This window comes from Cimex lectularius, unplaced genomic scaffold (genome assembly GCF_000648675.2).
Source record: "Cimex lectularius strain Harlan isolate CLEC.00 unplaced genomic scaffold, Clec_2.1 scaffold363, whole genome shotgun sequence".
NCBI classification, from domain to species: domain Eukaryota; kingdom Metazoa; phylum Arthropoda; class Insecta; order Hemiptera; family Cimicidae; genus Cimex; species Cimex lectularius.
In genome coordinates this window covers 208,147-266,444 of record NW_019394148.1, presented here as the reverse complement: position 1 = coordinate 266,444, position 58,298 = coordinate 208,147, and the positions used below count along the sequence as shown (strand labels likewise).

The 58,298-nt window shown below is 35.7% G+C and overlaps 3 protein-coding genes across 4 annotated transcripts; 1 reads left to right on the top strand and 2 right to left on the bottom strand.

Annotated features, from left to right (window-relative positions):
• Positions 1-28,748: 28,748 nt before the first annotated feature.
• On the bottom strand, positions 28,749-37,430 carry LOC106666513 (TATA-box-binding protein 2-like). 2 transcript variants are annotated; one of them, XM_014393767.2, is made up of 7 exons: positions 37,260-37,430; positions 30,516-30,640; positions 30,345-30,457; positions 30,018-30,261; positions 29,846-29,949; positions 28,996-29,090; positions 28,749-28,925 (listed from the first exon to the last, which is right to left on the bottom strand). In XM_014393767.2, exons 2-7 carry the CDS (start codon positions 30,594-30,596, stop codon positions 28,849-28,851), a joined length of 714 nt encoding a protein of 237 aa, XP_014249253.1. In that variant the 5' UTR covers positions 30,597-30,640; positions 37,260-37,430; the 3' UTR covers positions 28,749-28,848. The 2 variants fall into 2 exon arrangements, with proteins under 2 accessions (XP_014249253.1, XP_024085730.1); XM_024229962.1 differs by lacking the exon at positions 37,260-37,430 and adding an exon at positions 32,746-32,889.
• A 3,560-nt stretch (positions 37,431-40,990) lies between these two features.
• LOC106666512 lies at positions 40,991-47,537 on the top strand. Its single transcript, XM_014393766.2, has 8 exons — positions 40,991-41,288; positions 41,497-41,680; positions 41,750-41,922; positions 41,979-42,127; positions 42,720-42,786; positions 42,879-43,027; positions 46,735-46,801; positions 46,866-47,537. The coding sequence occupies exons 1-8, from the start codon at positions 41,169-41,171 to the stop codon at positions 47,118-47,120; spliced, it is 1,164 nt and encodes a 387-aa protein (XP_014249252.1). The 5' UTR covers positions 40,991-41,168; the 3' UTR covers positions 47,121-47,537.
• A 1,954-nt stretch (positions 47,538-49,491) lies between these two features.
• LOC106666459 (ABC transporter G family member 23-like) lies at positions 49,492-57,271 on the bottom strand. Its single transcript, XM_014393657.2, has 15 exons — positions 57,159-57,271; positions 54,404-54,536; positions 54,171-54,325; positions 54,007-54,114; positions 53,480-53,573; positions 53,265-53,396; positions 53,089-53,210; positions 52,828-53,035; positions 52,591-52,768; positions 50,514-50,629; positions 50,385-50,455; positions 50,237-50,325; positions 50,000-50,176; positions 49,858-49,944; positions 49,492-49,800 (listed from the first exon to the last, which is right to left on the bottom strand). Exons 1-15 carry the CDS (start codon positions 57,269-57,271, stop codon positions 49,586-49,588), a joined length of 1,998 nt encoding a protein of 665 aa, XP_014249143.2. The 3' UTR covers positions 49,492-49,585.
• Positions 57,272-58,298: the final 1,027 nt, after the last annotated feature.

Genomic DNA, 58,298 nt, shown 5'->3' with positions numbered 1-58,298 from the left:
TTGTTCAAATTGGGGGTTATCGGGAAAAAAGGGCCAGAGGCGACGGTGGGAATCGAACACACGACCGCGGCGTGAGAGTCTCTCATGCTAACCACTCGGCTACCGAGGTCCCCCCCCAAAAAAAAAAGTGTCACTTCCACTATTTTGGATCATGTGTCAAGGTCCTGAAAATAATTTTGAAGGTTTTTGAAAATGGCGCATTCCTACAGCATTGGTTCTGGGAGATTAGAATCGTTAGCAGTATATATGGAATAAAGGAGAGGTTCAACAATGCTCCCTTGTGGGAGGCCAGGTTTGAAATATATGGCTGTACCCAGTACTCTCAAGTAACTGTTAGATAGGTAAGATTTTAGGATTTGGGAGTTAATTAGCATGATCTTCCCGAGTGCCAAATCTTGTCGAAGGTTTGAGCGATGTCCAGTAACATGCCGGGACAACAATGCTTCAAGCTAGGATGTTGAGGACGAATTAGTGGATTGTGTAGGGGCATGAATCCAAATTTGGAGCCAGTCTGTTAATGGCGTTTTAAAAGGACCTACATTACAGGAAGATGAATGGATGAAGGATGATTTACAGATTTGGTTGGTTTATGGTAAAAGGTATATTTGGAGATTTCCAAAGGGCAGGAAAATTCCGTTCACAGGACGGAGTGAATGTTATAATTAAGGAAAACTAAAACTTTTCATGGTAAATACCGAAGGATTTGCCATTTAAACAAATAAAATCGAGTCTTGAGAACGTAAATGTAAAATAAATTAGATATTTTGAGAAGACGCTCAGCAGTTTCTGGGAGCTGTGGGGGACTGCAATTCCTTCCGGCAATACTTGAAATCCCACAGAGACAACTAAGCGGTCTACACGATGTGATCGAGTTATCGGTTAACCTAGGGATGATGGTCGAGCTGCGGGCCGGAGCGTGCTCGGCCCTAGGACGAATTAATGGCGACATTGGCAGGTCACGACCGGGCACATTGTTTGCACAATTTCTGATCAATATTTGTCCCTCGGCCCGCATCCCGGCTCATCCTGTTTACCCCGGGATCAGATGACCGCCTCCTCCTCATTAAACTGACCCTATCAATCCGCTTCCATGCAGGAATTGGTCCCCTTTTGTCCTCCTAACGCGTTTCTCATGCAATATCAAAGACGTTAGAAAACGTGCTGACCATTTTTCTCAAAGCCGTTAAAATAACAATATAATTATACCATTTTTATAACAATAGCAATCTGGAAAAAAATAAATATAAAAACAAAGATTCATTCACAGGTCTAATAAAATTACAGAAGACTGTTATTTACAATATGTATTACATGACTTTGTTACATGAAGGAGTCAATACCCACTAGTTATGCTTCGATATTTTTACACTGTACCAAAAAATCTCGTGGTCAATTCCTTTTGAATCTTCTAGTTGGATGTAAGTTAAAGTTACAAGGATATATACCATGGATGGAAAGGGTAGAATGTAATTCGAAGTATCTGGTTCTTGCCAGATCATGAAAAAAATCAATGTTGAAGTATGTTTAGAATATGAGACTGAATAAGTAAAACGGAGCATCCACTATTCTTTAGAATATCTTGGTTGTTGGGTCTGGATTTTATAGACTGTTCTAGTCGAGGTTTGGTTCAAGAAGTTCCAGGGCTTGTCTAGGATATGCCATGTCGGTCGCCTGTAAAACGTTGTGTGATATCTTGTTATTGCCTGTGTGGTGATGAGGTTGTTTGGTACTATTGACCCTTGAAAAATTGCCTTAACTGTACAAATTAACGAATACAAACCTGCCAAGGCAGACTAATGAACAACAAGAAACGATAAAGCATTTATTGTTGAGGCACAGTTTGTTAGGATAAAACAATAACATAAAGAAATTTATTTGATATAATTTTTTGTTACAAGACGTTTCAGACAAAATAACATCATATTTTCCGCAAGTTTTGCCATATTTAGGCAGAATATTATTTGGTAACAACATTCTCTTCCAAAAAAAATATCCAGCGAGTATTAGCGAGCAACAATTAAGGATGGCGCGACGTCAGGACTATACGCAGGGAAAGGCGCAGAATTGCGGCCAAGAAGGTTAAAAAGTAATCATTTTTCACCAATTTTGCCTTATTTAACCAGAATATTTTTGGTGACAATCATTCTATTCCAAAAACAAACTCCTCTGGGCATCCTAATTTTGCATTTTCGTTTTCATACCGAAGTATCAGCGAGCANTGTAAAGTTGGTGTCCGAGTGGATCGAGGTCACGATAGCTCAAGTGGTAGAGCAGCAGCGTATCAAGCCGAAGATCGTAGGTTCCAATCCCGCTCGTCCGGCCAAGAAGGCTAAAAAAGTAATAATAATTTTCCACCAATTTTGACTTATTTAACCAGAATATTTTTGGGATTTTCTGATTCAAAAATAAAATACTTTCCCCATTCCAATTTTCATTATGTTTTTTTTTGTACTGCAGCCGTCTTGAGAAAAAAATCAACGCTAGCGCGACGTCAAGGCAGGGAAAGTTACGTTTCAGGTTTCAAACAACAAAAGTTTGTCCATGTCTTTAAAAAAAATTCTACCACTTTTAAACTGCTTAGCCAGAATACCTTTTCATCATATTTTTCATTAACATATACGGAGTAACAAAATGGAAGGCACGTCGTCAAGGCTATAAGCAGGGAAAGAAAAGACGCAGAATTCCTTCCACGTCTGAAATTTGTACATGTGTCATAAAAACTGATACCACTTTTGCATCGTTTAGCCAACCTTTTAATAACATAATTCATGTTCGTAAAAACAAAAACATCATGAATGGCGCGACATTAGGACTTAAGGACTTAGCAGGGAAATTTGTCTATGTCAAAAAAATAATTTCCACCCCTTTAGTGTAGCCTTTTTTTACATCCTCCACCCCGCTGTGCTTAGGGATGTCCCCATAAATGGAGAAACATCATGGATTGCGCGACTTCCGTATTATAAGCAGGGAAAGACGAAAAATTGACATTTTTTTGTGAGAATTTTACCACTTACAAACATAGCTTTTCTCCAATGGATCAGAAGATCAAATAATCATCACCAAATCACAATTTTTTATGGTTCTCTTTTTCAGTTTGTAATATTATAGATATATTTTAAGTTTTATTCGTGTACAAACAGCCTTCCTACTTATCTACTCGCTGTGATTGATCATACGGTCAAATTTGATCGGTTATTAAGAAAACGACCGCATAAAGCACGTGGTTGAAAGAGATGTTTACAGGGAGAGAATGATTTATAGTCGGAGCGAAGGAAGCGACGAGTTTAGATTGCCTTCTTCCTTATCCACTTAGCTAGCTTACGAGACCACTGCTCTCAATTCGATTGCAAGAATTACGCGCACTCGCCGACAAAACGCCCGAATGTTGGTGTGTATGTGCGTGCTTGCCTGTACGTGTATATGGGAAATCTATGAACAATCTTTGGCCAAGCTGCCAGCCATCTCATTGGCTAACGTTCCTGTATGTGTCTTGATCCAGTTATATCTTATTTTACAATCTGATGTGATAATGCATCTAATTTTTTTGTTATTATTAGGCGTAATATTAGGCAGGGAGCGTCTTGGTTCTTAATTGCATCCAATTATGATTTAATGATTGCTTCTCACTTCATGCCATCAAATTGGCAGAAGATCGCGAACAGCACGTCATGTTGCATTCAATTGTATTTAAGCTAATTTTTCAACTTTATTCCCACCTTTTCAGTAGTTATCTAGTGCGTATCAATTTTTGCATATCAACCTTACTTAACTCTCTTTTCCCTTTATAGAACCTTTTGTAAATATTGTCGGTTCTCGTTTATTTTTAAATGTTAATTCCTTTGACTTTCACAAGGTCACTTTGAGGTCCCACATGTACTGCAAGGTAGTGTTATTATTTCCTATGGAGAGGTGGCAATAATCACATTTCAATTAATTATTCTTTGTTATCTAAGGTCTTGGTTGAGGTGAAAAAGTTAGTGTCACGAGCGGGATTCGAACCCACGACCTTCGGCTCCCTTCTTTAATGGGCAGAAGTATCGCAAACAGCACGCTATGTTGCATTCAATTGTGCTTAACCTAAGCTAATTTTTCAACTTTATTCCCATCCTTTCAGTAGTTATCTAGTGCATATCAATTTTTGTCATTCAGCATTTCCAGAGCCATACCTCCAGACCTGTGCCTCAGCACAATAATGCTTGGGATGCTAGCTTAAATAGGTTAAGTTTTGCTTCAACTTATTTTAGAGTTTTCATGATAGACCATATGAATTATTACCTTACTTAAGTTACACCTCTTTTCCATTTATAGAATCTTTTGTAAATATTGACGTGGGCACTCTCAACACGAGACGCAAGAATGGCACAATTACACAGAAGAGAAACACTTTGAGCCTTGAAGATGATCTCAACAAAGATCGAAACGTTGGCACGATAAAGAAAATGTTTTTCTGAAACCTACATCACACCAGACCGCATCTCACGATTTCTGAATAATTATCGATTAACGGTCACTAACCACCACACATTTATTTTTAGATGTTAATACCTTTGACTTTCAGAAGTTCAGTTTGAGGTCCCACATGTAGTGCAAGGTAGGGTTATTATTTCCTGTGAAGAGGAGGCAATAATCACATTTAAATGTTATTCTTTTTATCTAAGGTCTTAGTTGAAGTGAAAAAGCTAAGTGTCATGAACAGGATTCGAACCCATGACCTTCGGCTCCCTTTCTTTAATTCCCGCTTAAGATCGTGAGACTGCTTTTTCACCTCAACCAAGACCTGAGATAAAAAGAATAATTGACATAATTAATATGGTCAATTATAACCACTAAACATATATGGATTAATATTATAATCACATTTTTAACCTATGTCAGTGATCCAACCTTTCTCTGTTTATTTTGAAGATTCTGAATCAATCCAGCTTTCCAGGACATTTAAGAAGAGAGCAAAGAGCATTAGTCTTAGAATCGCACCTTCCTTGACCCCCTCTCATTTTGATTTCTAATTCATTTTTTCAAATTCAGCATATTGATCCCGTTGCCATTCAGGAGTCAGAATTTTTGTTAATAAGCGTAGTTTCGGAAGCTTGTAAAGTCAATGATGATAACTGATGTAGAGCACGTTTTTCTTTTTCTGATAAAACATTTGCTCAAGCTATTATTCGACTAAGGTTTAGGTATTGTTAAGTCTCCATTTGTATGAATATGGCAAGAATGATTCACTAATGCTTCCAGGCACTCCATTGTTTTAAATCTATCAATAATTACAATTACAATTCGAAAAATGGCAAAAAGGAGGGAAAATTCAAAAGGTGCAGTTGTGATGGGAAGTTGGTGTCCGAGTGGATCGAGGTCACGATAGCTCAAGTGGTAGAGCAGCAGCGTATCAAGCCGAAGATCGTAGGTTCCAATCCCGCTCGTCCCATTGAGTTTTTTATCTCAACTAAAAACCTTAATTAATTGTAATAATTACAATTTTCTTTACGGATTTATCAGGAGTGTTCTTATAACATTGTTATAACCTTATAGCTTCCGTCTAAACCTGAGGACTTACTTGTTCTTGGGGACTTGTTCAGAAAAGATTGGTCCATGGTGTCATATTCTGCTGCTATTGCTCTGCTAAAGTATGTAATAAGTCCTTTGATATCTAAGTTGCATCTGGAAGGGGTTGCAGCTTATGCTTTAACTATGTTTTCTGAGATTTTAACGCTAAAGCCAATGGATCTTTTTCTTTAATTGAAAAGGATCTTTTCTTTTACCAACTTTTCCATCTTTAATATGGTCCTCCTCATCTCGTTATATTAGATGGTTAAAAATATTTCAATATTTCTCGTTATAGGCATATCCAGCTGTTAAACTTATTAAATAAAGACTCGGAGGGACGATTTGCAGCGAAAACACCCCACATGTGGGAATCGGCGGTTCTGCGTCCTGCCTTTTACCAAATGGAAATAGTCAATGGGCCGATTGTTTGTGGTCATTCCTTTTCAACCCGATGCCCGCATTTTGTCACGGTTGTGGGAAGAAAATTTCGTCTCCGTTTAAGCGATTGAACGCACCCCGGGGCGTTACAGTGGTTGTTAATCCGCCCGTGTAGAGCAATTAGTCCGACAGATTTAACACGGCTGTGGGAAAGACGGGATTCAAAAGGAACGGAGCGCATTCACCTTTTGCCCCTTGTTTAAGGACGTCTTAAAAAACAAAACGCCCGTTCTTTTCAGCACGGTTAATTTAATATGTGCTCCAATTTTCATAAATAAAGCCAATCTCCGTAGACCGAGTCCGAGCATTCATGCCAATGGGACCTAGGAGCCGACCGATATATATATATATATATATATATATACGGAGTAACAAAATGGAAGGCACGTCGTCAAGGCTATAAGCAGGGAAAGGAAAGACGCAGAATTCCTTCCACGTCTGAAATTTGTACATGTGTCATAAAAACTGATACCACTTTTACATCGTTTAGCCAACCTTTTAATAACATAATTCATGTTCGTAAAAAGAAAAACATCATGAATGGCGCGACATTAGGACTTAAGGACTTAGCAGGACTTTAGTTTACCCTTTTTTACATCCTCCACCCCGCTGTGCTTAGGGATGNATATATATTACCTCATTTTTGACCGCTAATGTTCAGGATCTAAAACGCTTATTTCATCAACATTTACAAGTTTTGTATTGTGCACGTCTTACAGGAAATTTAATGTAGTTTTCAATGGGATCAACAGATTTGTCCAAAACCTTTTAGTTTTGGAGTTATCATTGTTTATATGAAACAAGATCGTGAAATCTTAAAAAATCAGATAAAGCGGAATAACTCCGAAACTGTTGAGATTCAGTCCATAGTTAATTAGGACTTTTTGGTTTAATTTTGAATGTAAAGTGTACTGGCAAAATTTGTAACACGATTAGTCGAACACCCTGTATAAGGTCTTGCTCAAGTGGTTAGATCAGCGGAGTATTAAGGTCGTAACTACATTTTCATCTTAACTAAGGCCTCACTTAAAAAGAATAAATAATTGAAATTTTTAAAACCGTTGAAATGAATCATCTTTTTACTGAGAGCAACCACAATATCACTCAATTACAATGACAAGGATTATCCCATGATTCAATCAGGTCATGCCATGGCCCCAGTACTGCCAACAGTTGTAAGTTATAAAAATCTGTGAGTATCGTAAAGACAAGATTGTTTATAATTTAACTTTCTTCCATATTGTTCTTGTCGTGCAGAGGCAGAAATAGCGCGTCTTGGCTTATAGACAGCTTACCCTGACGTCACGTCATCTTTCCAAATTGTCCGTCGATGAAGCGATGAGAGATCAACAATTTAAAAAAAAAAATGCAATGGTATTAAATATCAATGACTTGGAAATTTATTAAGTTTCGGTAAAAAGAGTTCGTTTTGCCTAATGTACTTTTAGAAAACAACTAAAATGTACAAAATACTAATAGATGCGACACACGAATACCTCGGACCTTCTCGGTAAAAAGAGTAAAAGTGGTGGAATATAAAACCAAGTGATTATTAGTAAGAAAGCTCGTACTTTGAGTCTATTGGAACTATTTTTGACAAAGTTATTGATTCATAAATTTATTAACATTTGGACATACATGGAAGTTATAAATGTAATAATCTTTCATTTGATTAACCAGAATATATCGACGTTTATGGAAGAAGACGATCCTTAAAATTTCTTTTCCTTCAGATGTAGAAGTAACCAATCTTGCTTATAGTTCACTAGTTTCGTGGTCCGCTTGACCAATTAATATCTTTCAATTAATTAATTGTGTTTAGTTGAGATAAAAAAGTCAGTGTCACGAGCGGGATTCGAACTCACGATCTTAGACTAGGCAAGAAAATGGCAAAAAGGAGGGAAAATTCAAAAGGTGGGGTTGAGATGGGAAGTTAATGTCCGAGTGGATCGCAGTAACGATAGCTCATGTGGTAGAGCAGCGGCGTATCTAGCCGAAGATCGTGGGTTCGAATCCCGCTTATGACATTGACTTTTTTATGCCAACAAAAAACCTTAATTACTTGCTTATAGTCCTGATGTACCACTCGATCATATTTTACAATTAAATGCGCATTTTTTCAACAAAAAGAATGATTTGTAAATTGCAAGGAAGTGAAATGAAAAACCAAATGTGAATTATATTATTGAAACTAAAAGTTAATTAATTAATTATTAAGCTCTCCGTGGCCATTTCATTTATCGTCGAGAATCCAATCCGATTACACGACATTTGAAAAATGGCAAAAAGGAGGGAAAATTCAAAAGGTGGGGTTGAGATGGGAAGTTGGTGTCCGAGTGGATCGAGGTCACGATAGCTCAAGTGGTAGAGCAGCGGCGTATCAAGCCGAAGATCGTGGGTTCGAATCCCGCTCGTGCCATTGACTTTTTTATCTCAACTAAAAACCTTATTAATTGTAAGATATTAATTGGTCAAGCGGACCACGAAATTAGTGAACTAAAAGTTAATTACCAAATATTAGTTTGAAAAATGCATGGTGCTTTGAGTTTGGATGTCACCATGAAGAAGACTATTTCTTTGATGTTAACAAGACTTTAGGCCTTCGTATGAATTGAATTACTTTACTTTTACTTTATAAAACGTTTCACTTCACGAGGATGTATTGTGAACAATTTGTTGTCAAAAGTCACGCGTCAAGGTTTGTCAGAGGGTGCTCCAGAGACGACGGGGACTTTGTTTAACGTGGAATACAATGGCCGTGGTAAAAAGATGAGAAGGAAGTGTCTTGTTGAAAGGCTTTGTTTTCTAAAGCCTCTGCTCTCGGCGTCTCTGCCAATGGGAGTAAACAGAGAACGCCCGCATAGGGGAGAAAAAATTAAGTTTTGTGAAATTTTACAAGTTTTGGCAATGTGGTTGGAAATTTTCATAAAGGTCCGATATAGGGTTCTTTATTTCGTTTATTCGTTACTGGTTATAGTCAATACCAGTCCAAGAAGTAATAATAATTCTTAAAACCTTTCTTTGCGAAAGGATCTGAACATTTTTCAAGGGGACAAATTACTTTCAGCGGTCCGGGAAGCGATGCCCCGGAGGCGGTTCAAATGAAAAGCCCAGGGGGCACTAATAATGGACAAAACGGTTTTTAAGGGCTGTGGAAATGTATAAAAGCGTTTTTGAAATAGCCCGAGGGGCCCGAGCTTCATTAACACTACAGACGAGTTTGCAAATAGAGAGCGAGGAGAGAAGAAAACCGCAGGTCGAGTTGGGCAACAGGGCGTGTTTTTCATTTGATTGAATCAATTAAAATGTAGGACAGCAAAGGGCGGATCTGATAACAAGGGCGGAATTGCTACGGGGGCGGAAAGGGGACGGCGAGGGGTTTAAGTTTGTTTCCCACCTCGGAAACGGGACCCGCCGTCGTTAGCTGACATCCAACAAAACAGAACGGGAGTACACACAATATAACACTCTCACACACCTCATTAGAAGGAAAACTTTCCTCACGTATCCGATCTGTTCCTTGTCAAACGACAATTATTTCAGAAAACGTATCCGTTACAAAGTTTATACCTCTTCCCATCATAAACAACCCTTGGGAATGTTTATTTTCCTGTTATATAAAACAACGCCTCTTGTTTATAAAACCCCCTTAGTGTTTAAGCCAAATAAATAAAACTTAAATTTTATACAACATTGTGAGGTCAGTTATAACGGTGTGATAAAATTATAGAAGAAATAAGAACAGAACAGAACCTCTCTGTTTATTACACAATAACAGAATTAAAATAAAATTCCGAAATTTCCCGATACCTTCACTTAATTTGGTTACATTCTCCTCTGAAAAATATTCCTGGGTACACTTTTCAAAAATAGGTTTCCCGAAGTTTTGACTACGCGTAACGGCAGAACAATATCATGACTGTTGGTGGCCATTCACGATCGCTCCCAGCAGTTCCAAAAACCACGTCAATAACAAAACTGAACTGGCGTGCTGGGCTGTGCCGAATATTCGAGCGGTCCAAACTCCATCGCGTCACTCTAAATATCTACGGCGCGACGACGTCTTGGCGCGTTCGTGAATGGGAAACCCGCGTTTTTTTGGCGCAGTCTCCGTCTTTCTGTTACTGAGCAAACATCTCCGTCGTACATTCTCAAAAAGTCAAAAACGTTTATTCTTTATTGGCAATGACATCCAATTGAGATTTTATTGCTGAGGTGATTGAATTGTATAAAAGTTTACCATGTTTATGGAAAGTGGTGGACAATGAGGGAAATAAAAGAAATTTGGTCCTCGAACAGTCTTTTCAAAACAAAGGATACATTTTTTTTTCACTTCAAAACAAATCACCAACACCACCGAAACTATATGGGTCTGTAAAAACACATAAACCTGAACACCCTCTAAGACCCATAATTTCATTNGTTTTATAAGCGGGAACGAAAGGAATCTGGTCAGAAACAGAACGGTATGGGTTTTTTTAACTGTTATAAGTTCTTTAGAGTCATTATTATCAGTAAAATTCCACTTTTAAAAAATTGGACTACTAACTAATTAAATTCATTAGTTTTCGTGGTCCTGTTGACCAATTAATCTTTCAATTAATTAAGGTTTTTAGTTGATATAAAAAAATAAGTGTCACGAGCAGGATTCGAACCCACGACCTTCTGCTAGATACGCCGCTGCTCTACCCCACCTTTTGATTGTTTTGAAATTGAAATGGTGGGGTTGAGATGGGGAGTTGGTGCCCGAGTGGATCAAACTATCGAAGTCAGTATAGCTAAAGTGGTTAGCGCAGCGGCGTATTTAGCCGAATGTCGTGGATTCGGAATCCCCCCGTGACACTATTTTTTCATTTCAACCAAAACCTTACAAAAAAAAGATTAACGTCTTATTTATATTTACTCCAGCTTGTTACCCCCTTGATTAGAAAACAAAAGACAGTTATGAGAGAAATCATCACTACATGAAAGGTTGGCAACCACATTACGATTTCTCGCTACAGGGATGAACTAAAAAGAACTTAAGTTCTCTACTACGATTTTTGATCATTGTTAGGGGTTATCAATACCGCATCTCTCATTGCATTTGTATCCTTTGTTTTGAAAACGTCGATCAACTGGTTTAGGACCGAATTTCTTTTATTAATATCGTGGTAATCATTGTCCACCACGTTCCATACACATAGTAAATTTTCTTACAATTCAATCACCTCAACAATAAAATCTCGATTGGATGTCATTACCAATAAAGAATAAACGTTTTTGACTTTTTGAGAATGTACGACGGAGATGTTTGCTCAGTGACAGAAAGACGGAGACTGCGCCAAAAAAACGCGGGTTTCCCATTCACGAACGCGCCAAGACGTCGTCGCGCCGTAGATATTTGGAGTGGCGCGATGGAGTTTGGACCGGTCGAATATTCGGCACAGCCGGGCACGCCAGTTCAGTTTTGCCATTGACGTGGTTTTTGGAACGGCGTCGCTCCGTTTGGCCTGCTTGGAGCGATCGTGAATGGACTTTAGACCCATAATTTCATTTGTAAACTCACCCACATATAACATGACAAAATACCTAACCAACATACTCAACAACATCACAGATAACATATATAATGTNTTTCTGAATAATTATCGATTAACGGTCACTAATCACCACACAAAATAATAACAATAATAATAAAACAAATAATTTTTCGATTTTGTACCACATAGCTAGAGGAAATACTAGCTTTGTACAAAATAGATCACAAAATAAACTTCTTAAAGAAATGAGCTTCTGGAATACTACCTAGATAGTAGGATGATAAGGTCAAGGATACACAACTGAGTTAATAAAGATTTGAGGTATATTACAAGGAGACAGACTCAGCCCACCCTGGTTTTGTCTAGCTTTAAACCCTCTTAGCTACATGATATCTAGCTCAGGGTATGGATATAAAACATATACCTCTACTTTGACTAAAATCATCCACGCCTTCTACATGGACGACCTAAAACTACACTGATGCATAAAATTAACCACCAGTAAATTTTAATAAATCGTTTCGTTAAATTATGCTAAGGTTTCTATTAAATATTTATTTTGAATAATGGTTTATTAGCACATTATTTATTACAAAATACACTATTAACGTAATAACTAATAAATATCGATTAACGGTCACCAATCACCAGACACAAAAAATACAAATGCAACGAGAGATGCGGTATTGATAACCCCAAGCGCTGAGCAGAAATCGTAGTAGAGAACTTAAGTTCTTTGTAGTTCATCCCTGCAGAAATCGTAATGTGGCTGCCAAACTTTCATTTGGAGTGATGATTTCTCGCATGACTGCCTTTTGTTTTCTAATCAAGGGGGTAATAAGCTGGAGTAAATATAAATAAGACGTTTCATCCATCCTTAAATAGTTCCTCCAATCAGCGGGTTCAAAGGAAAGATCTTTCATCAAATCGATGTGGGTATTTAAGAGGTTCTGTTCAGAAGCCAATTCTTACACCATTTCCTCTTCGGTTTTTTGCTTTTTATATATAAACAAATAGCAGCGTAGCACGAGAGATCGTCATCCATTTTGAGAAAGTCATTCACTAGATGACGATCGGAGCGACTGGCTGTGAATGCCCCCTCCAATTTCAGGCATTCCAAATGGAACTATACTGCTCGGCGCGGTTTCATTTGGAGTGATCGTGAATGGTCACCTTTAGGCCGAACATGTAGATATAGTTTCATGGTATAGTATACTGCGCCCTTTAAGAGCTGTTGTATCCCTCGTGCTCTGCCTAAAGCACATCGGTGAGTCCTATTTCATCAAGGAACTTGATTAATAGGCCCGGTTTCAATGGTTGAAGCTCTTCTTCTGGTCATATTGTACATCCCAAAACATTTCCTCCTGCGGGCTAGTGTACCTCCCCAGTTTGTTAGTAGATGTGTTGGTGTCTCTTCTGCCTCTTTGCAGAATCTGCATGTGCCATCTAGGATTATTCCAATTCTGCCAGAGCGTGTAGTCATCTGACTTCCGAATCTCCTGTTGTCCTCCGTTTGCTCCGATAGTCTGGGCCGTGTAGGTGTCGATTGTTTGGCCGGTGTATCGTTTTGTACTGGATGATCAGGATCAGGTAATAGTGGGCTGCTTTCAGTTGAAGGGTCTGGTGCAGATGTTTTGGCTTTAACTCCCTCTTGTTGATTTTCCTCAGGCGGTGTGAGTTGTTCTGGGGTTTGGTTGAGATATGGCGCAGGAATTAGATTGAAGCGATTCCTTCTTACTGTACTCATTGATGTCTGCATTAAATAGGATCGTTGATTCATTACTTTGACGATCATCCCATGGCGTTTCAGATCTGTGATCCAAACAAACTCACCACACTGTAGCTGGCTCAGGTCCTTTGCTCCATGTCTTTTGTCTTGATGTATTTTGTATTGCCTTCTATATCTTTCTTCAGCTTTGGCTAAATTTACTGGAGGTTTAACTCCCACATGCTGAATGGATGGGAGGTTGTCCCTCAATTTTCTGCCATACAGCATTTCCGCTGGAGTAAGCCCATTCCCTAATGGGGTATTGCGGTATGTTAGTAGGGCTAAAGCCAGATTATCCTTGTTTTTTTAATAGAGTTTTTGCGATCTTAAAAGCGGCCTCCGCGGCACCATTCGCTTGATGGAATTGCGGACTGCTCGTGGATGTGGAAAATCCCCAGTCTTTGGCAAAGATCTGAAATTCGACACCTCCCACGAAGGGTGCCACCTTACCATATACAACACTTGGGTAATACAACTCCCTTGGCTTCTTAGCATTCCACTGTCTTCATCATTATGGCACCTCTTGACTACACCCATTTCTCCTTTTGTTTTCTATAGATCTGGGATATTTCTATGGCTAAACTTGTATTACAATTAGGTAATAGGCCTATAATGGTCTCTAGTTAGATTGTCTGCTTGTTTTTTCCTCTCTAGTGTGTTGAAATTGTTAATTTGATATTTTTTCCCAGGTTTTGGTATTCATGGGCTATTTCACAAGTATATTTTAAATCACTTACCAGATGAGGCTACGGGACATGGATCCCAAATTTCAATTAAATAATTTTGGTGATACTAGGCCGAAAAATATTTTTAAAAAGTCCTTGCTTTACTGATAGTAGGCCCCCTGGAAGTAGGAAATTCAATGTTAGATTTTCTCCAAATTTTACTTGCAAGTTAGCCAAAGTACATCGAGTGACAAAATTATAGACACATTAAAAAATCACGATTTCAACAGTCAAAAATGATTTCTTTTGCCATTAGAATATTGTTCATGATATTAAAAGAAAATTAACTCTGGAAATGGCTTGATCTGATAATCTTATACAAATGTACATCTCAATAAACAGTATTGTTTTGATTTAGCGACAGAATTATAGACACACATTTTGTTTACGTTTATTTTATAACTCCAATGGTTTATTCAGTATTCACTGTACCGTGCCTTAGTAAAGTGATTACTGTAAGTTCATTTGGAGCAATTCAAAGTTATTTTAAAATGCCCAAAGGAAGAAGATTTTCTGATGAGGAGCGCCGGTTGATTCACCTGTTCAATAAAGATGGAAGGAGCTGCCGAGATATCGCCCGACGCATAAAACGAAATTTTTCATCGTTATCGAAGATAACACGACTAGGTGAAGACTACGGAAGAGGGCATAGCTCTGGAAGACCTCCTTTCTTGACCAGAAGAGACAAATCGCGCGTTGCTTCAAACAGCTTTTCGACTGAAAAAGCCATCGCAGAAAAGGCAGGTGTTAATGTTTCTGTTCGAACTGTTCAGAGATACCTTAAAAAAGCTGAAAACATAGTCCGAAGAAAACTGAAACGCAAAGCAGCTCTGAAACCTCACCACAAACTAGCACGTGTCAAATTTGCTGAAAACCAAATTTGGAAAATGAAGATTATTGGCAAAAAGTTTTTTTTCTGACGAAAAAAAATTCAATTTTGACGGCCCGGATGGATACGCATACTACTTTCATGATCTAACTAAAGAAGAAAAAAAATTTTCACGGCGCCAAATGGGTGGTGGATCTTTGATGATTTGGGGGTGTATTGGGTGTAATAAAAAAGGGAATTAATTAAGGTTTTTAGTTGAGATAAAAAAGTCAATGGCACGAGCGGGATTAGAACCCACGATGTTCGGTTAGATACGCCGCTGCTCTACCACTTGAGCTATCGGGACTACGATCTACTCGGACACTAACCTCCCATCTCAACCCCACCTTTTGAATTTTCCCTCCTTTTTGGCATTTTCCACTTTTTTATCTCAACTAAAAACCTTAATTAATTGTAAGATATTAATTGGTCAAGCGGACCACGAAATTAGTGAATTTAGAAAAAAGGGAATCTTTGTTTTCTTCCAAAAAAAGTCAATTCGGAATATTACAAGAAATTACTGGACAAAGAAAAAACTAGTTTCAGCGATTTATGCGAAGGGACTCCAATATTCCAGCAGGACAACGCACCCATACACAAAGCAAAAATTGTTAAAGAATGGTTTTCCAGAACAGCATTGAAAAACTTGAATGGCCTGCTCTCCCACCAGACTTGAACATTATAGAAAATGTATGGGGAAAATTTTCGAGGATGGTATATCAAGACATTAAGCAGTACAACTCTGTCGACGAACTTAAAACAGCTTTCACCACTGCCTGGGATAATTTGCCTCAAGATTTTATTCAAAATTTGTACAAAACCATTCCAGAAAGATTACTGGAAATAATAAAACTGAGTGGTAATGCCACAAAATATTATAACCTTATTTTAAATTGATTTTATCCCGTGTGTCTATAATTTTGTCGCAGACAAAATCGTTTAATTTTAGTACTTTAATAATTTTTTCCCTTATTTACTGAAAAATTAAAGTTTAATGAAGAAAAATATTTATTTCATGTGTTTTGAATAAATATTTGTAGTACAAACCCATTACATTAAAAAATCACAGTAATTAATTCTCGGTGTATCTGTAATTTTGTTACTCGGTTGTATGTGTACAGTATAAATTGAAACATTGGGCTTTGTTTACATTTCTAAACACCATGTTAGTGTGTTTACGTTCCTATGATGCGTATCTTACTCATTTAATGTGTATTATTATTATTATTTTTATTTATTTATTTTTTTGTGAATTCTACGATTTATCGTACTTATTTAGAAATCGTGAGATGCGGTCTGGTGTGATGTAGGTTTCAGAAAAAGATTTTCTTTATCGTGCCAACGTTTCGATCTTTATTGAGATCATCTTCAGGGCTCAAAGTGTTTGTCTTCTGTGTAATTGTGCCATTCGTGCGTGTCGTGTTGAGAGTGCCCAACACACCTTGAGCACTGAAGATGATCTCAATAAAGATCAAAACGTTGGTACGATAAAGAAAATGTTTTTCTGAAACCTACATCACACAGACCGCATCTCACGATTTCTAAATAATTATCGACTAACGGTCACTAATCACCACACAGATTTATCGTACTTCGTTTCTACGATATTTGAAAATCTCTTCAGTTTTATAATTTCAGTCACACGATCAACATGAGTGGTTACATTTTCTAATTCGTTACAACATAATCCTTAACCCCCCTCCTACACCATTTGTAACTTTTATCCTTACTTCCTTTTCCCCTCTTTCTTTCCTTTTATCCTTTTATCCTTCCTCTTTTTTTAACAATAATTTTTTTTTATTTATATCAAACCTCAGGGTGCCGGTATTTTTGAAAAGAAGCCCATTTGTAATGCAGGGCCGCTGGATTCGAACCCTGGATCTTTGCCTTACAGAGAAGAGCATCAACGCCTAAACCATTTACCTAAGAAAAATTTCTTAAAATTTATTATTGTAATTTTCATTTGTTTTAGACTAATAAAATTATGTTCATTTATGATTTGCGCTCATAATATTCACATATATTATTGTTCAGCATACGACACTTGACAACATGCGGTAGGTCATCGGAAAGTTTTAACCTAAAGTGTAAAAATTTATCAAAGTTTTCTTGATTTGATGCTGGGTGTTTGTCTGTGAGTCGGTGAACTCATGTTGAACGGGATCAAGTTGATATTAGTTTTTTTTTTGATCCCCAAAAAATCCAAAATACAAATTTGTGTGAAAATCATTTATTGAGATGTTCTGGTCAAAGTGTTTAAACGCTGCTTTAGATAAAGAATTTTTTTTTTGCATCAGATATCGGTTCGAAAGTTCTTATGTCTTTTAAAATTCTAGTTCTATTGCTATAGAATAGATTTCGAGGGTGTGTTGAGATTAGTGTCGAAGGTGATTGGAGTGTGCTATTTATTTTATTGTTCATCTTCGTCGAGCTGTTGGTAAAAGGAATTAGAAATAACGACCAGATCAAACGGATTTAATCTCGATCTGTAGCCTTTTCACGGTTATTTACAAATGAGACGTGCTCCGCTTGTTACAGTAACAAACGCTACAATAGAAATAAACCAATCAAGGGGGATTTTTTTCCCTTTTTGTATTTGTATTTTCACAAAGGATAAAAAGCTCGGGGGTGGCTAATAGCGGGTGTATAAACGAGGGGGTCGGCATCATGCGAGAAACGAGATGTGGACAAGTTTTTAATAAAGAAGCGACGCCGCGGGGGTCCACAGTCGTGGCGTATCGAGGGGCGGACCGACAGATGTGGACCAACACAAAACTTTGATTAACCCATTGTTTTCGCTTTTTTTCTCATTCCTATGGCAAATAACACGTAGCAGTACGGACGGCGAAGGTGTCCCGCTGATCGGGGGAGGGTACATGCTACTCCTAAATAAACCACCCCCCGTCGACTCTGTTTTATCCGTTTTACGAATCGCTTTGTAATCACGGACCATTTGGACAACCGTCGAATGGTATCTGTAATACATCTGTATATAATAATATATATTTTGTCCCATCGTAAAAATTCGATCTTATAGTGAAAATGCCTAAGAATCAATAATCAATAATCTTATTAAGCTATAATTCGAACTTTAAATTCTACAGGATCAGAACAACACATCTGATCCAAGCAAAGAATATAACTAAGTTTATCAGGTTTCGTGGTCCGCTTGACCAAATAAATTCTTTTCAATTAATTAATCTTTATGTAAGATTTTGGTTGAGATAAAAAAAGTCAGTGTCACGAGCGGGATTCGAACCCACGACCATCGGCTAGATACGACGCTGCTCTACCACTTGCGCTATCGTGACCTCGATCCACTTGGACACTAACTTCCCATCTCAACTTGACCTTTTTAATTTTCCCTCCTTTTTGCCATTTTTTATCTCAACCAAAACCTTACATAAAGATTAATTAATTGAAAGGTATTAATTGGTCAAGCGGACCACGAAAACTAGTGAATTTAATAAGTAAAAATGAAGTATATCTTCACTAAAGCTCTCCGTGGCCAGCGTGGTAGAGTAGCGGCGTATTTAGCCGAAGATCGTGGNGATGTTTTCTAATGGTAGAAGTGAGTTTGCCAGTCTTGGTGAGGGTTGTTTTACGTAATTTGTCTAGATCTCCTAGAATTTATCCACATCTTTTGACTTTTTTAGATCCAGTCTGTGGTTTTTGTTATCCCAAATGTAGGTTCATGGCCTATATATGATCTTGCAGATCCTCCTCTGGTCAGAAGTACTGCTTTTTCATTTACCTAACATTTCTAAAATTCCTTCGTGTCCTGGTACCCAAGATATCATCTGTTAGGACTAAATTTAATGTCTTTTTTTACATGCTAATTTTTTTTACCAGTATAACCTATTTTTAGATTTCCTAAAGAATAAGCATTGAGGGCATGCATTTCAGCTTGAAAGAACGAGTTGCATTTCCCTAATGAGTATGACTGTTCATGTTCTGTGCTTGTACAAAAAACGCCAGGTCCGGTTCCTTTATATGTTTTGGGAGCATCTGTATATCACTTCTTTGTATCTGATTTCCTTCTGAATTCTTCTTCTCTTTTGTAATCTAAAGAGAGTATAGTAGTAGACATGTAGTCAGTCACCATTTCTTAAAATGTGTGTCTGCTTGATTGTTGTGTGCACTGTTTAGTTCCCAGCTGGTCGGTTTTTTTATGGGCAGTGTATTTAGTCAGATACTGGGTTGCAACAAGGATTGCCCGATGTGATTAAGTTTATATATTTCTGGACCTAAATGAATTTTTCCTAGCATCTCGTATAAATATTTTCCAATGGAGGTTTAGCAGTGTTTCTAGCGCAATTGAGAGTGTTGTTTTCATTCCCTTTGTGTCATAGCTTTGCCGGTCTTTATATTCTGCCTAATGTTTTGGTAGCTTTCAATGCAGATGACACCACGTTGACGACATGAGTCAATTGTTTCTCCAAGCAGATGCCGCCAGATTGTCGTTAAGCTCTTAGCTGTTTCAAATACCTCAGAAAAGATCCACCATTTATAATAAATTATAGAACTCACAAAAATACAGAGACTTGGGAATATCTGTATAACGGGAGCGATGAGAACATGTCCCACAGTTGGTATGGAAATGGTACTAGGATTAATCCCCCACATGATAATGAGGATATCACAGAAAACTATTATTAATATTATTAAAGAGATCCAACAGTAATAAAACTAAAATGGAGAGGTAGCAACAATAATGAATGACCATCCAATACTCATGGCTCCAAGACATGAACTGATGTCGATGTTGCGATGTGCACCGATGGATCTAGAACACAAGAATGTAGAGTGGTAGGAATATTCGGTCCTGGAACCAAATACCCAGAACCCATGGGCAATACACCAGTATCTTCCAAGCTGAGGTCTCCGCAATCGAGAGATGTATTCAATTGTACAAGAGACCACTCTTCCTTCTGAGCCCTTTGCAATAAAACCCAATCCTATATCCGTCGGGCCAAAGCCCTTCATTACCAAGAGGCACTCTCCACCAGTCCTGATCCTAGAGCAAAATGGAAGCTCCTTTGTAACATTGGCTTATGTCGCCCACCCAACTCACCATCTTCCTATCCTGTCTCCCCTGAAGAATTAAACTCCCACTTTGTCTCGCCCAACTCTTCTTCATCAATGCCTGTCCCCATTCCCAATCCCTCTGCACCATCATTCAGTCCGTCTAACTTCTATTTCTCCTATCTAACCCCAGCCGAAGTCCTTGAGCCATAACCAAATCCCACTCCAATGCCATTGGAGTTGATGGAATCCCTATCCATTTTCTTAAACTCTGCCTCCCTATATTACTACCTGTTCTACTTCACATCTATAACTACTCACTCCAAAACTCCATTTTTCCGACAGCCTGGCAAAAAGCCCTTGTCCACCCTGTCAATAAAACCCCCAACCCATCCTCCTCTACAGACTACCGTCCCATTTCCATCCTCTCAAACCTGTCCAAGCCCCTAGAAAGATTAGTCCAAGCACAAGTCTCCAGGCACCTTGAACAGTCCCATCTTCTCAACCCCCTCCAATCTGGCTTCCGCCAAGGATATTCTGCCCAATCAGCACTAATAAAAATTACCAGTGACCTCCACTTAGCAATGGACCAACGGAAAGTTACTATACTTGTCCTTCTTGATTTTTCTAAAGCCTTCGATTCTGTCCCTCACTCTTCTCTCCTGAATAAACTCGAATGTTTTTCCTTCTCCGCCAGCACCATCCGTTGGTTCCACTCCTACCTTACCAATCGCCACCAAGCTGTTTCCCTTCCCAATGGCCTTACCTCCTCCTTCCTCCCTCTAAAATCTGGGGTGCCCCGAGGCTCTAGCAGCTCTCCTATCCTTTTTTCCATTTATATCAATGATCTGCCCGACTCCATCCAGTCCTGTAACTATCACCTATATGCGGATGACTCCCAATTATACATATACTTCCACCCTTCCGATCTTCACTCGGCCATTCTCAAGATCCAAAAAGACCTAAACTCCATCAACGAATGGGCCCATAAAAATTCCCTAGTCCTCAATCCGTCCAAATCCACCGCCATAATTATGGGTCCAGGCAACTCCTCAATTCCCTCCCCAGCATCCCACCTCTCATGCTAAATAACCACCCCATCCTCTTCTGCTCCTCGGTTAAAAACCTAGGAGTAGTCTTTGACCAAAACCTTTCCTGGCATTCCCACATTTCCCAAATTTTCCGCCATTCCATCGCCTCCCTCAGCCTGTTCCGTCGGTCCTGGCTTCTCTTACCTTTCTCCACCCGCAAACTCCTTGTATCTTCCCTTATACTTCCCTTCTTCGATTATAGCTGTTTGGCATACGGTGGTCTCTCGGAGAGGGAGAACGCGCGATTGAAGCGTATTTTGAATTGTTGCGTAAGATTTATGTACGGCACCCCACGGGGATCCCGAGTGTCGGGGTTGTATTCCCAACTTTCCTGGCTATTCCCCTCCTTCCGTGAACAGTATTTCCTACGTTGCTTTCTTTTCCAGTCCATCCACACTCGTCGTCCTCCTTACATCATCCAATTCAACTCCTCACAATACACTCGTAAGACCCGCTCATGCCCAATCGACCTTGTCCTTCCGCAATATACAACCCATACCTTCGAAAGATCCTTTCTGATCCGAGCCCCTAAACTCTGGAACTCCCTTCCCCTTCCTATTCGTCACGCTGCCTCCTTTTCCTCCTTTAAATCCCATCTTTATAATCACCTCCTCTCCCTCAAAGCAGAGACCTCACGATAACATTTATTATTTTTGTTTAATATTCTCGTAATTTTCTCTTCTGGCCTGCCTTACTGGCATACATTGTGCAAAGATTTCTCTTTTTTTTAATTTGTAACTTCATAGAAGGTACTTCCTTTATTTTATCTCATGTAAATTATTCTTAGAGGACACCAGTCCCATAATAAAGTTATTTTTCTTCTTCTTCTTCTTCTTCAATTCAATTTGAATAAAGGGTACAAAAACAAGAACGTAGCTATCATGTCAGGTAGCCAAGCAGCCATCAAAGCACTAAGCTCAATCAGTTGAAAGATGGTGTTGAACTGCAAAACCAACTAAACATATTAGGTACGCAGAACAAAGTCAGCCTCTGCTGGGTCCCAGTACAGGTGGGAGTAGAAGGCAACGAGAAAGCAGACACCCTTGCAAGAAAAGGGACTGCTATACCAATGATAGGAGCCGTACCGTTCTTTGGCATAGGAAGTCACACTATGAATGAGTACTTCAGACAAAAGGATAAAAAGAAAATGAGGAACAGTGGAACTCACTCATAGGACACAAATAATCCGAGAACCTCCTAACAAATTTCCGAAGGAAAGAAATGGTAGAATTGTTGAATCAAAGGAAACAGAAAAAACTGACATTGCAAACTAAACGGACATTAAAGAAGACTGGCATTACCCAAGACGGTGCAGATTTTGCAAAGAAGCAGAGGAGGACACCAACAATTCCGTTGTATGTGGTCACTTTGCCTGTTTATCTTTCAAGCTTCCATATTTTACCTAAATCATTTTAAATCCATGTATTTGTGTAACTGCTCATGTTGGGGGGGCGGATTAAATTTGGGATATTCACCATTGTCCTTTTTAGTTTTATCATTGACGTTGGGGACCTCATGTAAGTCGATGATCAAACGTCTTAAGTTCCTTACTTAGATGTACTTAGGATATTTACGAGAGATATTTTTGTGTGTTTAGTCGTCTTAATATTATTATTATTTGTTTTATAATATTGAACCAGTGTTCGGAAAGACAAATGAAAACCGTTGGATTGATTCCCAGTCGGGGGAGACTCGGCGGGGTGGTGCCGTTGTCCCTTTTCCTCAAAACTCGATTTCCTGCAAGGACCCCCGCGCGACCTATTATTGTTTCGGACCCCCTGGAAACAAAGGACCTCACGGTAAAATCGAGGCGATTTCTTCCGCTTCGGCGACCCGTTCGAGGGACAACAATCCACCCCTGGGCGTGTCCACCTGCTTCCTTTCGCACACCCATCACGGAACGGCGCACGCCCACCGCGAACCGGGGTAATCGGGAGACGGTCCACTGATCCCAAGGGTCCGACCTACAAAGAGAATAAAGCTGTTCTAAAGAATAGCCAGGCTGCTTAATTCTCAAGATATTCTATATAACCAAGACTTCCGCAATCCTTGGTGCAGCCCAGTATCTGACTAAATTCACTGTCCACCAAACCGACCACCTGGTTGTTGCACGAAAAAATGGCCAACTTTGAAAATGCATATTTTCACAGCCTTTTAAATCACAGACCTGAGCTAAGACTCATTTTTAGAAAATTGTACGCTGAGCAAGTTAAGTTTGTAAATGTTTTCCTAGATTCAGTCATTCACCAGTAAATTCAAAAATTAGAGAACTTGTTAATTTTTTAACTTTTTACGAAAACTTCAAATTGAGCTGTGCAGCGATGAAATAATCCTGGAGCGGCTCACTTTAGCAATCGATATTAAATTTTAATAAGCTTTCAATTGGTCACCTTCTACTTTGCCCGAATGCTCAACCGTTTTCGAGTTATTCGTGGTTTCCGGTACATTTCAGCCGTGCCTTTCACCACCCCGGAGAGATAGAGAAGACATTCTATCTCCGGCTCCGGTTGGCCGGTACCCTCGAGCTAAGGTACAACATGTTTACAAACCACGACCACCACGAGTCAAATAGTAGAGCCTCTTGGATACTCTTCTCCCGTGGTTCAGTATTATTTTTTAGGTGACTGATCACCCACTCGGGAGTTTATACGAACCCCCACTGATGCACGGGGTGCGGGTTCAGTAACCCAGGAAGCCTCTGCCAAAGTAGAGGTTGGCCGGGAAAAGCAAGGGGTAAGGAAGGATAGGGAAAGTAATGGGAATTTTACCTCCATCATTGATAATCCCAAGGCACCAGGGTTGGTGGTCGGACTTTGCCTGGGCCCACAAAGAAGGTGTCCCTGTGGGTAGAACACAAAACACAATTTTTTTCCAAAGTCAAAGATCCAACACCACTAGCCAACAAATCAGATGTAATTTATAAAATTCCATCCCCTCAGGGTAGCGTTCTGGCCCCTACACTGTACCAGGTTTTCACAGCTGACATGCCATCTCATCCCGAAACCACCACATTCACNACGATAGCTCAAGTGGTAGAGCAGCGGCGTATCTAGCCGAAGATCGTGGGTTCGAATCCCGCTCGTGCCATTAACTTTTTTTCATCTCAACTAAAAACCTTAATTAATTATAATGTATTAATTGGTCAAGCGGACCACGAAATTAGTGAATTTATTAAATAATAAAAGAAATACTGACCGATTTGATGTCATAAGTAACATGTAAACGGGTAAAAAAATTAATGAAACAAGGGTGTGTATTTATGGGTCGACGTATGTGATAACAGTATTTATTACCAAAAGCGTGAACCAATTTAATTTATGTAATTTCTTTGTTTTACAATCGGCAAAAAAATATAATAAACAGTGCCAATCGTCATGGACGTAACAGCTGCGGTCGATCTGCCGTCACCCGTTCCCCTCGTAACATAAAATAATGGTACACATCATGGGCGGTTTTTGGCCTCGTGTGCAAAAAGTGTCAATTTGCCTAACCGTCGACGTCAATTAGTGAGGTTGCCGTGAAAGTCACGGGGCGGGCGGAAAGGTCGGCAATTTGCAGACGGACGTCGTTTCACTTTGATGCTGATTTCGCTCTTTTTCACCCCAGTAGCGGTGTCAACCCCAAAACGAAACCGCCTCATTATCGGCCTTATTTGCAAATGCCTCTTCCCCGGCTCGGCTCAAACAAATAACGACACCGCGGAAATGGCGTTAAATAAAAATAAAACAGATGAATCTCCCCTCGACGATCGCCGGGGGTGATGCCCGTAGTTAACCGGCCATCACGACTCTTCGATTTTCCTCCTGTCAGCGATGATGTATTTCGAGGGCACTTGTGGCCCGTGTTGGTGGCGGAAAGTCCACCCCTGTAAGCCGGAAACGAGTGCGGTAAACGACACGAAGCCATTATTTAAAAACAGGGCTCTAGAAGATAAGGCACGGGTGGTGCTCGAGCAAATGCTCCTGCAGCACATTTCTTCTTTTTGGACCGGGGCTTCCCTTTCGCCCACATCAACATTTATACAAGTGAACCTCAACGGCTGCTTTATCTTTCCGAAGCCCTAGACCCTCAAAATATAATTGTCTAACGAGAAAGACGATGTGGGCGCTTGTTCAGCCGACTCTTATTCGATTCCTTATCAGACTAAGCTTTATGTAACAAAAGACGAACTAACAAACTAAAGACATGTTCGGAAAACAAAACACGTGCTCATTATGAACCATCTTTGATGATGCGAGTTAAACCAATTCATCTAACTAGACCTATTTACCATCTGTAAGAATCTCGTGTTGTATGCGAGGTTTGGTCGTTGCCGATCTTTTTGGTCTGCTTATCCTTTCTGGGTGGGGTCGTCACACGCTTTTCACCAACTTCAGCGTTAGGTCTGAGCAAGAAAAAAAGGCAAAAGTTCCAAATAGTCGACAATATAATTTTGCAGCTGATACATCTTTGGCACCATGGCACTATAATGCATTTCAGCTTTTTACTATCCTTAATATTGGATGCACAAAGAACCACTGATGATGGTGCATTGGACAGTCCAATTTGAACCGACCAAAACTGATCAGTAAAACCATTATGGTAATAACCATATTTTTCTGTATACTCCCTTAACTTTTTATTCGTCTTCTGTTTTAAAAATTTCAACAGTTACAAACAGTAATGGCTTATTAGGTAATTAATCTTATCTAGTCTTCAATATAATATTGCAGCTGATACCTTTGGTACCATGGCACTTCAAGAGCTCGTAACTAATTTGTCTTTTCTTAACATTTTAATATGCTTCCTTATTAGACACATCTCAGCTGTTCACCATCTTCAATGTTGGGTCTGAGTAAATAGACACAAAAAATCAACACTGAAGATGGCATATCTAACCGACCAACGCTGCCGGTATAAGCAGGCAAAAGTTGATCAGTATAAACAGTATAGACCCATGTTTCTATACAGTTTCTTAACTTTCTTTTAAGCTTCTGTTTTAAAAATGTCAATGGTTGCAAACAATCTAAAATATAATATTGCAGCTGATACCTTTGGCACCATCACACTTCAGGAGCTCTTAACTAATTTTTGTCTTTTCTGAACATTTTGGTCTGCCTATCCTCAGAGGATTGGTCTGTCAGAAGCGTTTCAGCTTTTCACTTTCCTCAATATTGGATGCACAAAGAACCAACACTGTTGATGGTGCGTTGGACCAACCAAAACTGATCAATAAAACCATTATAGACCCATTTTTTTGTACAGTTGCTTAACTTCTTCTTAAGCTTTTGTTTTAAAAATGTCAATGGTTGCAAACAGTCTAAAATATAATATTGCAGCTGATACCTTTGGTACCATGGCACTTCAGGAACACGTAACTAATTTCTATCTTTTCCTAACATTTTGGTATGCCTCCTTGCTAGGTTGGTCTGTCAGCTGCATTTCAGCGTTTCGTCATCTTGTATATTGGTTCTGTATAAGATGCACAAAGACTCAACATTGAAGATAGTAAAAAACTAAAGCATCCGAAGACCAAGCATAGGTATCTGACATTTCTAGTATAATTATATATACAAAATAATTATATTGGGAGATTTTTCTATATGGTCTTCAAGGGATGTACATGTAATTTGGTCAAAACTGATTATTTGATCTACCCAACCTCAGGCTGACCAACCCAGCAGAAGAAAACAGAAAAAGAAGTAGTTTGTAAGGAACACCATTATATGGTTACAAGAGGTTCAATTAAAGAAAAAAAATACTCAAAAGGGGAGCGTCAGTGGGATACATTTTTAAAGGAAATAAAACTGGGCCAAAAGGCAGTTAAAACTCATGTTTCACATTTACATAATTTCTCTGCTTCACTGAAAAACATTTTATCTTGGATATGTAACCAAATCCTACATATATCTTATTGCCTAACCTAACCTAATCCAGTCTAAACAGCGTAAGACTGGGCCATAAAAAAGATATAAATCTTATAATTTAAACTTTTATTTTGTCTATGCAATGGATGATGTATGTAAAAGCTTGGCTGACATGGCAGCACCATGCTTTTTACTTAAAATATTGGTGTCTTGGGGAAGTTTCCCTCACATTCCTAACCTAACCCAACCCAGCCTAAACAGCCTGAGAACGCATAAATCTTGGAATTTAAAGTTTTATTTTTTTGTATGTGTATTATAGATGATGTACACAAAAGACTTGACTGACATGGCAGGGTCGTGCTTTTATTGGGATTGCAGGGTCTTGGGGAAGTTTTCCTCAAAATCCTAACCTAACCCAACCCAGCCTGAACAGCCTAAGAATGGGCCACAAAAGGCAAAAATCTTAAAATTTAAACTTTTATTTTATTTTTTAGCTAAATTTTAATTAGTTAAGTCTTGTCAGAAAAAAAATATGCCTTGCAAAAACATATTAGATAGAAACTTATGGATCAATGTGTGAGGATTTCGACAAGAAAACAATGAAAATCGTAAAATAAAAATTCTTACTATATTTTCAATTAATTAAGGTTTTGGTTGAGATAAAAAGTCAGTGTCACAAGCGGGCTTCTAACCCATGACCTTTGGCTAAATAAGCCGCTGCTCTACCACTTGAGCTATCGTGATTTCGATCCACTCCACACTTGAAAAATGGCAAAAAGGAGGTACAATTCAAAAGGTGGGGTTGAGATGAGAAGTTGGTGCCCAAGTGGATAAAAGACGCGATAGCTCAAGTGGTAGAGCAGTGTCGTATTTAGCCAAAGGTCGTGGGTTCGAATCCCCCTTGCGACACTGGCTTTTTTATCTCAACCAAAACCTTAATTAATTGGAAAAGTATTTATTGGTCGACCACGGTGGACCACGAAACCTAATAAAAATAAATTCTTACTTCAGGTTTATTTTTCAGCAAATATGACACTTCGCGCATATGGACCAGGCTTGGAGGATTTTTTTTTCTTTTTTTTATACTTATTCAGATATCGTGAGATGCGGTCGGGTATGATGTAGGTTTCAGAAAAACATTTTCTTTATCGTGCCAACGTTTCGATCTTTGTTGAGATCATCTTCAGGGCTCAAAGTGTTTGTCTTCTGTGTAATTGTGCCATCCTAGTGTGTCGTGTTGAGAGTGTTTTTTTTATACATGGATCAAATTGTAAAAGTCTGATAAATGTTTTCGTCTCTTTTGCAAGTGGCGGTTAGCTGTTTTTTAATTTTTATTTATATTTTTTTGGAGCTTTTATTTATTTTTTTTATTTTATGAGGGTTCGCTACAGCAGAGGTCATATAAATCATCAGGGTGCCGGTGTTTTTAAAAAAAAAATCGTTTGTAAGTATGTCGGGTTCGAATGCAGGGGGGCCTTTACCTTACAGTGATGAGCGCCGTGTCAACGCCTGAACCGTTGCGGCCACCGACGCCCCGTCCTATATTTTGGAGTTTGTTTGTTTTTTAATAAAATTGTCAATCCCCCCCCCTTCAGGCCAAGCTTTTCAGTGGGCTGATGAAGGCTTCGAGGCACCCATATTACTAACAGAAAATAAAAAAAAAACTTTTTTATTACTTTCAATAAACTTTAGAAAAATACATATATAAAACTTAGGATAATATAGAATTGTTCAGTCTAAAAGGAATAATTAAAACTATTTCACAAATCAAAGTGGTTATACTTATTGTGATTACAATTAGTAAAAACTGTCTTTTTTGGTTTTAAAATAAAAAATAAAAGTTATCAAACAAATAAATTAAATAATATAACATTATATTACAGTACATTTTTTACACCAAATAATTCAAATTGGTCAATAAAACATGTTTTTTGTTCTTTAAAGAAAAAACATTTAAACAGTTAAAATCTGAAGAGGGTAAAATTTTTTCAAAACTGTATTCGCCCATACGCAATGTGGTGCTACTGCTTCCGAAAACTCTTTAGGATTGGGAACATATTGTCCAGGCCTTCGTGGATATCGCTTCGGTTTTTCGCTCCTGATCGGGGGAAAAGAAAATTGGAACAATAATAAAATGATAAAAGAATTATGTATTAGGACTGTTTTACCTGTTACGACAAGCTTCCCGTTGACAAAAATCAATATGACTATCCTCGGTTTTACCATTCTGTAAATTAAAGCAGGAAAAAGTTCTGGCTCATAGCTGCAAAAAAACTTACAGGTTTTTAAACAAGAAATATATTAATTTACAAAAAAAAAAGCATCTTGGTGTTATCATTTATCCACTACAAATAGATAATTTGTAAGTTTTAAACAAACATTTGTACTTATTCTTCATAATGGGATTAAAATAATCATGTTGAGTGGTCAATAATAGATTTAATCAATATTGATAACTGATGAGTATGGTATTGGTCTTCAATGATAAATAATAAAGCTAGGAGATCAGGGATGAAGCCATGAAGGTAAAAAAATTGGTTTTTGATGGCGAGTTTTTGGCTGTATTTGATGCCCTCCTCAGGGCTCTATTTAATTAAGAGCAATTTTTTATTACAGGATATATAAATTTATAATTATTGTTCAACTAACTCATTTGAAAACCGATTTAAAAAAAAAAAAAATTTACGATTAGCCCAGACAAGTAGTAATAATGCGGTCTCATTTTTGCCAAATTTTGAAGCATAGGAAAAAAACAAATATCTACAGACAACTTTCTTGTAAAAAAACAAAAAAAAAAAGATATATTATAAATAATAAATTACATACATTATTATAAATTTCTTTGAGTATTTTTTTCAGAATGGAATGCATTATCCTAGTTTACATCCTATTGAAAAAAATAATTTCACTGAACGAGTGTTTCGCATTACGAGTAAGATTCGGGAACAAATTATGCTCGTTAAGAAAGGTTCCAATCTATTTTAAATCGATACAGATGATGAAGTATTGTTTTAATACCTGCTAAATTGTCCATGTATTTGGTGAAGGTTCTCCAGCCTCAATGGAAATCTAAGATCGCACGTTGCGACCATATTATGAATTTTAAAATTGATAAATTTAACCTAAAACAATAGTTTAATAATTATTGTTACAAATTAATTGGGCTGTTTAAAGAAAAAATAAAACTCACAGGAAAACCAAGTTTTTGTATGATTCTCGCGTACTTTCGACAAGCCAGTACAGCATGCTCTTCGTGTTTGACACCAGTCACTACTATCTTACCGGAGCTGAATATAAGAGCGGTCGACCTCGGGTTCACCAGTCGCATCACGACACCGCAGAACCTCTTAGGGTTGTATTCAGAGTTTCTCGTCCTGAAGTTAATCTTCTGCAGGTCAAGATTGCAATCAAGGTTCACCGTACAGACAACATTCCTAAATATTTTATTCATTACATATTTTATATAATGTATATACTATGTATGAAATGTACGTTATTTTAAGGCGAGAAAACTTACTGAATTTTCGGAGTCGGGCCTATTTCAACATTGGCACCGGACGGCGCCAAAGGAACTACATCTTCATGTGGGTTTGACGGTTCTGAGGTGGAATTCAACCTTTGCAAAGTACCCTGCAAATATCAATAATTCATCATTCATTGGTTATTAATAAGGCAAAAATTTACTTACAGGTGATAAAGAAGATAAAGGAGGCTGCATTAACGCCTGGGTCAAATGTGGCGTACCATTGGTAACCACCGGATTTTCCATCCTGACTCGTCAAATTTCAATATATTTTCGATATATCAAACTAGCTGTAAATGTGTGGTGATTAGTGACCGTTAATCGATATTTATTTAGAAATCATGAGATGCGGTCTGGTGTGATGTAGGTTTCAGAAAAACATTTTCTTTATCGTGCCAACGTTTCGATCTTTATTGAGATCATCTTCAGGACTTGGGATTTAAGAACATTGTTTAAATTTAACAAATACATGTAGGATGTAGGAAAAAGGTGAATTTATACAATGCAAAAAAATCCTTTTTTATATTCAATCAAAGTATTTCTACTCACTCAAAGTGTTTGTTTTTTTTGCGTAATTGTTCCAGTCTTGTGTATCGTGTTGAGAGTGCACACTTTGAGCCCTGTAGATGATATCAATAAAGCTTGAAACGTTGGCACGATAAAGAAAATGTTTTTCTGAAACCTACATCACACCAGACCGCATCTCACGATTTCTAAATAAGTAGCTGTAAATGTTTAAAATAATTTTGGAAAATAATAAGTTTTAAGCTTCATAAGTAAATAAGTTTGAAAGTTTAGTTTCAACTCAGTTCGATATTGTTTTCCTGTGACAAAAGTATGTAACAGCCCAAAATTTAACAACAAAAGCATACCCTCGTTCAGTGGAAATGTGTGTAGGTCAAAAAAACAAAGTTGAGTACCAGTCATTCTATTTATTAAAACAGAACGAAAAAATAAATGAAATTAAAACTCCCCTGCACAGAAAAGAGAGGAAAACACAAATTTAAAGATTCTAACTCACCCTTAATCTCTAGATGACCCCACGAAGGGTTGGTTTTGTGTACAAAAAAAAAATAAAATAAAAATACTCCTCAAATCATACCAAAAGAATTCACACTTTTATTAAAAAATAAATTAATTAAATAAAAATAATAATAATAAATAAATAAATCTGAGTTCTATGCTACTTAAAACTGAAGAAAAATGGAAAAAAACATCGTTCAAGTCACACACAGAAAACTATAGCTTCAGGTGGCTACTGGTACTCATTTCCCTGAGAGTAACCTCTGGCAGATTCCCCTGACTCCTTCTCACCCTAGATGGTGGAAAAGTTGTCTTTTTCAGCCTTGAAGTCCTGTCCAGGATTCTGGCTTCAACTGCACAGGAGGCAAATCTGACAAACCGCTGCCCTCTCCTTAGGCCTACCAGACTGAATTCGCCTCCCGAGCCTGTGGAAAATTTCCTCGTTACAGCCACAAATCCCCTTCTGGGACTCATCCTTATCACTTGATGCAGGATGGTCTTGGCTGCCCATGAGGAAAATCCGGCGGAACGCCGATACCTTTTTCCTGTCCCCTCGAGTTTGCTGCATATGACTTGTCTCGTTCAACTCACACCTTCTTTAATTTAAATTATATTGAAACAAAACCATCCTCATTCTCTGTTTGACTAATTTTAGTCCTTACTTATGTGTCTTCTATTCCCTGGTTTTTCTCTCCTCTCTTCTAGGTACCCAGGATACTTTTGAATGCTGAGGAGGGATCTTAGGCACTTATTTTAAATGATAAGCAAAAGATTAATCTTTAATTAAGGTATTGGTTGAGATAAAAAGTCATGCCACAAGCAGGATTTGAACCCACGATCTTCGGCTAGATACACTGCTGCTCTACCACTTGAGCTATCGTGACCTCGATCCACTCGAACACCAACTTCCCATCTCAACCCCTCCTTTTTGCCATTTTTCATTTTTATCTCAACCAATGCCTTAATTAAAGATTAATTAATTGAAAATAAGTTATTTGGTCAATCGGACCAAAAAAACCTAATCGATTTGATAAACAAAAGGTTAAATTGTATTTCTAAAATGTAAAATAAAAACTGTAAACTTCAAACTCAAATTAATAAAATATAAGGTCCAGGACAAAAAGATGGTATACCATACTATTCTGGGTATATAATTTTTTTAAATTAATTTTTTTGATAATAAACGGCTTGGTTTGTTATATTTTAAATTATCTTGTTAATTAGCTGCCAATAAAATATTACTCTCTGGAAATAGTGCTAAATATTAATTTTGAGGTGGGACAAAAACACATCTTTAGGATAAAACATAAATAAAATATTAAAAAAACACTTAAAATGACAAAATAATTCTAATATCTAGTACAAGCTCCACCTTTTCCAGCCCAGTTAGCATCCAATTTGGAAGGTCGTAGAGGCGACAAATATCTTGACAAAATTTCATCTTACCATTCTTACTGGAACATGCGAAAAAGTCCAAGATGTTCCTAGGCATTTTTAATTATATTAAAATCTGGAGACCTAGCTGGACATTCAAAAACTTGATTTTTATTTTCCTTAAAAAAAAAAAAAAAAAAAAAAAAACAAACCTTTTACCCTTAAAAAACTTCTATTTAAAATAACTCTTCTAATCCTTAATTCTCGATATAAAAACTCCGATCACTAAAATCCAACAAAGTCATCGCTTGGTAGAAATTATTTTCTCCTCCCTTGAGATGGAGCAGTACTGTTCTGGGGGCTTTCTCGACAACAAGCTTTTTATCGTAAGAAGCACCCGGACTTCTTTTCATGCTCGAGGCATCCTTCCTTCCATCTACTATCCCATACTACACAGTTACTTCACTGACTGGACTTTACGAGTCAAGACTATCCAGAAAAACAATTCCTGCTCTTCATATTTCCTTATCCTTGCTGTCGTAAATCAGAGTAGCATTACGATCCCCACATTGTACAAGGTGTATATAGCCGTCATTCCGCCCAAAACGTACAAACTTCACACTGCTAGTCTTGATGTGACAAGAATAAAATTTAATACAGACAAATCCACCCTTAATATCTTCACTCTTTGTAAAAAAGATCACCTGTCAAGTCTATTTAAATAATTCTTCTCCCAGCTGTAGACAAAGTGCATCTGTACATATCAATACACTTAACATGGAATTTTCACCCATAACTGAAACATCAAGAAGTTATGACACAATATAGAGCTTTTGCATAACTTCTTGACTTCTGATTTACCACTCAAAAATAAAAGGCTGCTTTACAATACCATGATTAAACCGATATGAAATTGCAGAATGGAAATGTGCAGTTCCATCATCCACTACACTGCCCATCCTTAATCCTATGAAAAATCCTCTGTTTTATTTTATATACAAATACAGACTTATGGTACTGTATGGTATGGTGATAAAGATACTAGGAAGCGGGTTTTGTTCTCCCCAAGCAATGCAGCCTTGTGGCTTATTGTGCCTTCCTAGTTCCTTAGTTCAGTGCAATAGACTCAATCCTTCTTATTGACTGTCACTGCTAAAATTTCATTCCCTAGGTTTTTTCATACGTTGAGCTGTTGCTTCGCATTCAAAGATGATGTGGGTGGCTGTTTCCTCCTCCTCATTACCCTACAGATTGGATCATCGTTGTATATGCCCATGTTATATAGACGTTTTCTCAGATGCCTCTGAGTCTAGCCCTATCCAGTTGCAGCAGTGATTTTGCCAGTCTTGGTGAGGGTTGTTTCATCATAAGTTTACTATGTCTAGCACCGCTAGAGTTTATCCACTTCTCCTTTTGTTTAGTTTGAATCCATTCTGCGATGGAGGATTCTATATTTGTTTTTGTTATCTTAAGTATAGGTTCATGGCCTATGTCCTTCTCTGACCCGTCTGCTTTCCCGTTACCCAAAATTCCTCCCAGGCACCCAAAATATCAGGTTGTTGTGTCTCCCCAGGTTTTGGAGATTTTGGATGCATTCACTGACTAATTTTGATATGATTTTTTACTTGCTAGTGCTTTAATAGCTGCTTGGCTATCAGATCTTATGAGGATTTTTTTTGCCAGTGCAACTTCTTTTAAGATCTTCCAGGGCACAAGATTGATGGCATGTATTTCTACTCGAAAGACCGAAGTGTACTTCCCTAATGAGTTTGAGTGCTCATGTTTTGGGCTTGTACAAAAAACACCCGACCCAGTTTTTTCGTTTGTTTCGGAGCCATCTGTGTACCATATCATTGTATCTGATGCCCTCCTGTGTTCTTCCTGTCCTTTATAGTCCATCAAGACTTTGTAGGATGTTGTAAAGAGTGCTTTTGGGGTCGTGTAGTCAAGTCTCCATTTGTAAAAATGGGCGTCTGATTTTGTTAATTATGGTTGTATGCTTGAATTGACTAGTTCCTATTCAATTTGATTGTTTCTGGAGCCTAAATGAGCTTTTCCTAGCATCTCCTAGAATAAATATTCCCAGTGGAGGTAGGTTTAGCAGAATTTCTGATATTAGAAGATATAAAATATTGTCTTAACATTATTAAATAGTGTAACCATGAAGTCTATCAACTTTATGCTACTTTCTCATCATTAGTTGTTTTCCCAGGTTTTGGAGAATTTGGCATTCGTCATCGCATGTTATTAGTTATGATTGTATGCCCGAATTGTCTAGTATCTATCCAATTTGGCCCTGGCACCCAAAATATCATCAAGTTGTTGAGTTTCCCAGGTTTTGGAGTTTTAGATGCATTCACGGACAAATTTTGATGTGATTTTTTACATGCTCATGCATGGCTGCTTGGCTATCAGATCTTATGAGGATTTTTTTGCCAGTGTAACCTCTTTAAAGATTTTCCAGAACTATATTTTTGCCCAAATCTGTAGGAAAATGCTTGAGACAAAAATCATGGGAAAAAGGGTGGCATTGTGTTGGGTGAAAGGGCATGCAGGCTTGTGGCAAAATGAAACAGTGGACGCACTTGCAAAGGAGGCTGCAACATCAGGTCCAACCCTTGACATTAAAATTCCTAAAGATGACGGGAAAAACTTTTTGGAAAAGTTTTGTAGAAATCTGTGGCAAGAAAAATACAACGCATCAAATGTTGGCAATTATTACAGGTCACTGTTCCCTGAGCTCAAGAAAAAACCATGGTTTTCGGAAGGCGATAGCCCAGAAGGAATGTCAAAGGAGTTCTATTCTACTATTTTTAGACTGAAGACAAATCATGGCCTATGGGGTAGCTACAAGAAGAGAATCGGTTTGGCATCGTCTCCGAACTGTCCCACTTGCGATTGCCCTTCAAATCCTTCCCACATAATTTTTGAATGTCCAGAATATGAAAATGAAAGAGACAAACTGCTAAAAAATCTGAGCAAAGTCCCAAACATTTCCAAACCAATAAACTTAGAATCTGTCCTAATAAGCAACAATCCATCAGCTTTCAACATAATCTATGGATTTCTAAAGTCGATAAACGTTTCTTTTTGATTATCTTCAACCATGAAAATTTAGAAGATGATGGAGCTGAATGAGTGGTGTGGGTGCGCGGCGGGGACCTGGCCCTGGTTGGCCGATCATGCTGGACAGTAAAATGAAAATAGAAAACTTCATGGGTAATATGCCAGCATAACCCCCCCCCAAAAAAAAAGATTTTCCAGGGCACAAGCATTGATGGCAGTATTTCTGCTTGAAAGACCGAAGTGTACTTCCCTAATGAGTTTGATTGCTCATGTTTTGGGTTGTATAGTAAATGTCTGATCTGGTTCTTCGTTTGTTTTCGAGCCATCTGTATATAATTGTGTCTGATGCCCTCCTGTGTTCTTCCTCTCCTTTATAGTCCATCGAGACTTTTTAGGATGTTGTAAAAAATGTTTCCGGGATCATATAGTCAGTCCCCATTTCTAGGAATGGGTGTCTGATTTTGTTAATTATAGTAGTATGCCCGAATTTAGTTCCTTAGTTCCTATCCAATTTAATTGTTTTTGGTGCCTAAATGAGCTTTTCCTAGCCTCTCCTTGTATGAATATTTCCAGTGAAGGTAGGTTTAGCAGAATTTCTAGTGAATTTGTAAGGGTTGTTCTCATCGCCCCTGTGATACATAGGTTTGCTAATCTTTTTATGCTGCCTAATGTTTGAGTAGCTGCTTTTTGTACATACAGACTTAAATATTCCCTTCGTTCAAGATGAAATCTGTTCCCGAAATCATAAACATCACAAAAACCCTCCCAATGATTGAAAATCCGTTCAAACAAAAACTCGCATCCCGACAAATTCCCTCGAACTGTCTTCGCCGACTAAAGAGTGAAATATCCAATGCAGTGGCAATGACAAAAGTATTAATTTTAATTAAACATACACAATTTCAGCACAATTGGAGAACTACCAATGAGTATTTTCTCCACTCTTGTTTTTAATTTTGCATTATTTCCTATCTCGTTGCACGCTACCAATTGAAGGTACTTGTAATTTAATGCAAATTTTAAAAAAATATTTAAAAAACAATTGTAAATATAGATAAAATACTAAGGGTTATCTTTTGTCGCAGACCTTAACAGCATAAAAAGCCTAAAAGTTACACAAAAATGAGACATTGTTAACATTTTCTTGTTGTTTTTATTAGATTTATACAATTAATACAGCAGTATTATTGTAAAATATTAGTTCTAAAATCTGAAAAATCATGTCCAAAAAATGTCACTGAATATTCATGATCAGAAGCAGAAAAAAATCATTTTGATCTGACCAATTTGCTGGCTAACTTTAGCAAAAACACATATAGCATCTAAACCACTGGCTTTTATGCCACCTGGTATATGTTTTATGCTAACAATACTCACATGGGTAAAAAGTGTATTCTGTTTAAAAAAGCAATACTTAATAACACTTTATCTTTTTGCAATACTCACATAAAACACCAATTCACCTAGTCAGGATAGTAGGGCGAGAAAATTGTAAATCTTGCCTAGTCAGACATGCCAGAGGGATGAACCAAATGGTCAAAATCATGATTTAGCCAAACACAACAGTGAGACCACATGACATGTTTTGGACAGTGGTTCACTCCATGAGAAATAATTTCCCATCGATAGAATCGAATCGAAATATCGACCAATCGTTATTTTTTGGCGGAATTTCAAAATAGATAACCTGTGACAACCAAATGAATAGCAAATATTTATTTAAAGGTAAATAAAGTTTGAAGCCTTAAAGCCACCTTACGTGTGCATCTCTTAGAAATAAATTTAGTTTTATAAACATAGTAAAATAATAATAATTATTCAGAAATCGTGAGATGCGGTCTGGTGTGATGTAGGTTTCAGAAAAACATTTTCTTTATCGTGCCAACGTTTCAATCTTGACTGAGATCATCTTCAGGGCCTGAACAATAACAAACATTGTTTACATTTAACAAATACATTTAGGATGTGGAAAAGTGAATTTATACAATGCAAAATATATTTTTTATATTCAATCAAAGTATTTCTACTCACTCAATGTGTTTGTCTTCTGTGTAATTGTGCCATTCTTGCGTGTCGTGTTGAGAGNCACACTAGACCCCATCTCACGATTTCTGAATAATTATCGATTAACGGTCACTAATCACCACACAAAATAATAACAATAATAATAAAACAAATAATTTTTCGATTTTGTACCACATAGCTAGAGGAAATACTAGCTTTGTACAAAATAGATCACAAAATAAACTTCTTAAAGAAATGAGCTTCTGGAATACTACCTAGATAGTAGGATGATAAGGTCAAGGATACACAACTGAGTTAATAAAGATTTGAGGTATATTACAAGGAGACAGACTCAGCCCACCCTGGTTTTGTCTAGCTTTAAACCCTCTTAGCTACATGATATCTAGCTCAGGGTATGGATATAAAACATATACCTCTACTTTGACTAAAATCATCCACGCCTTCTACATGGACGACTTAAAACTACACTGATGCATAAAATTAACCACCAGTAAATTTTAATAAATCGTTTCGTTAAATTATGCTAAGGTTTCTATTAAATATTTATTTTGAATAATGGTTTATTAGCACATTATTTATTATAAAATACACTATTAGTTTTGACGCTTGATTGATGGTATCCTTTTCAAGTGTTTTGTTGAAGCTATAACATATTATAATGAGAAAAAAACTTTCTATTACATTTTTCAAAAAATTGATACACTACATATTTTACACTTAAACATTATTATGTTATTTTCTATAATAACCTAACTTTTGATTCCTTTTTTTTACACCAATCAATTTTAACTTTACATCATTACATACTTTAGTACCAGTCAGTAAACTGAAATACTCGCTGTGCTCAAGCACAATTCTAAAATCAGGTGCATTACTGCAAGATGTCTGTATGGAGCCAAGTAATTGCACCCATACACACCAAGAGAACTTTGCATGCCAGACACAAGGCCAAAAAGTAAGCGTGTGTCAACCTCACATGGCCTATTCTTAATCATGTGAGGATGACCTGTCTCTTAAGAGTCAGATCAGCCGAGGGCCACCTATCATATAAATTATTTAATTTGCACATCTGTATGTGTATGTATATGTACATATTTCCATATTTAACTTTACATTATTTCTAATTAAAAATTTTAGATGAATATAATTCAACTAACTATGCATAAAACTACTCTTATTTTTACATATTAAAACAACATATTTTTATGTAAATGTTTTCTAATGTTATTTATATAAAATTTTAAAATATGATTATTTGGAGATCGTGAGATGCGGTCTGGTGTGACATAGGTTTAGAAAAACATTTTCTTTATTGTACCAATGTTTTGACCTTTATTGAGATCATTTTGAGGCCTCAAAGTGTTTGTTTTCTGGGTAGATGTGTCATTATTGTGTGTCGTGTTGAGGTGTCAGTCTCAATAAAGATCGAAACATTGGCTCGATAAAGAAAATATTTTTCTAAACCTACGTCACCAGGCTGCATCATACGATATCCAAATAATCATTAATTATGGTCACTAAACTCCACATATTTTAAAAATATTAATTTACAATGACAAAAATTTATGATAACAATGATAAATGGGAACTTTTTAATAAACTACAAGGCCCAAAATTGTAATTTAAATAAGGAAAGATAGCTCCCTCCAAAAAAAAAAAATAATAAAATAAAATAAATATAATAAAAAAATAAAAAAGAGGATAAAGAAAAGGAAGTGTTATTGTGTTTTTGTTTTATTATTAATGTTAAGTAGCATTAGTATATTTATAGTACTTGAATGGAAGAATAAAAAGATAATGGTGAGCCTATACTCATGCTGAGACTGTTGCTAACCTGACTCCATTATTATTATTGGCCATACAAGCTTATGGGGAATGTTTAAATTATGGAACAAAAATTAGTATATTCTTAATCCTAATTAAGGAACCATTTGGTTTTATCCTAAGATAGAAGGTTTAAATGTCAGGCCTTGTCTATTAAAATGCCTGTAAAATTTAATAATAATAATAATGAATTTTTTTTGGTATATTTATATGAAACATTCTTTTAAGCTATTTTCTTACTTTGCATATTGTTTTGCTTCTTTTTTCCTTCGTATTCGTAGTTTTGCTTTTACATTGTTATATTTTCTATATTGTATATTCCTGTAATTAAACAAAACATTTTGTAAATTGGATTAATTCCGTCAAATAGATATTCTTATTATTCCCAGCTATTTTTGATTATGAATAACGTACTTAGGTTGAAGGTTGAAATATAAATTTTTTTTAAATCACAACAATTAAATTACTCATTAAATACCTTTTTCAAACATCAATTTGTCAAACGGAACTCAAATATTTACAAATAAATATATTTAAAATAATTGACTACTACATTGTGTTTTTACTTAGTCAAATTAACAGTGAAGTGTGCAGACATGTTAAATCTTGAATTAACATGTAAATTTTAAGTTAAATTATTTTTCATAATTTTTAATGTGTGTATGTGCATGTACATATTTCCATATTTAACTTTATATTATTTCCAATTAAAATTTTTAACTGAATATACATATTACAATTAATTAAGGTTTTTAGTTGAGATAAAAACCTTAATTAATTGTAATATATTAATTGGTCAAGCGGACCACGACATTAGTGAATTTAATGATTGTACATAATTCAATTAAGTATGCACAAAATACTCTCAGTTTTCCTCACTTAAACAACATATTTTTATGTAATTGTTTTCTAATATTATTTATTTAATATTTTAAAACACGTTATATTAATTTACAATTACAATTTAAAAATTTACAATTACAATGATACATGCGACTTTTTTGGTATATTTAAATGAAACAATCTTTTATGCTATTTTTATTTAAATACTTAAGTAATTTTTCCTTTTTTTTAAATTTTATATTGTTATATTTTATGTAATGTATATTTCTAAATTTAAACATTTTTGTAAATTAGATTAATTCCATAGAATATATTATTATTATTCCTGACCATTATTTGATCATGAATAACATACTTAGGTTAAAGGTTGTCTCATCATTATTATTATTTTTGTTAATCACAACATTTAAATTACTCATTAAATTCCTTTTTCAAATATAAATTTGTCAAAAGGAACTGAAATATTTATTTGGATCGAAGAGATGAATCACATATTCGCCGTATTTCACGTCTACTTGATAAATACCGCTGATCGTGCTAAGTGTGTTAAAATCGAGAAATTTCGTGACAGGAGTGTGCTTTCGACTCACTCAGCAGCACGGTCTGGGGCCCTGCTAACCGGTTTGCTATTTCGTAAACTCTTTTTTCAGTTTTTAGACAGGCATGTTTTTAATGGAAGTCAGAAAAAAAGAGAGAAGAAGGCTGGAAAGTGCGAAAAGGTGGTCGAAAGAATTGAAGAATAAACTGTTATTTCTTATTATGGAAAACCCTACGATGTTCGAGGTAAGTTTGCGATTTTTGTTAAATTTTTAAAAAAATTAGTCACCAGACTTTTCAATTACAATTCTCCCAGTATATCTTGGTTTGAAAAGTTAACATTAAAAATTAAAAAAAATTTAAATACAGGAAACCAAGAGAAATTCCTAATTCAATCGTTTATATTTAAGTGTAATTTGATTTATGGAATAACTCAAACATTTTGTTTTGCTAGAAACCAACAGCCCAAGTATATTATAAAAAAATAATAGCTTGCCACAAAGAATTCGACGAATACGGTTGGAAAGCGATGCGAGATAAGATGAGAAATCTCAGAAGTAGTTATACAAAAGCTCTAAATTGGCGCGTAAGCACGGACAACGGGATCAAAGAAGAACCCGGCGATACGACTGCAAGAGGTAATTAAAATAAAAAAAGCATCTTTTTTTTTCTTTAAATAATTTATTAAAATTATAAAATTGTCCCAGAGCACATGCTCAAGCTGTGTGAGGATTTCGACATTCTCCAAAGCATATTCGCTTCGAAAAACAAAACCGTCCCGCCTTCCAAACATATCGGTGATAATCCATGCAAAAATTTCATGCCGGCTGAGAACGTAGAGGAGAGTAACAAAGAAGCGCACCTGGCTTACTTGGCAGAGGTGAAAACTGATTTTTTTTTTTTTTTTAAATAGTCAAATTTTTTTTTACATTCTAGGCCAGACAAGACAATAGTACCTATCTTCGGGAAGAGCATAATTACATGACGTCCCTGGAGGAAAGTAAATTAAAGCTAGAGGAGAAGTGGCTTGCTCTGGAAAACCAAAAAATTGCCTTGGAACGGCAAAAAATGGAAGAAAATGCCAGGTTGAGGGAATTGGAAATCACTAATGACTATAATTTAAGCGTTATGAGATTAGAAAAGGAGATGGCTCTTAAAGAGCTAGAATTGAAATATAAATATAATAAAGAATAGTGTTTTACACTAAACATTAATTTCTCAATACAATAATTAAATTTATTTACATAACTTTGCGATGAATTATTAAAAATATTACTTATTGATTATTAATAATTAATTAGCATATATTCTTTGTTCACTGGCTCAGAGAAATGATTTCAAAGTGCCTTTTACTATAAAATTTTTTTAAAACATTTCTTGAACCAATTGATTTGTTTGATTTTGAATAATGAACTTACTTTGAAAAATTAGCTTTGTTTTAAGGAAATTTAATTAATTAATTAATTTTTTTTTGTAATATTACAAAGTACCCTTACAAAATGATGCGATATCGGGTCAATTGCTTTACATTTAATTAGCATCTATTCGGTTTTGCATGAATATTTACATGTTAGCTTTATTTTGTATAAAATTTCAAGTTACTTAAAACTTTATTCCAATTTTTTGTTATATCTAAAACAAACCGTTTATCCTTGAAATCGGTGATTAATCCTACAGCGCTCGCATGCCAACTCAGAGCACAGAGGAAACGAGCAGAGAGGTTCATCTGGCTTACCTGGCGGAGGTACAAATTTTCTTATGTTTTCTACGATCGAAGAAATATACAAATAAATTAAAAAAAAAAAAGATTCAAAAGTTATTATTAATATGTTGTAGGCTAGACAAGAACATAATGCCCGTACACAAGAGGAACGCAATTATATGACGTCCCTCGAGGAGAGAAAAACAAACCTGGAAGAGAGACGGCATCCTGTAGACAACCAAAAAATTCCCTCAGGGTGGCACAAAATCGAAGAAAATTCCAGGTTGAGGAATTGGAAATCATTAATGACTTACTTTAAACTTTACACTAAAATAATTAAACTAATTTTTCAAGACAATGATTGCATTTATTATACATTCAAAGACAAAAAAAGACTTGTTGAGTTCTAAAACAGTCAGAAGGCTCTTTACTTCAGAAGATGCATCAAGTAGAAATTCACAAATTAGCATCTCGATTGGACACTTGAACATTAGGGAGCTGTTCCCCTGACCTGGATTGTATGGGAATTTCTGATCTTGTTTAATTTGATTTATATTAAAATAAGTATGACGTAATTAATTTAAAGATAAAAATACATATATGTAATGAACAACAAAATAAGAGTGTCAGGTTTTTTGTCTTTGAGTGTACAAAGCATTAAGTTCATTAAGCTTTAAACTTCATTGTGCATTATTTAGTAAAATTGGTTATTTATTGATGATTAATCCTTGGCACTACAGTTCTTTAAATCGCATATTTTCATAGATAGTTTTGGCATATTGGTTTTGTTCTAGTCAGAAGTCTTTGCAAATCATAGTATTTCAAGGTTATCACGATTTATTCACCAAGATTCTACATCTGAATTGTAAGTTTGTCATTATTTCTTGAAATTAAGTCTGGGAGGCGTCTTTTTTTCACAATTTGTCTTTTGCTTTTATTTGATTGGGAAGTTTTTAAATCTTTTTACAATTTGTGGAAATACAAATATAAGAAACTAGGAATCGACTTCATTCCACATCATTGTTAACTTCAAAGATTCATAGAACACTTGTGTTTGAGAATCGCTCGGGGCAGCCTAGATCAAAGCATAGCAACCTGTGACATTAAGAGTTAGTAATTAATTACCAAATTAAAACTCCTTCTAGTGGAAGGTTTTCTGTTCTTTCGTGCATATTTTGTTTTAAACTGCAGCCAATTGAGCGTTTCGATCTGGTTACTGACTCTCTGTTTTTAAATGTATACTACATTGTTAACCTATAATGCTAGCCTCTCATTTATACTTCTGGTCGTCAACTACTAAATAGACACAAAACATACAATATGTAATATACATCATGACAAACATACAAGTGAGAGAGAAAAAATACTTTATTCTTGGACCCGAGTCCCCTCAGATGAACAATAAGGTGACAAATTTTTTTATAAATGTGGCACTTAAATTAATCAAGGTTTGACATTAACAAACAGTAAAATAAATTGACATAAAACACATAATACAAAATATAAAAATGTGCCATCATAATCTCAAACCCTGATCAGGGTCAAACCCACTACATTTTCACAATAACTTACTTTTACTCTCCAGACGTCATGCAATCACCCCAGTACTCAACATTCTTCTGGGCATGGTTAAACAACCCCTTCATTTCATGCCAATAAATTACTTTTACTCTCCAGACATCACACACTCACCCCAGAGTACTCGATATCCTCTGGGCATGGTTAAACAAGCCCTTCATTTCATGCTAATAAATTACTTTTACTCTCTAGATGTCATATGCTCACCCCAGAGTACTCACCATTCTTCTGGGCAGGGTCAAACTCACTCCATCATCAATGATAACTTATTTTTACTCTCCAGACATCACACACTCACCCCAGAGTACTCAATATCCTCTGGGTATGGTTAAACAACCCCTTCATTTCTTGCTAATAAATTACTTTTACTCTCCAGATGTCATATCCTCACCCCAGAGTACTCGACATTCTTCTGGGCATGGTTAAATGACCCTTTCCTTTCATGCTAATAAATTACACTCATTCCAATAAACTAACATAAAATTAACACAAACACACAAAAACACTATATCCATTTAAAAAGCCCTAAGCCCTGAGGTACCTGAACAACGTACTGCGCCACTGTCATGCCCCAAGATTGTTCACAGGTCTATGATATTGTCTATATACCTCAAAACTTCTGCAATTGAAAAGGTGCTCAATCGTTATTTTATCATTGCATAACAGGCACTTTCACAGTCACTTTTCAGCCAGAAGGTGCCCTTGTGTTATTATTCTTTGACCTTGATAGTCTTGTCAGTATGGCCTTTTCCCTTTTTACCCATTCTCTGTGTACCATTGGCTGACATATTTCTTAACCTGCCACAGTTTGGCATGGTTATTTCTTTTTTTCAAGCCCAGTGGTTTTCCCATTCTCCTTTTACTGCATTTGAGATTAATAGTTTTTAATCCGCTGGGCATACAGATTGGGAAGCGTTTTGGGCCTTCTGGTAGCTTCTTTGGCAACACTGTTTGTTTCTTTACTCCCGGCTATCCATATTTGTCTGGAACACATGCGAGCATGACCTTCTTCCCAACATCTCATCAACATCAGCATCAATCCCTTCAACTTCAACTTCCCAGTTCTTCTATCTTATTTATTAGGGGGAGGGTCCACAGAAGTCTTTTTTTAAATTATTTTATTTGTTTCTTTTTGGCCTTGCTTTGATACGTATAGGCAGTCTTTCACGTTTTCCAGAGCACATCCTTTTAGGCTTTACATTTAGGTTAAATGCCCCAGTCTGTTATCAATTTATTATTCAAGGAATGTTTGGCATCTGATTTTGGAAATTTTTATGGATTTTTTGGACTTTTTATGCTGCAAAAACTGTTTTGTAATTTTATGATTAAACCTTTTATCTATCTATATTATTTAATCTAATATTTAGATCTTTTATTACTTGTGGTAATAAGTAATAACATTGGGGTTTGGGTGAAAGTTTTCTATTTGAGTGATGGTCCTTTTGTTATCTGTTATAACGCACAAATTAGAACCATCTGCATGGTCAAATAGTCAATGACTCTAAGTCATGTAGTTGAGCAGTGAAGATACAGACCAAATTTAGTAAAGCTGAGAGAAGGGTCAAACAACAAGTTCACTAATTTCGTGGTCCACTTGACCAATTAATATATTACAATTAATTAAGGTTTTTAGTTGAGATAAAAAAGTCAATGGCACGAGTGGGATTCGAACCCACGATCTTCGGCTTGATACGCCGCTGCTCTACCACTTGAGCTATCGTGATCTCGATCCACTCGGACACAAACTTCCCATCTCAACCGCACCTTTTGAACTTTCCCTCCTTTTTGCCATTTTTCGGTTTGAATTCCGCTCGTGCCATTGACTTTTTTATCTCAACTAAAAACCTTAATTATTTGTAACAACTATAAGGTTCATTTACTGTGAGACCAGGGAACAGCCGATGCATATCTTCCAAGAACATTGTATCTCTGGCAGCCTTTCTTTCAAATAATATTATATTATATTACTTAGAGGTCTTCCTTTACCCTATATACAGCACAATTAGGATGATATATCTTATGCAAATATTCAGCATAGAATCCATGATTCATTCTTAAATTATGGATCATAGTAATTTCTTATTTGTAAAGAAGATTTATTAAAATCGGTCTGTACTTCCCCTTATGAATCTTTTTGAACATTGATTTCATAAGATTCTTTTTGATTTGTGTTAATCAGCTGATGACCTAATGCTGTGACTTTTTGGTTGTATCAATGTTTCGAATGGCTTGTAACAACAGTTTTCCCTTGTTTGATTTCTCAATATTTCTAATTATTTATTTGGTGCAAGGGAGAATATTCACACTGTGACATATTAGACTTTTTTTTTATAGATTTAATTTATTTATAACTTTTTCTTGTGTTGTATCTAACAAAACTTTTATACATGAAATTGGCGATAAATCGTGCAGCGCTCACATCCCCTCTGAAATTGCAGAGGACACTAGCACTGAGGCGTATCTGGCCTACCCGACAGAGGTAAAATGTGTATAAATAAATAAAAATTGGTTCAACATTTGCAATTTTTTTTTCTTTTTTGTAGAACCGGCTAGAAAGCAATGATTATACCCGAGAAGAACGTAATTACATGTCATTGGAGGAAAGCAAATTAAAGCTCGAGGAGAGACGTCTTGCTCTAGAAAACCAAAAAATTGCCTTAGAGTGGCACCAAATGGAAGAAAATGTCAGACTGAGGGAATTGGAAATCACCAATGACTATAATTTAAATGTGATGCGACTGGAAAAGGAAATGGCTCTAAAAGAGCTAGAATTGAAATACAAATATAACAAAGAATAATTTTTTTTTTGAATCTGAATCTTATAATTTTTCACTAAAATGTTTATATTTATTATGTTAAAGTTTATGTATAACGTATAAGTTCATTACGCCTTAAACATCATTAGAATTGTTAATAAGTACAAATTTTTATTTATTGTTATAATTATATATTTTTTCTTTGATGTTTCACAGATGTGATTTCAATGTGCCTTTTACACAGAATTTTTTAAAACTTTTCTTAACGGGCTCCTAACAAGAGATTTCTCTTGATTGTTCCACTTTCCAATTCCTACTTGGTTTTGGACTATAAATTAAAAATATCGGGTTAAGGGAATTGGAAACCACCAATGATTTTAATAAAAAAAAAAAAATAATAATAATCATGAGATTGAATCAATTGGTTCTAAAAGAGCTAGAATTCAAATGTATTTATAATAAAGACTATTAAAAAATAAAAACTGATTATCTTTCATTTCAATTATTGCAATTATCATACATTAAAGTATTAAGGACAATAATATAAAAATTTCTTTGTTTAGTGTATCCACAGAAGCAATTTTAAAGGTTCTTTTTTTAGTTTTCTTGTCACATTCATTTTCTCTTATATTCCAATAAAATATGGAGTCCCCCAGGGAAGTATTCCTAGCCTGATTCTTTTTACAATATACACAGTCGACATGCCTACTTCCCCAGGATAGGAAGATGGCTATCCTCTCTTCTCACTCCAAACCTTCCATTATAAGCTCATATCTTCAGCCACCTTGCCCTTTTAGAAGACTTCGCAATTGAGAATCAAATTTGCATTAAGAAAGTATGACTGGTGATGCAGTACATTGGGACTAAATTGATATATACATTCACCAAAAAGATATGACATGAGCTGTTACGGATACTCGCTGAGACTACTCAACCAACAATTGGGTGGTGGCTGAGTTGTTATGGCATCCAACCTATACTTGCCACGCTGTATCATGGATTCAAATACCAGCATAGCCTATCGATTTTTAATTGGAATAATAAGGAGAAAGTAAAGTGTTTGGCACTTCGTTTACAACACCCAACAGATAGTTGGACGTTAAGCCCTCCTATAACCGGAACTTCTTTACTTTACTTGTCCAACCATCCCACCTAAGTAACAAACAATAAACCCTCGACAAGACAGTCATTTGTGTGATATGCCATCCAACTCTTATGCACAAGAAACAAATAAGGATAGTTCTACGAAGTTTTCTAAGTCAGTTAAAAAGGAATTAAATGAAGCCCTTTTAGTCAAAAATAGTCTGGGAGTGTCCAAATTGCTTATTAACATTAGGACAACACAACAAGGTACTTTACTTTAAGTGGGGGTTTTCTCCAAGGAAACACCAACTCATCAAAGAAGATTTAGCACTCCCACCCACACCCAAAAGTGTGTTTAAAGAAGATGGAGCTGGAAAATGGCCTGAGAAAGAAAAATAAAATTGTCCCACTGATGACTCAGAAGAAAGATTGATCTGTTTTCAATTTTAACAAAATTATCCATTTTAAGACTTGGCAAAAAGATTGATGTTTTTAATTTTGACAAAATTGTCCAGGATGACTTGGCAAAAAGATTGATTGTCCGACTTATGACTTGGCAAAAAAATAGTTTCTTTAACAAAATCTTCTTTTCTTTTAACAAAAACCTTCTTTTAACAAAATTGTCCGACTGAAGACTTGGCAAAAAGATTGATTGTCCGACTTATGACTTGGCAAAAAGATTGATTGTCCGACTTATGACTTGGCAAAAAGATTTTTTGTTTTGACAAAATTGCCCAACTGATGCCTTGGCCAAAGGATTGATGTTTTTAATTTTGACAAAATTGCTCAACTGATGTCTTGGCAAAAAGATTGATTGTCCGACTTATGACTTGGCAAAAACATTGATAGTTTTCATTTTGACAAAATTGTCCAACTGATGTCTTGGCAAAAAGATTGATGTTTTTAATTTTGACAAAATTGTCCAGCATGACTTGGTAAAAAGAGTGATTGTCCGACTTATGACTTGGCAAAAAGATTGATGGTTTTCGTTTTGACAAAATTGCCCAACTGATGTCTTGGCAAAAAGATTGATCTGTTTTCAATTTTAACAAAATTATTCGACATGACTTGGTAAAAAGATTGATCTGTTTTTAATTTTATTTAATATACAATTAAACTATTCCCTATCATTGCTCAACATCTGTCTCAATCTGCCATCATTGCGCCAATTTTTTCACAGAACACAATTTAATGGAAAATAAGGATTATCAAAAATCTCTGAGAGGCAGTGAAGCTTGATATGAGTAAACTTCAAGTTCATATACCTCTGACTTCAATAATAAAATCGTTCAAAATAACATTTGTATTTATTTTTTATTTTGTCTTTATTTGCAATATTAACACTATAATAATAATTTTGAAATCATCAAAAAGACATCAATTTGCTACAGCAAAATGTAAATATAGTTAATATATCCGAGTAATTAAACAACAATGATTTTCATTTTACAAAGTATAACGCTTAAAAGTACAAAAAAAGCGATCCCTACAAACGGTGTGACAATAGCCATCGGCACATCTTCAAGAGCACGCCCTCTCATCGAAACCTCGAAATATGCTTTAGTGCAATATGTCAACGGTACAATCTTGCCGAATAATGAGAGTAACCAGTGCTGCCCTTCGATCGGCCACAAGCAACCTGCAATTACATTACATTTGCACGTTTTGTTTGGTTTTTAATTTGTAAAATGCTTACCGCATAAAAGAAAAGATGAAAGCATAGTCCCTATACCAACATAAGACACCATTGTCTCTTTTTCCATGAGCAAGGCGAGAAAAATCCCTATGGAAAAAAATGATATTAATCAAAAGGACATAGGAGAAAAGAAATGTTTTACCATATGCCATGCCAAGTAGTTCACAGAAGAATGTAATGATATAAATGTTATAAAAATGTCCGCTGTTATTAATATCAAACATTCCGTATATCACTGAAAAAATACAAATGTTCTGAGCCGTAAGAACAAAAAATTGTACCACAATTTGTGCCACAATTATCTCCAAAAGTGTCAATCCTGAAAACCATAACATAATTTATAATATTAAAAAAAAAAAATCAGTTAATTTATTTTTACCAGCAATCTGATTTCTTTCAAGCAACCCAGAAGATTTTTCCATCATCAATGCTGTCGAAGTATAAACAAAAGTTATGTAGAAAACAAATCTGCAAAAGAAAAACAAATTTATATATAAAACTTCTAATCATAAAAGAAAAGGACCTACGGGCAAACGATTGCACCCAAGTAAGTATTGATTAATTTCAAACCGCTGTTCCCATAAACCGGCTCCTGGTTCTAAAAATCATAAAAACCATCAGGTTTCAAATTGTGTTTAAACGAGTTGAACATTTACCGCAATCGGAATGTGAGTCCATTTGACGCTGATGTCGCAAGCGATGCAGATTTCTTGAAGCAGCTTAATAAGAGCGTTATAAGTACGCCTTGTAATCAACAACGCATGAATGGGTACTAGAACAAATAAAAAAAGATACTTTTGTATGTTAGTAAAAAAATGTTAATACTATATTTAAAAATTAAGAGTTGTTTAAAAATTAGAAAAAAATCGTTTTGAAATACAATAAACATTCTCATAACCAATCCTGTCTTTTAATTAATATAACTACTTAAAATAAATAAATATCATAAATCATGCAATAATTAAAAAAAGTCAGACAAAAAAATAATTTATTTGCCATACAGTGAATACGTTAATATGAAAAAAAGAAAAATTAAATGATAATATACAGCAAAATATTGTAATTTTTTCCTGATTTTGTAGAACTTAGAAATAAGATAATGGGTAGGAAATAAATTGTCTTTTCCACAGCAAGCATTTATGTCACAGATGCGTTTCGGTCAAAATATAGATCATCTTCAGTGTTTTGAAATTGAATGATCCAAAGTTTGATGCAACAATGAAGTCACAGTAAATCGAAAACGAATGAGCTTGAAGTAGCAAAGGAGTTTCTAGGTATTCATATTCTGAATACTCAATTTTTTCTTTTTGAATTGCTTGGTTGCAATCAAAATGGGTGTGAAAATTCACTGCCTACCTATATGCAGTATTTTCATAAAAATCTTGAGGATTATAATGAAGAACACAGGTGATGTTCCATCAGGACAACAAAATGATGGAAAAAGCTACTAAGGAAGATGGAATGCTAATAAGATAGCAGACTGCTGGAATCTCAAGATGGAATGTCAATAACTAGGAGGAAATAAACAAAAATAAATCTGAGCCCAGTGCTGAGTAGGCTATGATGTTCTTTTAGTCCCGTCCTCAACTTATCTTATGTCCTTTCCATCTTTCTTTGCTAATATCTTTACATGTCTGTGAAAAACGACCTCTCAAGCTCATCGCTGTTTTAATATGCTTCTTTGTACCCACCTCAATCAGTGAGCACCTCTCATTTTCCCCCATCAATTTTCTTAACAAAGTTTTTCCCAGGTTCCAATCTTATTTCCAAATTTTTGGAGCCATAGGTCGTCCTTCTGCATTGCATCTGGGGCCCCAACATCGCAAGGAAATTTAAAGTGAGTGGTTCAAACTAGTTTATACATTCACTAATTTCGTGGTCCACTTGACCAATTAATACATTACAATTAATTAAGGTTTTTAGTTGAGATGAAAAAAGTTAATGGCACGAGAGGGATTCGAACCCACGACCTTCGGCTAGATACGCCGCTGCTCTACCACCTGAGCTATCATGACCTCGATCCACTCGGACATCAACTCCCCATCTCAACCCCACCTTATGAGTTTTCCCTCTTTTTGCCATTTTTCAATGAGTGGATCGAGGTCACGATAGCTCAGGTGGTAGAGCAGCGGCGTATCTAGCCGAAGGTCGTGGGTTCGAATCCCTCTCGTGCCATTAACTTTTTTTCATCTCAACTAAAAACCTTAATTACTAGTTTACACAGTTCACACCAAAAAAATGAGTTTTTCTTTTTATTTAAGATTTTTATTTTTCCTTCTTTAACCAACCCATTTGCCTTTTAATGCATTTTTATTTTACTGTATTCTGTTATTTTTGTTTAGTTCTGTTTTTTAATTTTTATTTATTCACTTGCATATCTGTCAAATCTTTTTTTCACGTTATTTAAATGTTTGGTATCTAAACCTCATTTTTGAAAAATCTGTACACGATTGAAAGAAACATGCTAAAAAGTTAATGTTGCCATAATAAAGCATAATAAAGAACAAGTTTTACTTCCGAGTTGAGGAAAAAAATCAATAGACAGGCCAGGTATGTGACCTAGTGCAAGTTCGATGATCATATTTATTTATAAAATAGTACCTAAAAAATGTCCAAACAATACTGTCAGGATTATTTGATCTATGAAATTTATGATTTGTAATCATTTATGTTCATTATGTAAGTAAACAGGTGCGTATTTATTAAATAATGTGTGAAAATTTTTTCACATACTTGTCATGTCCAAAGATACTTCCATGATTCCCAGATCTACGATATTTTTCGGCGTATCTCCCTGCTTCTCCAGCCTCTCCATGATGCTCTCGGTGAAATTTTCCTTTATGCTTATTACACCGACCACTAAACCTTTTTTACCACTGTAATCTGCTATTTTTTCATTATGGTACACTTCCTAAAAAAAACATTAAATTTTTCCGCATCAAGAGGTTTAATATTTACGGTTTGACTTACTACAGGATACTCCATTCTTAAAATTTGAATATAGTGACATGCAAAATCCATGTCTGGCAGGCACGGCCTTATTCTTTTGAAATCTGATGAACAGTTTAAACTCTCTGGCACGACGACTGCTATCGGTCGTGTCACCATGGAATTTATGTCATGTATGCATGCCAAATACATTGTAATCGTTGGTACCAGGCATACAAACAAAGTCACCCTGGAAAAAAAAATTGATTTTTATCCAGAAAAATTATATTAGAAAACACCTACGCCCAATTTCTGTACATCCAAGTCCAGTTTTTGTCAAACTGAGTCTTGAATCTTTTCCAGGTGAAATATGCTTTCGTTGGAAATGGTGCGTCTGGTTTTTCTATCGGTGGGTACGGTTTTGTCTAAAACACAATTTAAAATAGGTTTTAACCTTTAACTCGATTTGATGCGATTACTTTAAATGAATCATTTTCTTGTCGTTCGCTCAAGATCAAGAAAACATCCTCCAAGTGTTCGCAGTGATACTTCTCCATTAGTTTCTGCGGTGACTCTTCTGCCAGTAGAACTCCGCCTCTCATTAAGCCGATCTTTAAATAAAAATTGATTGGATTCAATTATTTTTTTGGTCAAGGAAATAATAGTAGCTTTTTTTAATAAAGAAAATATTCACCATATTTGAATTTTTAGCCTCCTCTATATAATGGGTAGTTATTATGATAGTTTTCCCTCTCACCGTCGCCAGTTGAACAAGAAATTCCATGATACTGTTCATTATCAAAAATATTTCAAAATAAATGGTGGAAAATGTGAATATAAAAAAATACAAACGGAACGTGTTGAATTTACAATGAAAATAAATATTTAAAAAAGACAATAAATCAATACTTATAGCCAACCTCCAATACTTTGTGATATGGATCTGAGTAATATTGATTTTGAAAATAAAGCATAAAAAAAACTAAAAATATTGAATATACTTAAATGATAAACAACTTAAGTTTAGTAAAAAAGTTAAAATATTTTGCAATCACATTCAAAAACTGTAAATTGTTAATTAACAAAGGATTGATATTGTGGATAATTATTTAAATCTCTCCCTATTTACATATAGACAGTATTAAATTTATGTCTTATAATATGTTAAAATTGTTGAAATAAATTTGTTTTTATATTTTAAGAGATGAGGGGTTAAACAACCTTTCACAGAGAACTGGGTCCAGGCCGACCGTCGGCTCATCCAAGATGAGTAAGTCAGGATCGTGAATTAGCGTCACTGCCATTGAAACCCTTCTCTGCTGTCCTCCACTGGAACGTTTCTTTTATTATGTACTGTCTGTTTCGGCATCGATGGCAGTAGATACCTGCAATTGCTGATAATCCTATCTCCAGGAGGCAGCTCGAGGAAATTTATCAGCTCTTTCGCCTTTAAGTGTATCATGCTTGGCTCCATCATGTAAATCCTTCCGTAGAAGATAAGCGCTTCCATAATCGTCATCTCGCTACTGAGATTGATGTCCTGCAAAATTAGTTGCATTTTGGATTAAATCGAGTCAAATCTAAAAAAAATCTTATTTCTATTGTATTCATACAATACCTGAGGCATGTATCCGACCTGTCTCTTGTCTGAAAATATGACATTGAGGAACCCGGAATCAAGTGTCTGCCGGCCGACAATGCAGCTTAAAAGAGTCGTCTTACCACAACCACTTGGTCCAAGGAGACCATATCTAAAATAAATAATTATGCATAATAACGTACATCTAATTTAGATGTAAATAGAAACTAATGTAGATTAAGTTTTATTTACAATATAATTAGTAATCAGCTTCAATATTATAATTTTATATTAAAAGAAAATCAGGAATGAGTCCAATTTAAAAACAAAAACAAAAAAAAAAGCTCTCTTGTCCTTAATAAATACTACCTATAATTATTTAAAGAATTAAGTTAAGTAATTATTAGTTAATTTATTAACTTAATTAATTTAATAAGTTTTTTAGAAAGTTAAAAAATATGAACAATTACATCACTAGTATTTGATCTGGATGGTCTATATTTTGAGAGTTTTGGTTTTATGTAGCCACATCATTGATCGTCTTTTCATATAAAATCTTATCATAAAATCATATCTTCAGCAGTTGGCCTGTGCGCTATTTTGATTATGTACTGGATAATTTACAGAGAAAACGGATCATAACTGGCTGGAATGAAGAATTGTCAGCACGATGAAGGTATAAAAAGACAAAATAAAGACCAATAAAAATAGTGAAATGAAAAAACACAGCAGACAGGACAAACCAGGATTATTAGACATCATACTTCCACTAAATAAATAGTTTTCTTAGATAGGATCACCAATTTTAATTACTTTTTTTGGTTATACTAGGTCCAAAAATATTAGACACATGTCCAATCTACTTGATAATGCAGCCTAGTAGCAAAGAAAAATAATATTTTAAGTAATAGACATAGTTTTTTAAAAATATAGTTTTCTGCCATTGTTTTGCATGAATTTCAAAGTTATTAAATATCAGTTGATTGATTTTTTTACATAGGATCAGAAAATAATATGTAAGATTGTACATGAAATTAAGTACAAAAGAAAATTTGAGCTGATGTCAAGAACATTTATGTATTTTATCAATTTAAGTAAGAAAAATGAGGATGAAATCAACAAAAACTTCTCAAATGGGTAATTTTTCTTAGTTAGATTTCCAATACTAAATTATTTATGGACAGTTATACGCTGAGTAGAATTGTGTTGTAGAATTGATAATAACTGGTCCAAAAAGAGTATTCCTTCGGTATATAAAAATAATCTTTATCCTATTCTGCAACTGAAATATCGTAAAACTATAACTAGACCATTAATGGATTCAGAATACCCTATACTCATCGCGGATAAATTATTTTTGGCAGATATAAATACGACACTACCTAATCATCATATAATTTTCATGGATGGATCGGTGTTAAGGGGGAATGTAAGCTGTTCCTACTACAACCCAATTAAGAACTTCAAAAAATGCTACCATAATCTAAATCCATTTTTACTGCCAAAATTGTCAAGAACCCATACATTGCCACAATGAGAGGTTGCCAAATTTTGCATAGTCTCGGACACACACAATTTCACCCAAAAGCTAGATTTATCTACTAACAGAAATCATTAATGACAACTTACAGTTTCTGCAGGAAAAGGTTGTTTTTTGCTTGAGTCGGGGGCATAGTAGCATTTGTAGTAAGGAGCTAGTGGATCAATTTACCAAAGAAGTTACTAAGCACAGGGAATATCACAATATCTTATCACTAAACAGTTTATGGAATAACGGAGCACATAGATAACATCAAATAATATAAATTGGATCAAAACCACGGTTCTCTGGAATTAATTGTGCACAAAACTTTTTATCTTCGATATTCTGGATTCGCTCAAGCCAATTAATTTGTGGTGCATGCATAAAATTAGTCATAGAGCTGCTCCAAACTGCGAGACATGCGACAAACCCGAAAGCATATAATTTTGATTTGCCCAGAATATGAGAGAGGCAAAACAGAAACTTTTCGACGGTGTATACGTGAGAAATTTTGATTGACTGTTTTACTGATAAAGTTTGCTTCCGACTGGAAATGTGGACCTGTATAAATTGATACTGTGATATAGACTTTTGTGTTATGGTAAATATTTAATTATGTGTAAAACTATTTATTCTGTGTTTTTGTTTTAATTAATTAATTATGGGAAGTGCACTTATCTATTTATTGTATAATGTGTATATAAGTTTAATATTGCTATATGCTTACAGCAAAGCAATTTAATTTCAAAAAATTATTTATGAATGCCAGATTTATGCCATTGCATTTAATTCATACGATGCTAAGTCCTTGTCAAGTTTCCTGTGGATTGGTGATATTTCAAACGTTTGATTATTTTTTATTAATATTAGAAAAAATCCAAGGAGGCTCCTTAAAATCTTCTTATGGAAGGCGAACAATTTGAGAAAAAATTTTATTTTTGGATTTTTCTAAAAGTTTGTTTATATTCAAGGTTTTTTTGAGGTGGGTAAAATGAATATCAACTTTGTTTTTGATTAAAAAAATATTTTCACTTTGCTAGATAATAAAAATTTCATTACAGTCGGTGATCCATGTCTTTATGTTCTTATTGTAAGATAAATTCAATTTAAATATTATTAAAACAGTTTTTTTATGATGTTGAATTTTTCAGTAAAGTAAAAAAAATAATACAAATATGTATTCATGTAGAATATGAAAGGATTATTGTATAATTTTTTTTTCTCTTTAAAATTGATTATTTTTCAAGGGAGTTTACTGAAGTACATTCTTACATAGATCCTTTTTGTACAGTCATGTCCAGCCCCATGAGGATGACGGAGCTGGGCGTGTAGCGTTTGTAAGCATTACGCACTGTAACAGCGGTGGTTCGTTCACTCCTGATCATTTCAATGGCCCGTACAGAAATGCCAGGGCGGCATGTATTAAAAAAAAACAATACAGAAAAAAAAACCGCAAACATGCTTGTTAAAATTTTAATTACGATTGAACGTCTATCTTTGTTATAAAAAACCCCATGCATGTATGACACCGTTTAAATTTATATGAGGTACATTAAAATTTAGTTAGGTTTTTTGGGGCAGGACCTTCGCAACTTTTGTTTCTGTGATCAATTGACATGCATGTTTAATACATTTGGTATATAGCAATAAAATCATATATTAGATGTATATAATTATATATATATATACTGACAGGCAAAAAATTCTGCCCGATTAATTTTTTCATTTTATTGATAAAAGAAAATTCTACCTTCATTTGTCTCATTGTTTTTACAAATAAACATTTATTTATGCTATGTTTTAAATTGGGAATATAAATTAGAGGTAGACACACTTAATCCTTAATCCAAAACAAGGAAAAAGGATTTTTCAATGTTTACTTTTTATGGAATTGAAAATGTTTTTTCAGTCTCATTTGAATTCAGAAACAATAAACTGTTTAGTTTTCATCTTTGCTTTCTAAATTTCAATTTTTAAACTTAAAAATGTCAATTAGTGCTGAGGATGTTGTGCGTGGTGTGGCACTTATTGATGATGGACTTTCTATCAGGTATATGGTATAGCCATTGGAGTTCCATACAAAATTTTGTGAGAAGAAGAAACTGGGTCCTACCGTAGAAAGCTCGGTTCTGGATGCCCTAGAGTAACAGAACCACAGGATGACCATTTTTTGACTTTGACAATTTTGCAAAACCGGCATCTTCAAGCGATTCATCAGCTTCAGGAACTGCTAGAAGAAGATTAAATCAGTATGGACTGATGGCGTATCACCCCGAAAGAGGGCCAGTATAGACCAGATCCCACAGAGTCACAAGGCTCCCATTTGCTCAAGAACACAGATATTGATATTTTGACGATTGGTCTGCTGTATTTTTTACAGATGAGTGTAGATTTGCTCTACTATCTCAAGAT

Bases quoted from the DNA above. Each gene is read 5' to 3' on its own strand.
- LOC106666513 (XM_014393767.2), bottom strand. From the start codon at position 30,596: ATGGAAAATCCGGTGGTTACCAATGGTACGCCACATTTGACCCAGGCG. The intron at 30,262-30,344 runs GTAAGTTTTCTC...TAAAATATTTAG, and splicing joins GGCCCGACTCCGAAAATTCA to GAATGTTGTCTGTACGGTGA. The intron at 29,950-30,017 runs GTGAGTTTTATT...CTATTGTTTTAG, and splicing joins TACAAAAACTTGGTTTTCCT to GTTAAATTTATCAATTTTAA.
- LOC106666512 (XM_014393766.2), top strand. From the start codon at position 41,169: ATGTTTTTAATGGAAGTCAGAAAAAAAGAGAGAAGAAGGCTGGAAAGT. The intron at 41,289-41,496 runs GTAAGTTTGCGA...TTGTTTTGCTAG, and splicing joins AAAACCCTACGATGTTCGAG to AAACCAACAGCCCAAGTATA. The intron at 41,923-41,978 runs GTGAAAACTGAT...TTTACATTCTAG, and splicing joins ACCTGGCTTACTTGGCAGAG to GCCAGACAAGACAATAGTAC.
- LOC106666459 (XM_014393657.2), bottom strand. From the start codon at position 57,271: ATGATCAGGAGTGAACGAACCACCGCTGTTACAGTGCGTAATGCTTAC. The intron at 54,537-57,158 runs GTAAGAATGTAC...TATTTATTTTAG, and splicing joins ACTGTACAAAAAGGATCTAT to ATATGGTCTCCTTGGACCAA. The intron at 52,769-52,827 runs GTAAGTCAAACC...TGTTTTTTTTAG, and splicing joins TAAGAATGGAGTATCCTGTA to GAAGTGTACCATAATGAAAA.